We start from the raw sequence: 71,086 nt of genomic DNA, 5'->3' as shown, positions 1-71,086 counted from the left end.
ACACACACACACACACACACACACACACACACACACACACACACACAAACCCATAATTGGACTACTTTTAAAATTCCCATATTTATTACCCAAATACTTCTCATGAATCTAAAAGAAGGGTCACAAGAATAAAGTTTTTTCCTGCTTGTTCAGTCCTATCAGGGAGAGGATGGAAATGTGAGCCTTTGAAATGTGAACCACTAATCTCTCTTTTACATTTCTATTTTTTTTTTTAAAAGATCCGTTATTTTCTGCTGTGAAAAACTTTTCAGAGGCTGCTTCAGACTTTCATAGAAGACTTATGCAAGTTGATCTTACTAAGTAAGTGTCAGATGTCTACTGATAACAGGATGCACTGTTGTCTCACATATGCATAGAACTCTAAGACACCCCTGCTTTAACCATGGGGTGCATGGCAGGAGCATCAGCAGTGCCAGCTTGTTAGGAAACAGGACATCCTTAAAGCTGGTTTTTTATAATTTAATTTTTTGAGAGTTTCATACATCATTTCTAATCACTCCTTAAATCTTCTGTTGTCCTCTTTCCTCATTTCATTCTCAAGTTTTGCTCTCTTCTCAGACTACCAGCCCCTGAGAGTTCTGTTAGACAATCTGCACTAACACTAAAGTTGAATCTATGTGATGAGAGTTGCAGCTGGTAATCCATAGCTCTATAAGCTCAGGTGTTTTTCAATGTATTTCTGTAGTCCTTCTCAATGCTTATATTCACCTGGCAACCATTTCTTTTGTCTAGATCTTCGTTTTTGCTCATTTTTTTTGTTATTGCCACTTTTGGGTAGAAAATAATTTTAAAATTATATTAAAAGATTATACAATAAATATGAATTGTACCAAAGTACAGTTTTTTTTTTTTTTTCAGACTTAATCAGCAAGCTTTGTCAGTCATTTTAAGGAAGCTCTCTTTTCCCTTGGATTGTGAGAGAGGACAAAGATGTATGTTGTTCAGCTTTGCAAAAAGCAGTATAAAGATTGTGAATGTGAAAGGACCCCCCCTGCTAACCTTGTGAAGCTGCTGCCTTTCTCACAGACTTCAGAAACCTGTACTTTTTTTTTTTTTTATTTGTTTCTTCTATAGTGAGGCTGTGTGACACATGAAGAATAACTTGGTAGTTTTCTGTCTTTCTGGGAGGTCTGATTATCCTACAGAGGAGTAAAAAAATACCCTTCACTTCTTTTTGACCCTCTGTGGCTTTGAAAAACAAAACAAACTACTTATCAGTTGCATTCTATGTTTAATATAAATGCTAGTGAGATGACCTTGCTGTTTTATGTTGCTTGCTATGTAATGTATTACTATGTTAACATTAATTTTGTTAATGGTGTATTGATTATTTTATGTATTTTCCCATGCCTTATCTTTCTTTAATGTTAGTTTAATTGTGGCTTACCAGTAAATATTTTAATAGTATACTTCTTATTCTCCAAGTCCTATTGAAGTGAGAATTATGAATGACCAACTGATGCTGCTTGAAAGAGCATTCATAGATCCTCTTGGTTTACCTGGGAGGCAGTTCTACAGGTAAGAAATGGGTGTGTCACAGAGGGCACAGAACACCTCACTATAATAAAAGTAGCATATCAGGATGATTTAAACTAATGTGGTTACAGGAGTGGACAATAACCACATACTAAACATATTAAGTGCACTGTAACACCAAACATGATATAGGTAAGATTAAGCAGTAATGGTATAAAATACATAGTATCAGGGAGATACATTTCATATCAATTAGTTCTTCAGTGTGTGCCAATCATGGCGGAGAAAGAACCTTAACAAAACATTCAAGCCACAGAGTTGTAGATGGATCTTAGAGCTCATGCAGACAACAGTCTTAAATCCTTCTTGCACTTTCAGGTTGTGTTTCAGACTTAGTGATGGAGAGCTCACTGCCTCATGAAGAAGCCCCATTCTATTTTACCCAAAGGCTTAACTACTAGAAAATTTCCCTCATAAAGGTTTCAAATCTTAGCCAGGCGTGGTGGTTCACACCAGTAATCCCATCACTTGGGAGGCAGAGATAAGTGGATCTCTGTGAGTTCCAGGCCAGTCTGGTCTACAAAGTGAGTCCAGGACAGCCAAAGACTACACAGAAAAAGCTTGTCTCAAAATACAAAACAAAAAACAAAACAAAATCTCAACTCTTTAAGCTTTAATGTTCTCATCTGACCTGATCTTTTTTTTTCCCCCCCAAATAAAGTTAAGTTTAGCTTTCATTCCATTTAATGATTTAGGTTGTTAAGAGAGCTGCCATGTCCCTTGAAAAAAATAGGTTTTTTTTCTTCTTTTTGGTTGTTTTTGTTTTGTATGTGTGTCATACTTTTAGTATCTTGGCTATCAGTCCCCAAAGTCTATTTTTTCAAGGTCCTTTAAAAAAAAATCATTCCTTGTGGCTGGAAAGATGGCTCAGTGATTAAGAGCACTTGTTGCTCTTGAAGAGACCTCAGGTTTAGCTCTCAGCAACCACATGAGGATTCACAACCATCTGTAACTCAATCTACTCCAGGGAATGGGCAGTCTCTACTGAACTCTGTAGACACCAGGCATGCATGTGGTACACATAAATACACTCAGGCAAAGCATTCATACACGTAGCAATGTGAACAATTGTTAAACAATATTAAAGAAATTAAATGGTTCCTTGATGGAAATTAAGAAAGTCCTAGCATTTAACTTCAGAAAAATCTGTGTTCCTGTTCATGCAAATGTAGGATTTACTGTTCCAGTGCTCTTTGATATTAGCATTTCACTTCTAGAATTTGCCTGTCTGAATTAAGGAAATAAATGTTATTATTATAATTATTTCTCTAAGCCTTGGATTTCTCAGCTACAAATGGATTTAAGGCATCTGGAGATTGAGCTACAAAATGGAAGCACTCTAGAATGTGACCTGTATTTATAATTGTTTATTCACAATTACATATAGGAGCTATCAGTTATGAATATATATGCACATGTACATATATAAAAAGTAAAAATATCTTCAATTTTAGTCTTTTGGAAATTACTAGTATTATTAATCTTTTTAGAACTAATTGTTTATAATGAAAACTTGTACTTTTAAAAATGTTCAGACTCTGAAGAATGTAGTCTAGAGACAGTTCTGTTTCATCAGCTTCCTCAATTGTATATCTAGTTCTGCTAGTTTTTTCAGGGAAACTCAGTATTGTGTGAAGTTTTAACACACTTATATATGAATAAATGTGTACATTATAAACACGTTTCATGTGGCTATGTATATAGTATTTACGGTTGTTTGCTTACTATATTTATATAGTATATTTGTATGCAAACGTTTATACATATACACAGTTCTTTAAGTACAGAAATTTTTGTTTTGTTTTGTTTCTTCAGACAGGGTTTCTCTGTGTAGCCTTGGCTGTCCTGGACTTGCTTTGCATATCAGGCCGGCCTCGAACTCAGAGATTCTCTTGCCTCTGCCTCTGTGCTGGGAACAGAAACATTTATATTTATATAAATGTAGCCATACCTTATTTTACAGCCTTTTATTTTTGTTGTTGTTTTTGGTTCAGAAACCCATCTATTGATATCAGCATAGATGGTTTTAGCACTTTCATTTCCTATATAGTACTTCAGTTTGGCTTTCATTTACAATTTTAATGGCTTTTTGTTAGAAGAGCTTCTCTCAACCATTATGAAATATACTTCCTTAAGATGTCCTTGTGTTTTAGTTGAACATTTATAAATATTAATGTCTCTATAATTAGGCTCTAGGATTACAGGGCCAAAGACCACACATTTTAAAAGTTGGTAAGAATATATAAAAATGTTCTCTAAAACACTACCCTGTATTTTAAACATATTTTGAATGATTAAATACTTAGATGTTTGAATACTGTAGATATTATTTCAGTGTAGAATGTTACTGTACTATTATAAAGATTTTTTTAAATGGCTGTATGACATATTGTATAATTTTGCCCATCAACTTCTTAGATGAATGTAGCTCTGACATCCATAATTTTTCATGTTTTAAAAATAAGCATTTTGTTTGTTTAGGCACATCATCTTTGCTCCAAGTAGCCACAACAAATATGCTGGAGAATCATTCCCTGGGATTTATGATGCCATGTTTGATATTGAAAATAGAGCAGACCCTCACTTGGCCTGGGCAGAAGTGAAGAAACATATTTCTATTGCAGCTTTCACAATTCAAGCAGCAGCAGGGACACTGACAGATGAGTTATAGAAATGTTTCTGTCAAACAGCTTCATCACTAAAACACTGAGTGAAACTGTTGGAGGCAGGGTCTTGATCAAATGGATTCCCTGCTAAAGGTGCTGAAGCAGAAGACAAAAATGTGTCTTTCTCTTTGATGATTCACCAAGCTGGACTATTCTAAAACCACGATTGTCATGTCATGTTTTGTACTTCTACCTTTTTTTAACTTTCATGCACATTCAGTGAAAGTGAAACAGGAAGCAATCCAATGTTCATGGCCAGATGCTTAGATTCACTGTGGCACATACAGTGGGATATGGCTGAAAATGAAAAAAACAAACAAACAAAACAAAACAAAAAAACAAATCTGCCTAACACCCACTGTTATTGGCAAATACTACCCAGTAAAGAGCTGGGCATCAATGAGTCCACAGGCAAAAATAATGCACATTATTTATCTCTTTCAGAGGAGGTTTCAAGCAAGTCTTTCACTTGCTTGGTTGGTCACACCAAGGTACTTTTGTTACTTGTAGCTATTGTGAAGGGAGTTGTTTGAGCCTGTTTGTCTTTTATATACAGGAGGGCTTCTGATTTGAGTTAATTTTTGGGGTCACTCATATATACTATCATATCATCTGCGAATTTTCCTTCCTGATTTGTATTCCCTTGATTTCCTTTAGTTGTCTGATTGCTCTAGCTAGGACTTCAAGTACTATATTGATGAGATATGGAGAGTGGGCAGCCTTGCCTTTTCCCTGATTTCAGTGGGATTTACATTTCTCTCAGTTTAGTTTGATGTTGGCTATGGGATTGCTGTATATTGCCTTTACTATGTTTAGCTATGTGCCTTGTATCCCTGACCTCTCCAGGACTTTAAACCTGAATGGGTGATGGATTTTATCAAATGCTTTTTCAGCATCTAAGGAGATGATCATGTTTTTTTGTTTTTTTTTCAATTTGTTTATATGGTGGACTGTATTGATGGATTTCCGTATAGTGAACCACTGTTGCATGCCTGAGATGAAGCCTATTTGGTCATGGTGGATATTTGGATTCAGTTTGCGAGTATGTTATTGAGTATTTTTGCATCAATGTTTGTAAGAGATATTGGTCTGAACAAGGACATTTGCTCAACTATGTTCATAGCAGCTTTATTTGTAATAGCCAGAATCTCGAAACAACCCAGATGTCCCTCAACATCTAGAAATGAATATAGAAATTGTGGTACATTTACACAATGGAATACTAAGCAACTGAAAACAAAGAAATCATGAAATTGGCAGGCAATTAGAAATTGGATGGAATTAGAAAAGATCATCCTGAGTGAGATAACCCAGATGCAGAAAGACACACATGGTATATACTCAGTTAAAAGTGGATATTAGCCATATAATAGGATGAACATACTAAAATCTATAGTCCTAAAGATGCTAAACAAGGAGGACCCTAGGAAAATACTTGTCACTCTGAAGGGCAAACAGGATAGACATCAGAAGTGGGAGAAGACAGGGACCTGGACAAGAGCCTTCCATAGAAGGCCTCTAAAAGACTACCTACCAGGGTATCGAAGCAGATGCTTAGACTCATAGCCAAACTTTGGGCAGGGTGCAGGGAATCTTATGGAAGAAGGGGAAGATAGGAAGACCTGGAGGGTGCTCCACAAGGAGACCAGCACAGCCAAATAACCTGGGTGCAAGGGAGCCTGCAAAGACTGATGAATCAACCAAGGACCATGCAGGGAGAGACCTAGACCCGCTGTTCAGATATAGCCCACGGGCAGCTCAGTCTCCATGTGTACTCCCTAGTAAGGGGAGGAGGGACAGTCTCTGGCATGAACTCTATTCCCTGCTCTTTGATCACACCCCCCAGGTGGGGTGGACTTTCCTAGGCTACAGAGAAGGACAATCCAGACAGTTGTGATGAGACCCGATAGGCTAGGGTCAGACAGTAGAGGAGGAAGACCTTCCCTATGAGTGGACCAGGAAACAGGAATGGGGGGAAGAGGGTGAGAGGGTGGGGCTGAGATACAGAGTGAATAAATTGTAATTAAGAATAGTAATACACTTAAAAAGAGGGAGGTTTCTGGGATAAATGGAGTTTCCCATACCTTCAGCTTAGTGTTACTTACACAGGTGCATACATTTACCAAATCTCATCATGCTGTCATTTAAATATATGTATTTCCTCAAAAACTTGGACAAAATAAATTTTACTTTAAGGGGCAAATGCTACAAAAGAAGCTAGGTGAAGGAACAGAAGTACAGAGTAGAGAATGCATGTATACTGCTACTCAGTTGACTTTTACATATTCCAGAATCCCGGGCACAGTAGTCCCACCTCTCCATTGTAATCAAGATTTCTCTGAAGATATGCCCATAGCATAACACCATCTAGACAATCCCTCATTAAGACTCACCTTCCCAGGTGAATCCAGGCCATCACAATGACTACTAAAACTGCTGCCATCAGAAATACTGTAACAAGTCACCTGCTCACATTTAATAATAATTCAGCTATTTAAGAAAACCCGAAATAAACACAAAATTTCAGTTTTGAATTACGCATGCTATCTTTAGGGTCATGTTTAAGTTTAAGGACTTTGGGAACAAAGACCCTCATGCTAGAATTGAATTGAACTTTAATCCAGCTGTGACTTCAGGCAATTTACACAAATTTTTCCTCTGAATATGGATGACGGCAATTTAATCATGCAGAGTTTTTCAAAAAATAAAGTTAACATAAAATAGTTGGCAAAGTCTTTACTACTTGAAAAACCCCATATTTAGAGCACAGCTTCCAACAACTACCTTTGATTTCTGATTTTTTCTCATTTCACTGCTTTAGAAAAACTTCCTGCCTTTTAAAGATGACTCCTCCCTCTGCTCACTGCTGACTCTTCTTTTGGGGAAGCAAGAAGTCAGGAAGAAATTTTAAGGTATCCACAGTGGCCAGTATGGCTTGCAGAGAGCTTGCCGCTCTGTTTGAATCTGGGCTTAATTTCCAGAAAACCATCTAACGTTTTACCAAGTATCTTGTAACTACACCGAGCTTATTGTGACCAATCTAAAGTACCAAGTGTTTGCTTATGGAATCTGACACAAGTATGTTTCATTACTGACGCTGAATCAAGGCCTGAAATACACTGGCTTGTGTGGCTTTTTTTCCCCACCCAATCTTCCTTTTTCATTCTTCTGATAAGATTGCTTAATGGGAGGCACCTTACAGATGGCTGGCAATGTCCTTCAAACATCTAACACACTTACATAAAGGAATCTTTTACTTAGTCATTTTACAAAAAAAAAAAAAAAAAAAAAAATTTGTGTCTGTGCTATTTGTAATGTGTTATCACTTACTGAATGAAAACGTGTCCTCAAAGTTGGTCAGAATACTATTAATGTTACATCAAGTCACATGGTCTTAGATCCTGCTAATTAATGATTTACAAATATGACAGAGCCTCACTATAGAGCCTCCTTAAAGCCTAGACAACCTTTTGATTTGTGAGTCAGCAATCTCTCTGAGAAGCAATTACTTCTAGAATCTATTATCTGTCTGATTTGGACTCTTTTTTTTTTTTTTCCCCCTCAAACCTGGGAGCAACTCAAAATTTTTACTCTCTAATCCCCAATCCAAAATTGTAGTTTCTTAATTCTCTTTCCTGCTGTTATTTCATACCTTCCTCCCATGTTTTTCTCCTACCTACAAGTGCCTTGTAAAATTGATCTTTCTAAGATGTAAGCTGTGTTAATCATGTGAGGAAAAAAAGTGGATAGAAAAGGAACTCAACTTTGAGCTTGTTGGCCTCTCACAACATGATGTATTTCAAAATGGCCAAAACAGAACTTAAAGTCTCCGTACATAAAAGTGACCGAGTAGTGGCTAAAGAGACGTGATTACTTTGATGTGATTCATATATCATATACACAAATCACAATACACCCCATGAAGACAAATTAAAAAACAATTAAAATTGTATATCAGAACAGCCTTATTTTGCAACCTTAGGACCCATTTTCTGTGTCTATGTTCTATCACATTTCTAACAAATTTTTATTGGTTGTTTATCAAGTTAGTCTAGAAACAGTATTTTGACTAACACTGGTCTGACAGGAGGAAAAGGACAAAAATAATCTAATGATCCTTAGCTGTTTGGTTCTAGCCACCTTATTCCTGTACCAGGAATATATTCTAGATACTCCTAATTGTGTGAGCATTTTATACAGATCTTACATTATCAGGGAAAACAAAAGTAAGTTTGCTGCTGTATGACTGCAGGTTCTAGCACAGACATCTACAAGGTCTGTAACTACCTGAATGGTAACGGAAACCACTGATTTTTTGTATTGAGGATTTTCAGATACCTTTCAAGGATCTCTGGAGAAACCATAGGCTCTCAGGGTGACAAATCACAAATGGTAAGTTTTTAATAGGCTCTTAATCAAAACCATTCCAGCAAAATGACACATTTTGTAAATAACATTTACTACCAGTTACAAGTTTTCCATGCAATGTGCCAGTATTTTATAAAGAGCTATTCATTCAACTGATAAGTACAGAGTAAGTCTGGATAAAGGCACAGGGATCAAATTCAAAGTGCCTGGGTCTGCAATCTTTACTCCACAGTTTACTGATTTCAACTCTGCAAGAATGTGATGTGAATCTTTTTCCTTGCCTGTAGTACAGGACAACACACCTCAGAGTAGCCATAGCAGTAAGTTCATACTCACTGATGCTTTTAAAACAATGAATGCCTGTCACTAACAGCTACCCAAATATGCCAAATGGTGCAGTAGAAAACAGGTGTCTATTAGTTGGCCAAAACAAAAACAGCAAAACTAATATGAAGGCAGCAAAAAGACTGTAGAAAAATAATACACATAAAACAGGAATATATTCCTCCAATGTCTTTTTTATAAGAAGTGTCTCAAGCTTTCAGAGTTTTCCTTTTTTCATGTTTAATCATTAGTCTGTAAACAGGAAAATCTTTTAAAAAGATAATTTTACAATTTAATAATTTCAATATCATACACACTTAGTGGAAAAGGAGTAATAAATCAAGGTATTTTAACACAAAATCTTTAAGTGACATAAAATGTTTAAAGATCATTGATAAAAATAAAACTCTCTGGAAACCTGTTCTTGAATTTCCTTACGTCTAAGAACTCCATAAATAAAGCACTAACTATATATAGAGAAACCTGGCAAACAAGGTATTATAGGGATAATACTACATGACCAAGGACATGGAAAGCTATCATTAATTAAAAGGCCCATGAAAGATGAGGTAAATATCAGTTGTAAGAACAGAAGACAAGCAGGCAGATAAAAACATGATCTTACGAAAGCAGAGAAACAGATCAATAAAAACCTTTAAAAAAATCCTAATTAGACTTAGCTCGTACTTCAGAATAAGGACATAAAACAATACTGAATAAACTATCATAGACTGAAGTGAAGTAAATAACCTGCAATAGAACAATAGCACAAAACAATCCTTACTTTTTAAACTGTAAACGTAAAGTTCTTAAAAAAAAAAGAGGTTAAAAAATAAATACCAATACTCCTCAAACTATTCCACAAAACAGAAACAGAAGGAACATTGCCAAACTCATTCCATGAGGACAGTCATCCTCATACCTAAACCAAAGACCCAACGAATTGCAGAACAACATCCATTATGATCATTAATATAAAAATACTCAATAAAATACTTGCAAACTGAATTAGGAATAGCAAAAATATCATCCACCATGATCAAGCAGGCTTCATCCCAAGAACGCAGGGATGGTTCTTCAACATATGAAAATCCATCAATGTAATCTACTATATAAACAAAATAAAAGAAAAAACCCTATATGATCATCTCCTTAGATGGTGAAAAGGCCTTAGACAAAATTCAACACTGCTTCATGTTTAAAGTATGGAGAGACAGGGATACAAGGCACAGAGCTAAACACAATAAAGGCAATATAAAGCAAGCCAATAGCCAACATCAAGTTATATGGAGAGAAACTTAAAGAAAGTGATGGCACTACAATCAGGGAGAAGACAAGGCTGCACACTCTCACCATTATTTTCTTCAATATACTACTTGAAGTTCTAGCCAGAGCAATGAGACAAGTAAAGGAGATCAAGGAAATAGAAATTGCAAAGGAAAAAGTATCGCTACTAGCAGATGATAAGTGGCCCCCAAGGTTCTACCAGAGAACGCATATGGCTGATAAACACCTTCAACAAAGTGTTTGGATACAAAACTAACTCAGATCAGTAGCCCTCCATTATACAAGAGACAACAAGGGACAACAGGGCTGAAAAAGACATTAGGGAAACAACACCCTTTAAAATAGCCACAATTTAAAATATCTTAGTGTAACTCTAACTAAGCAAGTCAAAGACAAGGATAACAAGAACTTCAAGTCTTTGAAGAAGATTTTAGAAGTTGGAAAGATCTCCCATGTTCTTGGATCAGTAGAAGTAACATATTAAAAATGGTCACTATACCAAAAGCCATCGACAAATTCAAATTCCATTAAAATTCCAATACAATTCTTTACAGACGTGGGAAGAGCAACCATTCACTTCATATGGAAAAATAAAAGACTCGGGATAGCAAAAACAATAAACGCACTTCTGGTGGTATTAATATCCCTGATTTCAAGCTATACTACGAACTGCATGGTATTGGCATAGAAACAGAGAGGTTGATCAATGGAACCAAACCGAAGACCCAGAAATAAACCTACACTTTTATAAGCACTTGATTTTCAACAAAGTGCCAAAACAAAACAATGAGAAAAGACAGCATCTTCAACAAATGGTGCTGGTCTAAGTGGTTGTCTACATATAGAAAAATGCAAACAGAACCATATTTATCCCCCTGAACAAAACTCAAGTCCAGGTGGATCAAAGACCTTGACATAAAACCAGAGACTGTAACTGTATTAGAAGACAAAGTGGGGAAAACTTTGGAACTCACTGGCATTGGAAACAACTTCCTGAACAGAACACCATAGCACAAGCCCTGAGATCAACAATTAATAAATGGGATCTCATGAAGCTGAGAAGCTTCTGTAAGTCAAAGGACACTGTCAATAGAACGAAACAATCCTACAAATTGGAAAAAGATCTTCACCAGCCCTACAGCAGACAGAGGGCTAATATCCAAAATATACAAAGAACTTAAACACCAACAAATCAAATAATCCAATTAAAAACAGGGGACAAAGCTAAAACAAGAATTCACAGAAGAATTTTAAACGGTTGAGAAGCACTTAAAGAAATGTTCAAAGTCTTTAGTCATCAGAGAAATCTAAATCAAAATGACTCTAAGTTTACCATCCACCAGTCAGAATGGCTAAGATAAAAAAAACAAAACAAAACAAAACTCAAGTAACAACACATGCTGGCCAGTATGTGGAAAAAGGGGAACCCTCCTCCATTGCTAGAGGGAGTATAAACTTGTACAATCTCTCTGGAAATCATTCTGATGCTTTCTCAGAAAATTGGGATTATTTCTAACTCAAGACCACTTCTGGGCATATATCCAAAAGATGTTCACCAAATGACAGGGACATTTGTTTGTCTATGTTCATAGCAGCTCTACTTGTAATAGTCAAACACTGGAAACAACGTAGATATCCCTCAACCAAAGAATGGATAAAGAAACTGTGGTACATTTATACAATTGAATACTGCTCAGCTATTAGGAAATCATGAAATTTGAAGGCAAATGGACAGAACTAGGAATGATCATCCCAAGTGAGGTAACCCAGACACAGAAAGACATACATGGTATGTACTCATTTATAAGCAGATATTAGACCTATAATACAGGATAAGCCACAAACCCAAAGAAGCTAAGTAACAAGGAGGGTCCAATGGAGAGTGCTAGAATGTTACTCAGAAGGGAAAACAGAATAGATGGCAGAAGTGGATGAAGAGAGGGAACCGGGAGGAGACTGGAATGGAGAGGGAAACAATGGTGGAGATCAGATGTGGGGAGAACAAAGTTGGAAGCTGAGAGGGCTGGGAACAAGAAGGGAAACTCGGTAGAGAGGAGGAACATCTGTCAAGCTAGAGGCCTGCTACATGGTAGGCTCCTGTGAAGATATGGCTGTGACTCTAGCTGAGACTCCTAACAGGCGGGACATGAAGACTGAAGTGAAGTCCTAGCTAGGCAGGACTAGTGGAAGGAGGGACTAGTCAACAATGCACCACAAAACCTTTGATCCAAAAATTACCCTGCCTACAAGAAATACAGGGATCGAGATTTGAGGGGATGTCCAACCAATGACTGGCCCAACCTGAGACCCAGCCCAGAGTGGAGAGCCAGCCACTGACATTTTAACGATGCTCTGCTTGCGCTTGCAAACAGGAGCCTAACTTTCTGGACCTAGGCGCCCTGCACATACCTGGTCGAAGGGTGGCTTGGTTTTCATGTGGGTCGCCTGGTGTATGGAGAGGGGGCTGTTTCTATTAGACTCTATTGCCTGCTTTTGGATCACTAACCCCTGGCAGGGCTGCCTTGCCTGGCCTCAGTGGATGAGGATATGTTCAGTCCTCATGTGACTTCATGTGCTGGGGAGGGTTGATATGGGTGGAGGAGGGCTACCCTTTTCTGGGGGAAAGGAGAGGGGAAGGAGGAAGGTGGGGGAAAGAGGACTGTTAGAACAGGAGGGAGGCACCCTTGAGATGTAAAGTAAATAAACAATTATTAAAAAAAATACATAATCAAGTACCTATAGGTACATTCTGCTTTTAAAGTTTACTGTGTGTAATATGCCAGACCCAATTTTCAGAGTAATTTTTTTTTTTTTAAATTTCATCCTGTGTTTGTGGGTGCTCACAAAACGGGTTAACACTGGATTCTCTAGAATTAAAATTATAGGTGTCTGGCAGGCACCCCAAGTGGGTCCTATAAATGAACACATGTCCTCCTGAGGAATAGCAAGTACTCTCAACCATCGCACGTTACTTTTCCATCCCCCAGAGTAATCTCTTTAACAAGAAGGAAGCAGTATCTACCTGGATTCAAAATATCTGCAAGAATGTTCTAATGGCTTTCGCATGCTGATGAAGAACTAATGCAGAAAAAAAAAAAAAAAAAATCAAACAAGCTCTATGTAATAAAGACAAAATGACAGGCTGAATCAGTGCACCGACAATACAGTTGCTATAAAATGCACACATTCAACCTATAAACGTCTGACTTCAGTTTATGTTTCAATTGTTTCCATTACTGGCCTAAGGTTTAAGATAGGTTTCAAGAATTATTAAACTTTAAGGGTTCCACTAAAATGGCTAAAATTAAAAACATTCTACATTAAAATATTATGCCAAGGTTAATGTCTTAGTTTTATAAACTGTCTATCATGTAAGATTTTAACACAGGGAAACAATACTTACTATAAGAAACTCCTGTACTACTTTTCTAATTTTGCCATCATAAAGATATCTCAAAATAAGCCGGGCATGGTGTCACACATCTTTAATCCCAGCACTCGGAGAGGCAGAGACGGGCAGATCTCAGTGAGTTTGGGACCAGTGTAGTACACAGAGTGAGTCCAGGATAGCCAAGGCTACACAGAAAAACCCTGTCTTCAAACAAACAAACAAACAAACAAACAAACAAACAAACAGTTTCAAAATAAAAGGTTAGGAAAGCTAGGTCAACTTAGGATATTACTTCCTTTGTGCAAGGAAAAGCTAGACAAAAAAAAAAAAAACCAAAAAAACAAAAAAAGGTTTCCGATGCTACAGTGAGTTATAATGTATATATCTAGGTTTGATTGTTTTGATGATCTATATTAATAGGCATGTATCAGAAATAACTTCTTAAAGCTAACAAGCACTTTTATTAACTTTTCTTAAACTGACAAGGTAAAACATTCTTAAAAATACTCTTGTCATTTTACATAGAGTTTAAGGTAATTTTCTTTGTCTGCATGAAATGCAGAGGTTCTGAAACAGTAATTAAATGGTCACAAATGTAACCACCTCTGAACAACTGTATAAAAAAAAAACACTTTGCAATCAAGTCTGAGGTTAGAAACCTTCACTTGCTTTAACAGTGACACCCCAAAAGACAAAGCCAAAAGGAAAACAAAACCACCTCAGTAAAGAAGTGATACAGGTACAAGTAATATTTTGAAAAAAAAAAAAAAAAAAAAAAAAAAAAAAGATTTCAATCTCTTTCCTCAGGTAGCAAAGATCACTATTTCTAAATGAAGTCCTATATACGTAGAAACTTAAAGACACTATTTGGATCCTAGGTTTTTACTGCCAAAAAAATTTAGAATGTTTTTGCCTGGTCGAAGCCTGAAGGCTAGCTTTGTGTCTTTACACCTGTTGACAGAGCTACACAGTATCTCTAATAGCTTTTGTTAATAGCACAATGAGGCATACAGGTTGCCTCCTACATCTAAGGTGCACTGCATTATTTGCCTGGTGCCTGTACAAGCCGCAAGATGGACCTGTATCTGAAGTGAAGTTCCTGAAGTATATACGCTGCCATGTAGGTGCAAAGAATTAAACTCAACAGCCAGTGTTTTTAGCAAGAGTTGTTCTCTCCAGCCTCCACTATAGATTCTTAACTAAAATATTACGACTATAATGAAACTTTCTTTGTGAGAATTCCATTAATACCAAAGAATCTGGGAAATAAAGTCCTTCAACTTTCATTTTGACCTATGTAATTTTAATGCTCCAATTTACTAAGTCCTGCCAAAGTTCTAACCTTCATAAAGATTCCCCTTAAGCTCTGCCTCAAAAAAAGAAAACTATTCATTAATGGCACTAGTTGACCTAAGAAATTCTTTGTCATCTAATTAAAGCAAATGAAGTACAACATATAACCATTATTATATTAAATGTGTCAAACTCTTCATGAAACCCTTAAAATAACTCCAAATAATTAGACTACTACATTAATCTAACATGTAACAGACAGCTGTCCTAAAATACAATCTATAATTTTCCTGTAGTAGATTACTTTTTTGGTTGCCTTGACCAAAACATGTGACAGAAACAACTCAAGGGAGGAACGTTTATTTTGGCTCACGGTTTCGGAGGACACAGTCTATAAAGGCTGAGGGGGCAGCGGTGGGAGTACAGGGACAGATGGTTCATATGCCCTGACTGGATCAGACCAGGGGTGCATAATCCTCAAAGGCTCACCCCCAGTGAGTTCAACCAGGCCCAGCATCCTAAAGGTTTCACAGCCTTCATAACAAAGCCATAACTTGGGAGAGCAAAAAGCTTAAAACAAGCTTGCAAGGACATTTCAGATTCAACCTCAACAGACACCCTAAAATATTTCAACAAAACTATACAGTCACAGTTTTACAGATACAGTTTTTCATCAGGAAAACAGATACAATTCATAAGAGATTTTAGACTATAAATCAGGCACAATTTAGCCAAAACACCATTTAAAAGACCTTTAAATAATCATATTTTTTTAAAAAAACATTATTGCTTACTTTTATGAAATGATAAATTTTGACCAAATTGATACTCCTATAATCTTAGTCATATTTCCTACAATCTTAAATTATACTGCTTGACAATTAACAGATATTAATGTAACTTTTTGAAATTAAATTAACTTCAAATTAATTATAGTGTTAGGCAGTACACACAGATGGTTTGACTACACTGCTTCAGAATTAGTACTACAAAAAGTAATCACTGCATAGGGAAAAACAAATAAATCTTTTCCTTAAAGATTTTCAAGAATTATAGCAACAAAAGTTCATGGAACGGTCAATTAAAATTTTTTTTAACCACCTAGCTTTTCCATTTAAGGATCAAGCAGACATCAGGATTAAAAAAAAAAAAAAATCTTTTGTTTCTCTGCTTATAATAATTTAAACTAAGAAATACTGCAATTATACTTTCCTCCCTTCAAGTGTGGGGCAACAACTATAGTTCTAGTGAGGATACGTGAATAATCATATTGTGGAACTCAACAGGAAGATAGAGGCACAAAAATTTAACAGACTTTGGCTTTGAAGAACCTCATGATAATCCAAAATGGTAGATTAAAAACAACAAAATATTACAGCAGCAAGCAACTATTTCACCACACACATGAAGAACTCTAAAACAGACAAAGCTTTCTGTTTCTCTTCCAATCAATCTGCAATATCTTCTTTTGGTTTCTCCTGCTTTTTGGTTGTAGGCAGTTCGAGACTGGCCCACTGCATGGGCTCCGCCTTTCTCATAGTGATCTCAATCTTTGTTGCTGTCATAGTGACATAACTTCGTTTCACATCAATCACCTACAACACATCACGAGTGACAGTTAACTTAGTGCTTTTACTGGTTTCAGAAAAACACATTTATTCTAATATAAATATAAAGCTTCTGAGGCTATTTTTATGCAATCTAAGTATTTTGATAGGACATGTTAAGGTTATATTCATGAACTTTCCATGAGCATTCTAAAAATGCTTCCAGTCATCAGGAAAAAAATTGATGGATACTTACACCCCAGAGTTTCACATTTTGATGAAATTCTTTCTCTCCTTCAAATACAATGTGAACATTTAACTGAAAAGATAAATTATCATTATTTTGGTGCTATATATTTAAAACAATGCCTTAATACACACTAAGCATGCAGTGAAACACTGAATCATACCCAGTTAAGAGTGATAACTGATCAAATTCATGCTGATGGTTTGTGAAACCAAATGCCAATTGTAAAGACAAGACTGACATTACTCAAGCCATGAGAAAAATGCCAAGATTGAGCCCCTCCCCACTTCACTTAAAAAATGATTAACAGAAAGGAAAAATTAACTGGAAGGTTCATACCGAGAAACAAATATATATTTTGTGACACTTCTAAGCTACTATCTTTCTAGAAAACTTGAGAACAAACTCTGCTACACTGTGATTTTCACTTAAAATACCGTGTCTATGAAAATCATTTGGGATTATCAAATTAGAAGAACTTTTTAAGAAAATATTACCACATAAACAATGTATTTAGGACAATTTTTATTGAGTTACTTAATACACTTACCAATGTACTATTTGCTTCTACTTTACTGAGTTCTGGCAGTGAATTTTTAGCATATACAGAGATGGTAACTTCACCCCCAGTCTGATGCCAGTCATGTCTACATGGAACAACTTTTTTTCCCTGTAATGTAAGAAAAACTTCGTAATCTTAAAAACAACCACATAATCAAAAATTTCAAAACAGCTGACTCTGCTAAGAGAGGAAAAACTACCATGCACAACTAAGCAATTGAAGCCTTCAGAGCAACAACTTTTACTTAATGATTCAACCAAGAGGTTTAAAAAGTAAACTATAATACAAAATATCTTCAACAGTTTATGATGTGAGAACAACCTCATTTTTTCAGTTTGGTGTAGAGGAATTTAAATTCAGAACATGGCTGCTCTGGCAAGGTATCACATCCAAAGGTGTTCTAGGTCTGTATGATCTACTGGAATACAGACATGGCTTTAATCACAGGAGACAGAGGCAAGCATATCTTTGGGTTCAGCCTGGTATAGAGGCAAGTTTTAAGTAAAAGCTTAGGGCTAGGCATGGTGCTACATGCCTTTGATCCCAGCACCCATGAGGCAAAGGCATGCTCAGTGCACAGACCATACATATAGTAATACAAAAATGTATAATACCTTTGAAAGTTAGTATTTTGCAGAACATAAGGACCACGCACCAAAAAAAGAATAAGTAGCCCAGAAGATCCTACCTCACAACTGGCCTATATGCTCAAAATTCTGCATCTGGGACAATTTCAAAATGGTTATCTAGATTGTCCAGCATCACAGACTGTTCCAGTCAGGACTTCAGATAAGCCTTGAACTTTCTCAGCATGCAGAGACTGGACAGCAAAAGTTACAGCTAGACTTTTCAAGACTGGACAATATACTATTTTCTTGCCCCCCAAAAGAAAAACTATGTCCCAAACCAGTAGGAAGTAATTTAAGAAAACTATGGCCTGCTTCCAAAAGGGGGTGGATGGGTTTTTTGGTCATTCTATAGATGACAGATGTTTGTTACTGTTTTAAAGAGGCTGGTTATAGGAATGATAAATAAAAGGGTAGATTATGGAATCTACTTGCAGACCAAAGGGTATTGGTAAGCAAAAAATCTTACATTGGTATAGATCTTTGTACTATATTTTGTTACAACATGCTAAGGTATTGTACCTATGTAATTCTTAAAATTGCAATGCCTTTTGAAAGTTCTATGCCTTTTGAAAGCTGCTATTACCAACTGTTTAGAATAATTAAGAAATGAATACTAGCATATTCAGACAGTCAAACCCATGTTAGATACTAGGTTAGTTAATTACAAATTTTTTTTATATATATTAATAGATAAAAATAGCTGGAAACAATTTAGATAAAAATAAATATATGGTCTTCAAAAACCCCAGAGATCTACAGAATTTACATTTAAAGAATTTATTAACTTCCTTCTGATCCTAGTCTATCAGGTCTCATCAGGAGTGGCTGCATTGTCTTCTTCTGTAGCCTGGTAAGGTTGCTCTCCCCTCAGGGGAAGGTGATCAAAAAGCAGGCCAATCAGTTCATGTCAGAGACAGTCCCTGTCCCCATTACTATGGAACCCACTTGGACACTGAACTGCCATGAGCTACATCTGTGTAGGGGTTTTAGTTTATCTCTATGAATGGTCCTTAGTTGGAGTATCAGTCTCAGAAAAGAGCCCTGTGCCCAGATCTTTTGGTTCTGTTGCTCTCCTTGTGGAGCTCCTGTCCTCTCCAGGTCTTACTATCTCCCCCTTCTTTCCTAAGATTCCTTGTACTCTGTCCAAAGTTTGGCTATACGTCTCAGCATCTGCCTTGATACCCTGCAGAGGAGAGGAAGACCTCCCCTATCAGTGGAATTGGGGAGCGGCATGGGTGGCGAAGGCGGAGGGAGAGTACGATTAGAGGGGAAAAGGGAGGGAGCTACAGGGGGATACAAAGTGAATAAACTGTAATTAATAAAAATAAAAAAGCTAAACAAACAAACAAACAAAAACCAAAAGAATTTATTAACTTAATGCTTGACAATGAGACAAGCCTGTTCCTGGCAACAATCCCATTCTACTTCAATGAGCATCAAAGAACCTCCATATGGAATTTGCTTTATACATGGCAATCTAGCTATTGGCCAAGAAAATGACTTGCATCAATTACAGACAAAATACTGTCCAACACTGGACAAACGACTGCTAAGCTTTGCAAGGACAATGTAGTGCTTATAATTCCTGCTTCACAGAAAAGTCTGTCAAATATTCTGGACCAGAAGGCTGAAGATGATCCTCCAACAGTATAGAAATATTTGGGGGGACTGTCCAGGCAGCCAAATATCTCTGTCACCTCTATACCTTTAGAAGCTGCTCGCCTATAGTTTATATTTACTTATTATTATTAATATTTATTCTCTAAGTCTCTGTTGAAGTTGAAGATAGTTATAATCTCACTGTTAAATTTACACTGTTTAAGATGACAGAAACTGACAGTATGTCAAAAATAAAAATATAAATCTTACCTACTAATTTTCATATTTGTTATGATTACACATAGATTATTACTATAAGAGAAAGAGCCTTTTATTAGGCTAAAAGGGGGAAATGTAGGTATAAGGTTGTATGTAATTCAAATGGGCAGAGGACCCAGAGACATTAGGAGAGAGAGCTGGAACAGGGAAAACCAACAAAGCTCAAGTATCTCTGGGATGTTTGCTGGAATGAAACCGAATTAGCTTAGAGGGTTAAGAATAGAGTTTTAACTGTTCAGTTCTTGAGCTTTGAAGCTTGTTAAAATAAAATAATACAGTAGACCCTCAATTATTTGTGTAATACCCGGGTTAAGAGAGAAATTGAAAAATACAGTTTTATAAAAATAACTTTCACAGGGCTACATTGTTACTGTCCATTTAAGAGATAATTTTGCAAGCCTTACAAACTTTTATTCCATCTTAATATCCTATAGTCCACTAAGTACTGCCATTGAATCACTCTTTGGAGAGAGAAACAAGGGAGGCATTTGTTTGGTAAGGTAAAGGAGACAACACATGAACTTGAAAACACGAGAACCTTGAGTTTATTTTGCATGAATGGAAGTTTTGAGGTATTAGGGCTAGAGACATGGTTCTGCTGCTTCTGTGTCTGCTTTCCAAGCATGAGGGCCTCAGTCTGGTACACCAGCGCCCACATAAAAACCTGGTGGAATGAACCTGTAAGCCTAGTGCTGGAGGACTGAGCACAAGATCCCAGAGCTAGACTGACAAGCTGCACGCGCAGGAAAAAAACATGTTTCCGGAAATAAGATGGTCAAACATGGAGCCTTCATTACATGCACACATTCCACCCCCACATACAAATTGTCAACTATTCCTATGATTATTAAATTATCTTGTCTTTTCATGTCAGTATGTAGAAAATGTCACATTTTACAGAAATCATCTTTTGACTACTATTAAAGAAATGACCATTAATTCTCCAGCGCTATACTCTGGTATCAACTGAATTTAAAAACAAATGTGAGAAAAATTTAGCAACAAAGTTCAGGAAACTTTGAAATACTTCCATTAAAAGAAGAAGAAGAAGAAAAAAAAAAGGCAGATTTCACCAGGGCTTGTAATCTCAAAATTATTAAACAAAAAGTGAAACAACATTTTTCAAACTTAAATTGTTAAGGTTTTGACAACAGAGAAATGCTTTACCTTGTAACAGCTATTTTTGTGTAAACACATACTAAGCTCAGGTCTCCTAAAGATGACTTAGATGAACACAGGTCAGCATGTGACTTTGAAAAGGTTACTTACTGCATCTTTTTTAGTCCACACGTGTTTCCCTGTCGTACAGCCCTCTTGGGCCAAGAATGTATTAAAATCTGAGGTTTTTCTTCTACAACAGCTCCAATATTTCATCCTTTAAATTAAGACAATAAATGAAAGCCTGTATTATCATTATAGCACATGTAATTAAGAAATAAAAACTCTAACTTTAAGTATCTTACAAGTACTTGTGACTTAATTGTTAAGATAGGTATAGACTAGAGAAACTCATTTAAAACCCAAGATGTCATTTATTATATTAACTTAGCTTTTGAGTAAATATATGAAACTATCTCATATTCCAAGTCTAGTTTTTCACTGAGAATGTACACCCTAGGTCCCTCAAGCAGCTACTAAAAAAGTGGTCTGACCAAAGATCCTAATATTCACCTTTCAATAACACAATAAAGAACATGGAACAAAGTAGAAGCTAGAGTATGCACACATGATGGCCATTTTCAAAGAAGGTAAAACCACTACTACCTTGATTAAAACTCTGCATAGGAAACTAAAAATTACAAATCTCCAGGTTAAAAGTTCTGAAGCACATGGAAACAACTGAAGAGTCTAATATAGTGAAGCTTTTACATGTAACATAGTTAGATCATAATACATATATAGAGAGACAAGCTGAAATGAGTTATGGAAAAACATGGACTTTTCTGGATAATGGTACTTTCATTGCCCCATGGCCAAAAATACTAATGTCCTAAAAAAAAAAAAAAAAAAAGAATGACAGTCCTTTACACAAAGAAATGCAAGTCAGGCTGCATGATAGGACAAGCCTGTAAGCTGCTCTGCAGGAGACTAAGGCCTGAGGATCCTGAGGTAGAGGCAGATAGAAGCAGTTCATATAACCATTAGGATCTTGCCTCGGATTAATAAAAAAAAAAAAAAAAAAAAATTCCACTTAGGATCACTATTACTTAACCCTATTTTCTATGCTGTGTTTAATGAAGGCAACCTAGGTTATTATAAGGATTAGATGTTACTGTAGGTGAAAGCTTTACTATGACTGCATGGCAATGTTTAAAGATATAAAGGTTTAATTAATGTTTTGAATCACAACTATAAATAATTTAACTAGAAATATGTTTTAAGTTACCCCTCATGGAAAATGGGTACTCCAGAATGATATACACAGACTTCATCTAGACTCTGTAGACCCTGGTATGTCTAAAAAACAAAGATAGAGAGAAAAGAAAAATTAGGTATTTATCTCACACTTGCATCTTATACTTATCTGTAATACTGGTTGCCCATAAAACCTTTATAAAATCCTTAAATAACAGCAGCTACAAGAACACTGCTAACTTCATCAAAGAATGGAAAATGACTCTCTTTTGGACATGGTTAAACTCTAGGTCTCTGTAAAGAAAGCAAACAGAAAGCCTGGCAACCTTACTATATAAAATGGTTTTAGCCTTTTAGACATGAGGATATACTGAACTATATTCAAATTTACAGAAACATGTTGGAATCAAGGAAATAGAGAATGACTTATATCTATATCCTGTGTGTGGGCATTACAAATTAATATGGGAAACCTGATAAACAATTCTGCAAGTTTCAGTAGACTGCTGATTCTTGTCCTTACAAATGGTAAAGTGAGCTGCAAACCTATACATACATTCATGGTTTGCCTGGAGGTTCTGGGCCCCATTGCTGCTGTACGTCAAGGTTCTACAGATGAACTCACAAAATTTATGTTAATAAAACACTGATGTAGCTGATAGTATATTCTCTATTTCTGTATTCATATTAACTAAAGTAGAGAAGAGCAAAATTTCTTTTTTAGTACAAAGTGCTGGGAGTTTATCTCTTGAACTTATTACTGCCACCTAAATATATGTCTTTTCTCATCTTACTTAATGGCAACAAATGTACTGTTTTCCAAGTCTGAGTCAGTGAGTCTGCCCTCTCCCACTCTAAAGTTATCACAAAATCTTGTCAAACTGAAAACACTATCAGTTTAACCTCACTCAGGAGCTAGCAAATTTTAACCATCAGAATGCACTGTTCCTACTAACTCATTTCCCACTTTTAAATTTCTCTTCTCTACTGAGTACAATTTTCTAATTACTACAATTCTTCTTGAATTCCTTTGATTAAAAAAATACCACATGATTTCCATCACATTCAGTTACAGGTGTTTCACACATTTAAATGTACCTCTGCATGAAAAAACAACTATAAGTATTTCTTAAAGCAAAATGACAGAAAACAGACTTCAATGCATGAAAATTACAAGACCCTCTGTTTATCAATGTCATCATCAGGTCAGTGGAAACCAGACAAACAAAGGACTTGCAGCTAAAAGGTATGAAAAACTCCTACAAGATTATTAAGAAAAAGATGGCAAGAATGTTAAGTGAGGGATTATGGACATTTAGCTAACAAAAAAGAATTAGTAGGCATATAAAAGGGTACTCAGCCTTAACATCAGCAAAGTAAATACCAGGGAAGAAAACTGTATTCTTTACCAGACTAAAACACTGACAAGCATAAAGAATATGAAACCACTCTGGAAAACTACACATCTCTACACATCTGTAAAAACTAAACACATAAATGCAATGTCACCAAAGCTACACACTTTGGTGTGGTGTTAAAACAAAAAACAAAACAAAACAAAACAAAAAAGGAAAAAAGGCAAGAAGGAAAAATCAATTATCAATTACAGCACAACTAAACAATGACATTCAGAAAGCATCAAAGAGGGCAAGACCATGGCTATATTTCATAACACATATCTAAAAAAAGACAAATTTTTTTAACTCCTTTTAGGTTAACATCAATAATAAGCAAAAATTAATGTTGATAGAAATCTTTGTAGGGAAAAACTCAAAAGTAGTTAAGATGTGCTTCTCAATGCTACATTCATTTTGAAAGCCTTTAAGCTTTGAACTTGTATTTAAGTTTTACCAAATTTCACTATTTCAATGAAATATATTAAATATTTCTTAAATTCTCTAAAATCTAAAGATTTAATTTTTTAATCTTAAGGCTATTAAACTTGGTTAATAGCAATCTACATAAGGACACAGTATCATGACATTACAGTATCAGACATTCCCATTATTTTATGTTACTCTTAACAGTTTTACTAAGTATATCACCCCTTCCTCCATATTTGATACTTTGATTAAGTTGAATTTCCTCTAGTTCTGTGCCATCAGTACTCCCTTTTTCACTATCAACTGTATCCAGCTATGAACCCAGTGACCTACAATAGCAACTTGCCTGCAAAACTGATACAATAAGTGGCACAAATGCTAGGGTCACAACAAACCACCTTTTTATTGGATTCAAGGCCCATTCCAGACAATGGACTCTATAACTGAAACTTATTGAGGCTAATCTGATACCTACTACTTCTAAAAATAAACACAAGGGGTGAGGGATGGTGAGAGACATATTGTTATACTCTGGATACTGTATCAGAGAAGTTTCTTATAGTTGATATTAACACAGATATGACCTGACAGTTGGCAGTGAGAAACCTTAAAGCACTCAGCCATAAATAGTATGTGTGCATTAAAATCCTCTCCATTCAAAGCTTAGGGATGCAGGCGGAAGAAGAGGAAGAAAGATTCTAAAAGTCAGAGGTATGAGATGATTCTAAGGAAACAGCATGTTACAGATGTAACGGAACTGATGTAGATATGAACTCAAGAGACTGTGACAGCATGCACAAAACATGCCAAAATGGAAACTAGACAAAATCCCAGCATAGAGAAGCCAAAGTGAGAAAACCTAACCAAGAAGCAATCTGCAACAGGCTCCTGTTGAGAAAGTGAAATTCAACCACACTCCAGGACAGGCTTTATGTTCAGAAATAGCTAACAAGCATGAAGCATAAAATAAACTCCATTTTTTTTGTGTGTGTGCTTGTGCATTTTTTTTGTATTGTGGTGTGTTGATTTATTTATTCCAATGAGAGTGAGCAAGAGAAGGGGAGGGAAGGAACATGAAGTTGGTTGAGTAGGAAAGATCTGGGAGGGCTTAGGAGTGAAAAAAATATTATCAAAATATACTAGCATTTAAAAAAGAGCAATAATCCTTACAATGAAAATATTTTTTCTCTTTCACTTAATATTTCTACCTCATCTCATTCATATAAAGCCACACTTCTATTTCCATCTCAACTTTAGTAAGCAAGGTAATCTCAAATGTCATAGAAGAAACAAACCTGCGGGACCCCATCTCCACACTCAACTGTACTGCAGCTGGTCTTGCGGGATGAAGACAGCATTTGCTCTTAGTTCATTATTTAATCAGTATGGGTATTTTGCCTGATTATATCTGTGCACTAGATGTGTGCCTGGTGCCCACATAGGCCAAAAGAGTCTTAATCTAGAGTTACAGGTACTTGTGAAGTGCCATAAGGATGGTCAGAATCAAGCCCCAGTCCTCTGAAAGAGCAACCAGTCCTCTTAGGTGCCTGAGACAAGTGTGTCATTTATTTTAACTAACATACTATTGAAACAATAAACTCCCGAAACAACTCCTCCTCAGGAATCTCTAGCCTGGAGAACAGAAGGCCCAAATCTAGTGCCAAGACAAATGGAAAGACCAGATAATGACAGATTTAAGGTAGGTGGGACCATACCTTGACTGGGACTGCTTAATTATGCTATCTCCAGCCCTTTATTTACGCCTTAATTTACTCAGTCAAAATGGACTTGGAGTGGGTGCTGCTGTATCTTTTTCCCTATTCCCAATGCGATTACACAAATCAAAGACTTTTCTACTTTTCCCTATTAATTTGTTTTAATTGAATTACTAAAGACATGTAACTGAACTTGGCCTCTTAAAACATAGGCTGTTACCCTAAGCCCACTAAGAACTCCAATTCTTGAAGGCACAATTATTCAAATGATACCACTGTATCTATATCAGCTGTGTGCCAGGGACTGTTCTAAGTATTCAAAATGCAACAAAAAGCAAATAAACCATAGTATCATAATCCTCACCATGAAATGAGATAGTTGTTTAAGGAATGAGTCAAGTAAGGTTAAAAGATCTCATGATAATCCATACTGCACATTTAGTCATTTCTCAGCAACCTGCTCTCCAGAATAACACGGCCTGACCTTCTACAACAGCGTCTAAGCTGGTTTCTCTTCCAATTCCATTGGACAGAAATCTTTCCTTAAACTGGGCATGGTGGTACACAACTGCAATCCTGACATTCAGCTGAGGGAAAAGACTGAAGTTTGAGGCCAGGCTGGGAGACAGTGAGACTCTTTTCAACAAACAAAACAAAACACCTTCCTGAAACTGATAATAGTTTGCCATCAGTTTGAAGTAGCCCAAATCCTCTTCCTGGTTTAGGCCTTTCATCATCTTGTCTATTTCTTTAAACAATACTTTGAGATTATTGCCTAAGCCCCAAGACCTTGCCATTTGCTGAGCAGCCTCCCTATAAAGCATCTTTACTTCTGTGCTCCCTCTATGGATAGTTCTTTTCCCAAATTTATCACCCCAACCCAATTCTGACCTTGTGCTGAATAAGAAAGACTTTCACTGACTGGAACCACTATAGTTGCTTGATCTACTATGTTTACCTCAGGTCTGCCTGAGTTCATTATTCAATGGGCTACTTTTGTCCTCTGGAGCACATTAAAATAGGCTCCATAGGAGGAGGTTTTGTTTAATTTGATACTATTATCTTCAGTCCCTGAAACTTGCTGTCTAGCACATAACAAGTGCTTAATGAAGGTCAATCAAATGAGATTTATTCCCATAATTCTATTACATGTTTCTATCAGAGAGTCTTCCTGTACTTATAGGCCCAATCTTCAGCCAAGTGTCCAACATGTAACTAGCACCAAACTATTTGCTAACTTTAGAGTGAATTGTAGTTTTTTGCTTGAATATTAAAATTTTACTCAATAAATCCAAAGTTTTATAATATATGTACCTTTGAACATCCTCCATTTTTACAAGAAGTCCCAATCTTAATTTCATCACTGTCTTCTTCTGTAATGAAGGGGGGGAAAAAAGAAGTAATACAAACCTTCGTAACTATGTTCTTTTGAAACAAGAAGAATAAAATCTAAAACTACAATGATAAAAAAAATAGTACTCCACTGTTATATTATTCTTATAAAACAAGTCCAATTTAAGAAAAAAAAAAGAAAAAAAAAAGAAAAGGAAATGTACATCCCAGCACTTGGAAGATGATTATGAATTCAAAGTCATCCTAAATCACACAGAACTATTGAAGCTATTAGACAAAGTCTTATTTCAAAGGAAACAAAAACCCCTATACCTAGTTTTTGCCTATATGCTCCCAAATGATATATATGTTTTCATTCTACAGTTCGGTTGATTATCCAATTTCATTAAGTCTTATATTCTCTTACAAAGCAGAAATCACAGACAATATTTTTGTCCCTGATATTAGGCAGAGATCAAATAGATAATAAAATATATTTTATGCAACACAGAAAGAATCATTTCAGTTATTGAAGAAATTTAGCTGGTAAACTCTGTAAGGGATGATAAATTTGCACAAAGTCATAATCAATGAACCACATGTTACTTCTCCAGTGTTTTAGCATCTGGGGAAAAAGTCCGTTCTCCACTGCCGCGTGCTGCATTGTCACACAGTGCACTGTAGCTATCTCTTCTGAATGGCTTAATTACACAGAGAATCATTAAAAACAAAGAACAAACAGTGTCTTACCTTGTTTATTTTCTTCATTCCCTGATGACAGTTTTAATTTATCAAGTGCTTGTTTCAGGGAAGCAGATATTTTTAATTCCAAGTTTGTCATTGGCTCATCTGGGCTGGAGAATTTTGAAGTTTATTATCATCATTAATATGCCAAAGTATTTCTTTGTACTTAAAAATCTTCCATATGATAAAGTACCTGTGCATTGTTATTCCTAATTAAAACTATTTCATAAATAAATGCCATAATCTACCAATATCTTAAGAAACTAAGTTTTGAGGCTGGAACGATGGCTCAGTGGCTCAGTGGTTGAGACATCTCTGCCATTTGCAGAGAACCTGAGCTCAGTTCCCAGTGCTCACGCAGGTGGCTCACAACCACCTCCAACTCTCACTCCAGGGGATCTGGTTCCTTCTGCTAGACTCCCCAGGCACCCTTACTCACACATACATACACCTATGCAGACACACATATAATTAAGAATAAAATAAATCAAGTTTCAAATATTCATGCCACTGCTAGCATAAAGATACCGCTGTAGAGTGAAGCTATAGGAAAGAAGTAAAGACTAAGAATCCAAGCTTGCAAAGATGAGTAAATTTGGTGTAAATGTCTGTAGAATCCTTTTCATCCCCAAGCAAAATTCTAAGCATAAATTCTCAAGCACTAAGTGAAAACATACTCATTTGTATTAGTAGAGACAATTTACTCATGTGGAGAGATAACATGTTAGATACAAGGTTTAAAGTTAGATACAATTTTAGACAACAGTTCTAGTATTGTTAACTTTTGTATATATAATTTAAGCCTATTCAATAAACAAGTATTAAGACTATTAATAAATGTAGCAACAAAAATGTGTCATAGCTTATTCACACTGCATCTATAATGACAAACTTGCAAATATTAATAAAGTACACTAGAATCTGATCAGATGGATTTAAAATAAAACATGTAGGTGCTGAAGAGCTAGCTCAATGGTTAAGATGATTTAGTGTGCTTCCAGAGGACTGGGGATCGATTTCCAGGATCCAGAGTGCCTTAAAAACTGTACATAACTCCAGTTCCAGGGTAGTCAATTGTTCTCCATGGGTACCAACCATGCAATTGGTCAGACACACATGCAGGCGAAACATACCCATAAAGACAAAAACAAAAATTAAAATACATTTACCTTTTTTCACAGCCTCTCAAGGCTTATAAATCTGCAGCTCATTGTTTAAAGAAATGTTATTAACTCGTATCATTAAATTCTAGCAGAGTCTACTGCAATGTGCCAGATTTAAGAATGAACTGTACTGTAACAAAATGCTTCTTTTTCCAGCTTTGTTTTTTTAACTGCCGAGGTTACTGTCTGACAGGCTCTTAAGACTGAATAAATAATGAAGGTGGAATAAAAGCAGTCTGGTCTTTAATTACAGCCCATACCTCAAAATATTAATGAGCAAACAAACATCAAAAGTCAGGATTCTTGGTGTAATGATCTTATGATTCTTATGTAATGATCTATAAATTTATTTGAATATATTAAAAAAGTTGGGAACACTGTAAATTTATAATGTGAAGAAAAGCTCCAATTGCTTTTAACTTTTCAGGCTTGTATTTAGAAAGAACTCACCTGGGGGACTAGAGCCCAAATTACATGTTTATTTTCAGTAGTTTGAGTTCTGAAACATCTACTATTTAAATGCAGTTTGATGATCTTGTGTTACAAGTGGTAAACCCATAAATGAAGTGGTTCTCAAACTGTGGGTCATGACTCTTTGTGAGGTTAAACAACCCTTTCAAAGGGATTGCCTAAGAACACTGGAAACACAGATATTTAGTTATGACTCAGAACAGTAGCAAAATTACAGTTATGAAGTAGCAACAAAATAATATTATAGCTGGGGGTCATCACAACATGAGGAACTGTATTAAAAGGTCACAGCATTAGGAAAATTGAGGACCACTGCATCAATGTGTTTCAAAATACATTCTTGTTTGAACAGAAGGTCATTATGAACAATCTAATTTTACTTCAAACTGAGCAAAAGCCATTTTTAAAGTATTTTGAGAGGTTATTCTAAATCAAATAAATGAAAACTCTACAAGAGTAAGAGTAATTTACCCAAAAGCATTGGAAAGTAAAGTGATTAGGCCTCTGAGGTTTTTCAATTCAAACTAATTGTATAGAAGGACAATTCTTTTACTAAATTCTACCACAATGAGAAAGATACACCAGAAAACAAAGATGTACTTTTCACCTCTGCATGAATGCCCTCAAAAATTAAAGGGTTGTTAGTAAAAGAAAACACATGTATGGTGGCCACGACAAATGCCTTTATACAAAACGTTAGAAAGAAGTTTCAACGGGAAATGCCGTTATCATAGTATTAAAAGTATTCGCAGCTGTGTAGATTATACCTTGGCCTTTGTATTGCTTCTACTGGTTTAGGGGCTTGAATGATGTGCTCCTGAAATTTGGGCTTTAATTCAGATAGCTCCTTCTTCTCAGTGGTCTTGACTTCAGGCTTGACCGGTTCAGGTGGCTTCTCACTATTATGCCTGCCTTTCGTACAGCCCTGTTAGTGAAAGATACAAATGCACACTTATGCTTTCCCCTACTTTATTTTTGTTTCTATTGTGGGTATTTTAAAAGCCTTTCCTAATTATTTATACATGGCAAAGCTCTTCATTCAGAAAGGTCTCAGCTTATACTCTCAGTTGATACAGTGCTTGTCTACCATGTACAAAGCCCTAGGCTTGACCTTCAACACTACTAAGACTAGCATGGCACCAACTGTAATCTGAGCACTTGGATCTGGAGACAGGAAGATCAGGTGTTCAAAGTCACCCTTGCCTACACTTGGGCTATAGGAGACACTGCCTGACAAAACATAAACAAAAAAGTCTCCATCTGAGCTCCACCTTTCCTATTAAACTGACATATGATCTTCACTCAAATATCTTTTAAATTTTATTTAAAATTTTATTTGTCTTATTTTATTTGTCTTATCCCTAAGAAATAATGACTGTTTTCTTTCTCAGTGCCATATAAAACAGTGGACCATCTCACTGGTGTTGTGATAAAATTTACTGCCTCTAAATAAAAATGTTTGTCGTCACTACATGCCTACAAGTTCCTTCTTGTTGATCTCTTCAAGACTACAAAAAAATCAAGGATGTAAAATGACAAATGAATAGTTAATATAATAAAATCTTGTTCTCCAAGGCAAACAAATGATTTTAGAAGCTATGGAAATATATCCTCTTTGTTAAGTACAGTGGAACCTCATAGCTAAGCCAACGGTAATCAGTGATCTGACTACACACTTTGCAGCTTCCAAGAATATGTGCTTTTAGGAAAATAATACAGAGAAATAAACTAGTACTTACTACAATGCTTAAGAAGTCAGAAAAATCAGTTGTTCTTCTCTTACAGCAAGACCAGCCCTAAAGGGACAAGGAAAAACAACAATCAAAATAACCTTAAAACTGTGTTACACTTATTTCTTTGAATCCTGAAATTACATATACATACATGAGTTTAGTTTTTGTAAGCTGTTTGCTAATCATGTAAAAATTTATATTTAAAAATTCCCTGAAATAGAAAATCAAAAGCTTCTTTTGTTTAAGAATATTATTTGAGTTTCAGAAAAACAAAATTTTTAATATCATGTAGCAGAATAGCACTGTAATCACTGGAAGAGCTCTTGGTTTTGTGTACAAGACCACGTCGAATTCCCAATCTTTCCAATTCATATTAAAAGGATTTGAGGGGTAGGGTGATTTACTTGGAAATCTCTTAAATAACAATATATTACTGCAATTTGTAAACAACTAAATTAACTTTTCAGACAGAAACAGATTTGACAGAAGCAACTGAGGTATGTACGTTTAAAAAAAAACCTATCAAGCGACTCCTGAGTATCAAAGAAAAGAGCTACAAAATTATGGAAGGAGACAGACTGATAATGCTGTCCTCTGCCTACAAAGTTAAAAATAAGCCTGCACAGAACACTTATAATGAATTATCAGCAGGGCAGCTTTTAGCTGACCTAGAGCTGAGTAAGCCCATAGTAATAAATAATTACTTTAGTGCTCTCCCATCTAAAACACACATCTTTGGTTTTAAGTAATAAGAAAAGCCCTTAACTGACCTAAGATTTAAACCAATGAAAATAAACTAAGGCTAAATAATTCCTCCTTGGTAGCCAGAAAAATGACTGCTTTGGTATTTAGAAGCACTCATCATCTTGATTCTTTCTTAACTTAACCCTCAATAAAAGGCACAAGAAACAAAGAACAGAAGCTCCTGGTTCTGATGCTCTCTCCCATGTTGCTTGCCTAATGGCCACCCATAGGATGCACTACTACATCTTTCATTGCATTCTGGTTTCATAAAAGCTTGTTTGGCTTTCTGACCTCCATGTTTTCTGTGTCCAGTACTATGCCACTGAGGAAGGGGTCTAATTCTAACTGTTTCACTCAGAAAACAGACACTTTATATAGTTTATCATAAACAGTTACTGAAGGTGGCTTTTAGTTATTTTAAATTCGAATGTAACAGATATTAAACAAACAGAAATACAACACACTTATGTCTCCAAAATTATATTAAATTCATGTGGGCCAGTTTTTTAAGACACAGACATCTTGGCGATGAACTTTTTTTTTTTTTTTTCTGTAGAACTCTGGATTGAGATGCCTATGAACCAATTACCACAATCTCACAGGGTTTAAAGAGTGCTGATATTATCTATATTCATCAGGAAATATATTCTGTAAGAGTTTTACTGACTTAATCATATATATGTACATAATTATGTCAGATGTTTAGCATTTAAAGGATACATTAAAAAAAATCTAAACAAAGGTTCAAACAGCTAAGTTTGTGTTATCTGCTCAGGTCTGTGCAAGGAAAACAATGCTCCAGAGGGCTTTTTGTCTGGCTTCGATCTTTTTAGCCTCTGATAGCCTTTGTGTGTACTGAAACTGATTATGTAGCTGTCTTTCTCTTTCTTGGGAGAGCATTATTTCTTGACTACTGTCCATTACAGTATACTTTGTTCAATTCTATTTTTCCTTCTACCATTTTCTCTTATTTCCTAGCAATAGGGATGCTTCCTATTTTTGCTCAAGTCCACTAGCTTGTGCCCTCAAGTTGTCACTTGCAGTCCAGTGATTCTTAAGATGCATTTGCATGTACGTATCCAACAGACAATTTCAAACCACTGCACCCCTAAACTGAAGTTTTTCTATTACTCTCATTTCTGTGGTTGTGCTGGTTTTTATAACTGTCCATGTGGAGCGGGTAGAAATTAGGTCAACATTTAGTGTCCTCTCTTGCTGCCTACCTAACCTTCTTCAACAATGTCTCTCACAGAACATGGAACTCGAAAAATCACCTAGATCATCTCAACAGAGAGGCCCAATGACCCCTGGTTTAAAGCCCTTTCACCTTCATTTCATTTAGGCGCAGGGCACTCAAATTTAGGTCCTTATGCTTGGATACAAGTGCTGTAACTGACATTCTCCAGATTCTTGTCTGTATTCTATACACATATTCTATACAGCTAGGCGTGGTGGCATACACCTTTAATCCCAGAGCTAAGGGAGGCAGAGGGAAGAGAATCAGGGAGTTCGAGGCCAGCCTGGTTTACACTGCAGTCCTTGACAGCCAAAGCTACACAGAGAAACCCTGTCTTGAAAAACAAACAAACAAACAAACAAAACCAAAACAACAGCAAAACCCCCAAACAAACATTATGAAAACCTTGGCTTTGCAAGGCTGCTGGATTACAAGGCTAAGTAAATTTCAGGTAATACAAGCATTCCTATAAAACTACTAGTTTCATATTTAACCAAATGTGCAGTTAAATTTATGTTAACAACAACAAACATTTTAATGTCATTAGGGGAATAGTCAAAGAAAGTTCTGTTAATGTTAAGTCACTGAGAACTTGCAACCCTCATATTAGTTATAAATTTTTAAAAATGTAGTATCGAAAACTTGGTTACAACAAACAAAAAAACATTCTACCATTTCTGATTCTTCAGCTCACCAAGGCAATAAAGGAGAAAATATGGTATCATGTTTCCAGTAAAATACTCCAACTAAATGTGTAGAAGTATTAAACACGTGAAACAATCTCTTCTAGTACCTAGGGGAAACTGTCATATTAGCCAGCAGTGACAGACCAAAGACTAAGACCAATATCACTGCTGTCATTCAACCTCAAACTCAGGAAGGGAATAAATCACCAGGAAAGGGGGTTGGAATGTAAACACAGTAATTATATAATTGGAAAATATTACTGTTGACTATCTTCTTTCTGTTTAGAGAATTTGCTTCCAGCACGCCAAAATGATCATTAAGAATGTAAAATTGACAAGCTTAGGAAGAACAAAAAAAAAAAAAAATTATTACATCTTTTGAAGAAACTGAAAAGGTATCTTGCTCCTACCTTTAGGGCATCATGAAACACAGGAACACCTGGGTGGTATGTGCAAGCATCTGTTCAAAAACAGAAAGGGAAAACAACACAGCAGCTTATAAATTAGAAGTTTATACATCAGGCCTTCCTTCAGGTGTTAGGGTTTCGTCCTGTTACTAAATGCAGGTAATTATTCCCCAAGACTTCATTAATGCCTTGTATTAAAAACATAAGTTAAACTTCTAAGAATATGAAACATGGACAAAAGTAATTCAGAATTGCTCAAGAATAATACTCAGAAATACCCTTTATCAGTGATTCTTAACCTTCCTAATGCTGCAACCCTTTATTGCAGTTTCTCAGGTTGTGGTGACCCCAAGTATAAAATTATTTTGTTGCTATTTGTAACTGTAATTTTGATACTATCAGCACAGCTATATATCCTTCCATCTTTTGAGGTAAAATCTGTTTACTACTAAAACTTTAAGTCTTACTGATTCTGGCAATATTTCTTTTATTCTCTAAAAATATCATACATGCATACAAAGTATCTCAGTCATACCCAACTACCTAACTTGCCAAAGTATACAATGTATAAACACAGCCAGGAGTGGAACAGTTCAGGACATCAAGAACAGCTTCACCATGTAACCAACAGGAATGAAACAGGAAAATCACTTTCAAAAGGAGAGGAGAATTAACATGGATAGTTCCTTCTCTAGCATTTATCAGATTTAACAGTTTTGCTGCTATTCATATTTACTGATGAGATGCTACAATACCCAAGTTTGGGTTTTTTTGTTTTTTTTTTTAATTTTTTACACTAGGTTTAGATGGAATCTTCAGTTGTCACTCATAGCTGCTGTGCTGTCAAAAGTGTGTCTACTTGTGGAGTGCTTAACACATGCAGGTTACAGATCACATTTCTTTTTAACATGTACTTGAATTACAAACTAAAATGTTCCATCATCTTGAAAAGGAGTCTAATTTTTGAATACAAAACAAACCAAACAAACAATAAACTTAAAAAGAGTGAAATAAGGTACTAAGCATGGAAATTATACATCATTAAGAGAGGACTTATAACTAACACATCCAAACACAAAACATACTGGTTCCTTCAACATTGCCCCTTTGTGTTTTATTTTTGAAGTTACAATTACATCATCATGTATCCCTTCCTTTTCCTCCCTCCAAATCTTCTCATATATACTGTCTTACTATCTTTCAAATTCAGTCTCTTTTTTCCTTAATTACTGTTATATATATAAGTGTGTGTGATTATTCCTAAATAAATAAATGTTTTGAAGATGTTACTTGTACATGTTTTTTGTTTTGTTTTTTCCTTGAGAGGGTTTAGCCAGCACCTGATGGAAACAGATGCAGAGACTCTTGGCCAAACTTTAGAGAGAGCTCAAGGAGTTGGCGGAACCACAGAGGGCGCAGGAGGGCTCAAGGACTCCACAAGATCTACAGAGGCAACTAACCTGGGCCTGTGAGGGCTCACAGAGACTGAACCACCAACCAAAGAACATGCATGGACTGGTTCTCAGTCCCCTGTACATATGTGGGAGATATGCTGCTTGGTCCTCATTTGGGTCCCCAACAACTTGAGCTGGGGCACTCTCTGATTCTGGCCTGCCCTTGGATTCCATTACCCTAACCAGGCTGCCCTGTCTGGCCTTAGTGAGTGAGGATTCACCTAGACCAGCAGGGACTTAATGTGCCATGGTGGATTGTTAAGCATGGGGGACCTCCCTTTTCCTGAGAGGGAGAAGGAAGGAGGGACATGTGAGGGGAGGACTTGGAAGTGAGGAAGGGGACTTCGATCAAGAGATAAAGTGAATAAACCTTTAATTTGTAATTTTAATGCATAAGGTAAAATGGTTCCCATTCTAAAAAAACCCTCCTAACTTCAGTGTTATCAACTGTCATTCATTCAAACAAGTTACTTGACATTATTCCTACTTTCTAGAAAAAGTCCCACTTTGCTAAAGTGAGTAAAATCTGGCTAGCTGACAGGAGTTCCCCTGACGTATATGAAGCTGTTAATGGCCCCAAATTGATGGCTGTTTACTTACTCTTGTAGCTTTCCTACTCTCCTGTTTTGATGTTTCTTTTCTTTTTTTTTTTAATCTTTTCTAGGTACTATACCATTCCACACACAGACTAACGTCCAAAAACAAACTGGTGTCTCTCCTGAACTTTGGACCAGAATCTAGTACCCTAAAAATACTGCCCCATGCTACAAAGCATCAATGTATTTAGTATTAACGCAGAGTAAGTGCTGAAGTTTAACAAGAGCTTGTAGATTGGCTTCATCTTTAAATCCTGTACCACTCTTATTTTGAAAGAAGTCACCAGTTTAGTTGTGTAACAAGATAAATATTTAAAACAACCTCAAACATGAAAAGATCTTTAATTAAGGCATCGACTTTAAACTCTTTCACAAAGCTGAAATGTATTACCGCCACGCAGATTTCCAGTCTGCAATGAGATACTTCAGTGTAACTGTTAAGTTATATAATGAAGTGACAGTACACTATCTTGCCTATAAAAAGAATGCCATACATGCTAGGTGATACTGAAGTAAGTGTTGTATCTTCCCACAAGAGTCCAGTAATCTGCATAATTATCCCACCCACCAATCTCACTCCCACCTCTGGTTTCACCCAGCATAGGCGCTTGCTTTCACTGTACATTCTTAATTAAACCTCACTGGTTTTTGGAGCATCACTCGGAGCTCATTTTATGCTAGATGGCGTGGTTTAAAACTGCAGGCCCCAGCAAAGGTATGCCGAAAACGTTATCGTGGAACGGATGTGTAACAGTCATTTCCGCAACCAAATACATTTCGTTAGAAAGCAGGTAACTTATAGGAGGGCGAGAGGGGAAGCCGAACAAGTGACAAATACAGTTTTCACTAGTACTCAAAACGCAACAAGAAGTCCAAGGCAAGAATGGTCCACTGTTCACCTCTTTGTGCCGCTCACGCCCAGGCATCACGGAGGTGACAGAGTGTAAATCAGGTCAGGACAGCCCCAGACCTGAAGAGGTGCAGAGGATGCTCACTGGGAAATGCGGGGCACAGGCACACCGAAGCGCACGGCCCTGCGCTCCCGGGGACAGCGTGAGAGCCAGGTGAGGGAGGCCGGGGGTCGGGGGTGGGGGGAGGCCGGCGAGCGGCGGGAGAAGGCTACCGGCCAGGATCCTCCTTACCGTCCGCATTGGCCTCGGGGTCGAATCGCTGGCCACAGCCGCGGTTGTAACACAGAAGCGCCATTCCGTTTTCCGGGTGAACCCACACCACCGGGACTACAACTGAATCACCACGGCAATCGCCGGCGGTACGGTACAAGCTTTAGCTGGTTTCCGGAAGCCGCCGGTACAGCTTCAGGAATTTTCGCGAACGTTCCGCCTGCACACGCGCAGAAGAGACGGGAACAGGGGCCGGAGCCGGGCGCTGGGTGGTAGGTTTCCCGCCGGACTCCCGCGGGTGAGCGCCGTGGGGGTGGACACGGACACCTATAGATGACACACCCGTGGGCGGAAGCGGAAGTCCCGGTGAGCCGCTCTCCTTTTGTGTCCTGCTTTCTCCCAGGTGGCGGATGGAGTGGGATGCGCAGTCCGTGGACCGGCGACAGTGGTGTGCGCGGTCTTCCGCGCAGACGGGCCAGCTTGGCGGGGTGGGGGTGAGTGAGGAGGGCTGCGGACGACCCGGTTATCGGGTCTTTACGTCCAGGTTTGCGCAGCCTCAAGACCGATGCCCTGCGGACGGTGTCCATAACCAAGGATTTGTTGTTAGTTGGCTTTGAAAACACACGGCACTTCAGAATGAGCAAAATTATGGTTCAAGTGTTGTCCTAGAATCAATCACAGTTCTAAATTGAAATTTCTCATTAGTCACCACTTAACCTACTCTTCAGTCTTACTTATTCGGTCTTGTAAAATTTCAAGTTCAGTGTACAAAACACATTACATTAATATACATGTAAGCACGTGCTTTCTATATGCGTATTTTGAAGTAGCAAACAGTTTGGGATGACAGATACACGGAAAATGTGTGCATTTTCCCAGTGATCCCATGTTTATTAATGAAGATCTCACAAACTTACCAGACAAATAATAAAAGAATTTTCATTTTCCGTATCCTTTTTATGCTTAGAAATATCAAATTTGTATATTACTCAACATAAAAAATAAAATGTTGTAGTCATTTAACCTAATATGATTTCCATTTTATGTCATTTGTAGTTATTGTTATGATTGATGGAATACTATGCTGAATTCTGTCATTTTCAATTTCTCTTATAATCTCACCACCTTAATTGTACCCAAGTCAATGATATATATATTGTATGTAAATTGTATATTCAATATATTGTATGCTTATTGTATATAAATTGGGAGGAGGGTAGCTAATATTGTGTAAAGGACATAAACCTTTTAAGTACTTTTAAGTTTTAAAAGACAATGTATTGCTAGTTGATTTCTAAAGGGTGATACCTTTTAGAATTTTTCATATTAGCCATGGATAGCTACTATATAGACGTTAGAAATTAATCATAAATAATAAGAAATGGATGAAGAGCCCTAAAAAAAGTTTTATTATGGCCAGTTCCAATGTAGCATACCATAGTGTCAATGGGATAGTTAGATAAATCTTTTAGGTAGTCTTAATATTTAATGTCAGTTGTTTTTCACTGATACAAATTTACATTCAGAAAATAATTGTTTATAGTACATAAATTGAAAATACAAATATAACAAAATGAACAATTCTACCACTCGGCAATAACTGCAGAATTGCTAAAATAACTGATAAATTAGTTTTCATTATTCACACGAAGTATTTATAGATCTAGTATAGATGTTAAAACAAAACAAAAGGGCTGCTGGGATGACTTAATGAGTAAAAAGACACTTGCTGCCAAGCCTGACAACCTTGGTTAGATCCCTGAGACCCAAATGGTAGGAGAGAATTCATCCCTTCAAGTTTTCCTCTGACCTCCAAACACCTTCTGTGATGTGCACATAGATCCACGAACATATGTCACAAATACATGCAAATAAAAACTTACTCTAAAAAGAATGGAAAAAAATGGTGTGATGTGTGTTCATCTTCTGGATGTTTTAAAGAAACTGAAATTTATTCGTTATTGTGATTTTTTTTCTTCTAGTCAATATATAAACTTTTCTATTTAAATTTTCAATTCAACCTCCATTCTTGTCAATGTTAACTACTACTATGAAGAAACTTACTGGTTATGTGTATAACTTAAAAAGATGTTAAATACTGATGGCCTTTCCCACTTAACCATATCAAAGATGCTGTAACATTGACTATCGTATTTACATTTAAAAAGGCAGTGTGTTAACATAATGCAATTGCCAGTTCTTTTTGGTGAGGAATTGACATTTATTACATTAATAATAAATCTAATAAATTTTATTCCCAGACCAGTTTTTATTTTATTTTTTGGTTTTGTGTGTGTGTGTTGTTGTTGTTTTGAGGCAGGATCTTGCTATGTAGCGTAGGTTGGCTTGAACTTAAATTCTTCCTGCCTCCTCCTCACAAGTGCTGGAATTACAGGGTCGTACTATCATGCCTAATTCACTATCTGGGTATATATTCACAATAAAAAATATTTCCCAAAATCAAAACAACTAACATATTCATCACTCAGTTTTACTAAATATAGTCACAGTGTTGTACATTAGATTGCCAAAACTTGATCTGATATTACTGAAGCTACTATCTGACCAAAGGTTTTCTCCTATCCCTCATTCTTTAATATCTATTACCATCCTGGTTTATTTCTGAGAATTCCTCTGTGTGGTGGTTTGAGTAAGAATATCCCCTCCGCACACACAATAGGTTCATATATTTGAAATCTTAGTCATGAGGAAATGGCACTATTTGAAAGGATTAGAATGATTAGGAGGTATGGGCTTGTTGGAAGGCGTGTGTCACTGGGGATGGGCTTTGAGGTTTCAAAAACCCATTCCAAGTCTAGTGTCACCCGTGGCCTGTGGATCAGGATGAAGCTCTTAGCTACTGCTCCAACAACTGCATGTCTCCATGCTCCCTGCCATGATAATAGTGGACTAAACCTCTGAAACTGTAAGCAATCATCCAATTAAATGCTTTATTTTTATAAGAGTTGCCTTGTACACAAAGTGAATAAATGTAATTAATAAAAAAAATGATAAAAACAAAACAAAAGAGTTGCCTTGTTCATAGTGTCTCTTCACAGTTATAGAACACTAATGTACTGTTGGTGACTTTTGTATTCTTGGCAAGTGGTTGACCACTCAGCAACATCTCCAGCCGCAGGTCTTTGAAGGAGCCAGAGAGGTCAGGGAAACCACAAGAAAACCTATAGAATCAACTTACCTGGAAATACAAGAATAGAAATATAAAATGGTGCAACCCTTGACCAACCTAGGATTGGGAACTGAGAAGTAAGCACCGCATGATCTGTGTCTAAAGCTGACAATGGGCATAAGCTGATGTCCATAGGTTTGGAGAGCTATAAAATGAGTTTTGTAAGGTTTAGGATTGAGCTCCAGCAGATAATCATAACAATTAGAGTTATATACAACAGGATTTTCTTTTCCTTTTCTTTCCTTCTCAGTTTTCTACTCTTCTTTTTGGTGTTTTCTTAAAATGAATTATTTTCTTACTGTCTTTAGAGCCAAACATGATGGCACAGGCCTGTAATTCCAGCACTTGGGAGCAGAGGCAGAGGCAGGCAGATCTCTGAGTTCCAGGCCAGCTTTTGTTTTCAGGTATGCTTTTGGAGAGGACTCAGACTTAAACAAATTAAAATATTTAAATATAAACATTTTAATAAATTTAAAATAGTATTTTTAATTCTAATATTTTTAATAAATATGAGTATTTTTACTAAATGTCTTTTTTAAAATTAAAGCTTCAAAACTGGAATTTATCACGGCTCATTTTTATGGATTAAAAGTTTTACAAAATGATATGTTCTAGATCCCACCATTTGCCTGCAAATTTCATGATTTCCTTGTTTTTAATTGCTGAGTATCACAGAAGCAGAAAGACACACATGGTATATACTCACTTATAAGTGGATATTAGACATATAATATAGGATAATCATGCTAAAATCTGTACACCTAAGGAAGCTAAGCAAGAAGGGGGACCCTGGTAAGATGCTCAATCTTCATTCAGAAAGGCAAATGAGACAGACATCAGAAGACGGGGAAAACAGGGACCAGGACCGGAGCCTACCACAGAGGGCCTCTTGAAGACTTCATCCAGCAGGGTTTCTTTTCTTTTCTTTTTTTTTTTTTTTGATCTTTTTATCTTTTTTTAATTTTATTTTATTTTTCTTATTAGTTACATTTTGTTAACTCTGTGTCCCAGCTGTATCCTACTCCCTCATTCCCTCCCCAACTCCACATTCCCTCCCTGGTCTCTTCCCTGCCCCTTTCCACATCCACTGGTCCTCCCCTTTCATTTGACCCTGTTTTATCACATATCTTCAGGGCTGGCTGCAAAGTCCTCCTCTGTGGCCTAACAGGACTGCTCTTCCCCTGGGGGGAAGGTGGGGAGGTCAAAGAGCCTGCCCTTGAGATCCTGTTAGAAATAGTCCTTGTTCCCCTTACTTTGGAAAACTACTTGGTTACTGAGCTATCACGGGCCACATCCGAGCAGAAGTTCTATGTTATATCCATAGATGGTCCTTGGTTGAGTGTCAGTCTCAGAAAAGACCCTGTGCCCGGATATATTTGGTCCTTGCAGAGCTCCTATCCTTTCTAGCAGGGTTTCAAAGCAGATGTTGAGATGCATAGCCAAACTTTGGGCAGAGTGCAGGGAATCTTATGAAAGAAGGGGGAGATAGAAGGATCTGGAGGGAACAGGAGCTCCACAAAGGGAGCAACAGAACCAAAAAATCTGGGCACAGGGGTCTTTGCTGAGACAGACACTCCAAACAAGGACCATGCATGGAGATAACTTAGAACACCTGCACAGAAGTAGCCCAATGCAGCTCAGTATCCAAGAGGGTTCCCCAAAATAGGACCAGGGACCATCTCTGACATGAACTCATGGGCTGGCTCTTGGATCACCTTCACCTGAGGGGGAAGCAGCCTTGCCAGGCCACAGAGGAGGACAATGCCAGTCCTGATGAGACCTGGTAGACTATGGTTAGATGGAAGAGGAGAAAGACCTCCACTATCATTGGACTGGGGAAGGGGCATAGAAGAAGAAGAAGAGGGAGGGAGGGTGAGATTGGGAGGGGAAAAGGGAGGGGGCTACAGCTGGGATACAAAGTGAATAAACTGTAATTAATAAAGTAAAAAAAAAGTTCTACAGAAAGGAGAACAATTTACAGACAGTATTTTAAGCTATTATCATTAGGAATGACTTCCTTATGCGATAATGGAAACCATTTTCAAAGAATGACTCTTTTATCATCTATAATGTTAGCTTTGAAAAACTATTTCAGTTTTTATCAAAATTTACCTCTAATGATACACATAAATGGTAGATAAATTGTCTTGTTGAGATTTAAATAAATTGACAAAATTTGAATTTTATTGCTAACTCCTTTATTTGTATTAGATTTTTCTGAAATCTCATCAGTGCATAAAACTGCTAAATTTTTCAGTTTTTACATTTTACATTCCTGACATTTTGAAGTATTCTGAATTATATTTTCTCAAGAAATAGATGGCATGTCTTGTGGCTTTCTACTAAACTAGGAATGTATCATATGTACATTTTGTTATGGGAAATAAACACATTCTAAGAGAGTATGAGGACATTCAAGCGTACTTTATGTGTCACTAAAATGTAACTTGTAGAAAGCAGGAATTTATATCTTATTCATTATGTGACTGACATGGCACTTAATATATGTTGAGCAAGTGAATATACATATGAAAAGAACTCAATAAACAAATATAAAATTATCATAGATTTTTTTTAGCCTATTGAATTTGGAGAAAAATTAAAAAAATAAAGTGAAATAAAGAAATCAGTTTAGAAATATAATTAATGAAACAATATTAGATTCCAAAACATATAGATGAGAAGGTGATATGGTTTGATGAATGAAACAGAAGGACCATTTGTAGGTATCCAAGAGATAGTTTGAAGCTTCCTTTTTAAATAATAAAATTTATAAGTGGAAATAACTATATGGGGGCAGAGCCAAGATGGCAACTAGCACACACAGTTTCTGAGCTATGGAAGTGCTAACCATCTGAGTTGGTGAGTGGAAGGACCTCTAACCCAGGAAAACAATGGTGAGGCTTCCTAAACAACAGGGAACATCGCAGGAGGTGAAAACTTTGGTCTTGGGTCACCAGGAGACTTGTTTGGGGAAGGTGAGAAAAGATCCTTCGTGGCACTCCCCTCCCCCAGACTTCCTTCCTCCTTGGCACAGCAGAATCATCTTTCTCTGCACAGAAGTAACTGCCTGGGGTCTGCAGCGGCTGAGGCAGAGCTCCAAGCCCTTTAGCAGCAAGTGCCAGCAGTACCCATCTCAGAGTCCCAGATCCGCACGGCGGCTGCACCATCCTCCCAGGGCCCAAGTCGGCTAGACACCATACTAGCTCCGCAGGATCGCGATCACTGACAGTATGGCCTGCCCAATCCCACAGTGACAGAGAATACGCTATATACTCACCAAAACCAGGCAGAAACGCCACACTAGCTAGGCACACCAGGCGCTGGGAGAGCACAGTGAAGAGACCTCATGACTTCCCAGAAAGCATCTGGACTAGTAACCCCGTCTCCAGTTACAATGGGACTTTCTAACCTGGCGGCGGAGCAGCACTGAGCTGGTGGGACACATCAGCCCTCCAGTTTAAGACTAACCAGGGCCAAACCAGAGAACAGAAAGCCTGGTTACCCCGGTCCCTACTGACGTGACCACCTTGAAATCTCCAGCTGCAGCAAGACCTCATAACCTGGCAGTGACAGCAGCACAGAGCTGGCGGAGCACATCAAAGAAGCAGGGCCAAACCAGAGAGCCTGGATACCCTGATCTCTGCCAAGTGACCTGACTGTAAGTGAGTGCACCCTTAAGAATCTGCAGATCCCCAGATCCTGGGTCCTTCTAAAACAGAAGCCAGGCATCGAACCCCCTCCCACCCATACACCCACTTTGGGAAACAGAGGGGCACTTGGGACATTGAAGTTCCTGCTCTGTGGGTCTAATTGAGGAGTTAAGGCAGTTAATACCAGAAATTGCGCTGCGATCATCACTAGCACCTGCGACATATACAGTGCAGAGCCCCTTCCACACACTCAAGGGTTCAACATTAGCCATCACTCTGTCCCTTGAGATACACGTCCATGCACACCTACACACACACACACACACACACACACACACACACACTTGCATTTGCCCCGTCTGCGCCTGGGTACTTTTCTCCCACAGGTACAGCTAGTCCTCAGCACACGCTAAGGACACGGGACTTCTCTCACCTTGCTGAAGAACTCTCCAGATGCCAGAGAGAGACAGTACCAGTCTGATCTGCAGAATCCAAAAACAAACAGGGAAGGTTTCAGATAATCCAATGGCCAGGGGTAGGCGAAAGAACACTTCCAACATAAATCAGGACATCATGACTTCACCAGGAAACCCCAAAATTGATGGATACTCCAATTCATCAGAAGCACAGGAAAATGACCTTAAAGCCATGCTTACCCAATTATTTGAGGCTCATAAGGAGGAAATGAACAAATCTTTCAAAGAGTTGGCCAGTCAATTGGAGGTAAAGAAAGAAGAAATAAACAAAAGCCTTAAAGAAACATGGGCAAACATAGCCAAACAAATAGAGGCACAATTAGAGGTAAAATTAGTGGCATATAAAAAGGAAATGAACAAGGAAATAGAGACCATTGTAGAGAGACAGGAATCCAAATTCAAACAGATGAAAGAAATGGTGCAAGACATGAAAACAGAATTAGAATCAATAAAGAAAACACAAAATGAGAAAACCCTTGAGCTGGAGAACTTGGAGAAAAGATCAGGACCCACAAAAGTAAGCATCACCAACAGAATACAAGAGATGGAAGAGAGAATCTCTGGAGCTGAAGACACACTTGCAGAAATTTATACTTCTCTCAAAGAAAAAGTAAAATCAGAAAAGTTCCAATCACAAATATCCAAGAAATCAAGGACGCTATGAAAAGACAAAATCTAAGAATAATAGGAATTGATGAAAAAGAAGACTCCAGGGTCCAAGGTCCAGAAAATATTTTCAAGAAAATCATAGAAGAAAATTTTCCCAACTTAAAGAAAGAAATGTCCATAAATATACAAGAGGCCTACAGAACACCAAATAGACTAGACCAGAAAAGAAACACATCACGTCACATCATAGTCAAAACACTAAATCTACAGAACAAAGAAAAGATATTAAAAGCAGCCAGGGAAAAAGGCCAAGTAACATATGAAGGTAGACCTATCAGAATCACACCAGACTTCTCATCAGAAACTATGAAAGCCAGAAGGGCCTGGGCAAGTATCATGGAGACTCTAAGAGATCACAAATGTCAACCCAGACTACTATACCCTGAAAATCTTTCAATCAACATATATGGAGAAAAAAAATATTCCATGACAAAACTAAATTTACACAATATCTACACAGCAAACCAACCCTACAGAAGATACTAGAAGGAAAACTCCAATCCAACAAAAACAACTTCACCCAAGAAAATAGGGCATACAGATAATATCCCAACAAAAATGAAAGGAAAACAAGCAATGAAACAGGGCAAGATCACCGACTCTATTACAAAAGGAACTAACATGCATTGGTCACTACTATCTATCAATATCAATGGACTCAACTCCCCAATTAAAAGACACAGACTAACAGAATGGTTGCGGAAACAGGATCCAACATTCTGTTGCATCCAAGAAACACACCTATGCAACAAAGATAAACACCACCTCAGAGTAAAGGGCTGGAAAAATGTTTTTCAAGCAAATGGTTCCACAAAACAAGCTGGAGTAGCCATCCTAATATCTAATAAAATAGACTTTTATCCAAAGTTAATCAAAAAAGATAAGGAGGGCCACTATATTCTCATCAAAGTAAAAATCCACCAAGAGGACATCACAATCTTGAATATCTATGCCCCAAATACAAGAGCACCTACATTCGTAAATGAAACATTATTAAATCTTAAATCATACATTGATCCTAATACCTTAACAGTGGGAGACTTCAACACCCCACTCTCATCAAGGGACAGATCAACTAGACAGACACCAAATAGGGAAATAAAAGCACTCACAGAATCCCTAAATCAAATGGACCTAATAGATGTCTACAGATCTTTTCACGCAAACTCAAAAGAGTATACCTTCTTTTCAGCACTGCATGGAACCTTCTCCAAAATAGACCATATATTGGGTCACAAAGCAAACCTCAACAGATACAAAAGGATTGAAATAATCCCTTGTATACTATCTGACCACCATGGACTAAAGCTGGACATCAACATCAGAAACAACAAAAAGCCGACACGCACATGGAAACTGAACAACTTACTACTCAATGACAGCTCTGTCAAGGAAGAAATAAAGAAAGAAATTAAAGACTTCCTAGAATTCAATGAAAATGAAGGCACAACATACCCAAATTTATGGGACACATTGAAAGCAGTGCTCAGAGGAAAATTTGTAGCACTAAGTGCCTGCAAGAAGAAATTCGTAACATCACATACAAACAACCTAATGGCCCAACTAAATACCCTAGAAAAAAAAAGAAGCAGATACACCCAAGAGGAGCAGAAGGCTGGAAATAATCAAACTCAGGGCTGAAATCAATCAATTAGAAACAAATAAAACTATCCAAAGAATCAATGAAACAAAAAGCTGGTTCCTTGAGAAAATCAACAAGATAGACAAACCCTTAGCCAAACTAACTAAAAAGCAGAGAGAAACTATCCAAATCAGCAAAATCAGAAATGAAAATGGGGACATAACTACAGACACTGTGGAAATCCGAACAATTATTAGGTCATACTACAAAACCTATATGGCACAAAATTTGAAAATCTAAATGAAATGGATAATTTTCTTAACAGATTCCATCTACCAAAATTAAGCCAAGATCAGGTAGAAAGACTGAATAGCCCTATATCTCCCAAGGAAATTGAAGCAGTCATTCACAGTATCCCCTCCAAAAAAAGCACTGGACCAGATGGCTTCAGCGCAGAATTCTACAAGACCTTCAAGGAAGTGCTAACACCAATTCTCCTCAAACTATTCCACAAAATAAAACAGAAGGAACACTACCAAACTCATTCTATGAAGCCACAGTCACCTTGATACCTAAACCACACAAAGATCCAACAAAAAAAGAGAACTTCAGACCAATCTTTCTCATGAACATTGATGCAAAAATACTCAATAAAATACTTGCAAACCGAATTCAAGAACACATCAAAGATATCATCCACTATGACCAAGTAGGCTTCATCCCAGGCATGCAAGGGTGATTCAACATACGGAAATCCATCAATGTAATCCACCACATAAACAAACTGAAGGAGAAAAACCACATGATAATCTCCCTAGGTGCTGAAAAAGCATTTGACGAAGTCCAACACCCATTCATGTTTAAAGTCTTGGAGAGATCAGGGATACAAGGCACATACCTAAAGATAGTAAAGGCAATATACAGCAAGCCTATAGCCAACATCAAACTCAATAGAGAGAAATTTAAATCAATCCCACTGAAATCAGGGACAAGACAAGGCTGCCCACTGTCTCCATATCTCTTCAAAATAGTACTTGAAGTCCTAGCCAGAGCAATAAGACAACTAAAGGAGATCAAGGGGATACAAATCGGAAAGGAAGAGGTCAAAGTGTCACTATTTGCAGATGATATGATAGTATACATGAGCGACCCCAAAAATTCAACCAGAGAACTCCTTCAGCTGATAAACACCTTCAGCAAAGTGGCAGGATACAAAATCAACTCAAAAAAATCATAAGCTCTTTTGTACACCAAAGACAAAAAGGCTGAGAAAGAAATTAGGGAAACAACACCCTTCACAATAGCCACTAATAACATAAAGTACCTTGGTGTGACTCTAACCAAGCAAGTGAAAGACCTGTTTGAGAAAAACTTCAAGTCTCTGAAGAAAGAAATCGAAGAAGATCTCAGAAGATGGAAAGATCTCCCGTGCTCATGGATTGGTAGGATTAACATTGTGAAAATGGTCATCCTGCCAAAAGCAATCTACAGATTCAATGCAATTCCCATCAAAATACCAACTCAATTCTTTACAGACCTTGAAAAAAAGATTCTCAACTTCATATGGAGAAACAAAAAAAGCAGAATCTCCAAAACGATCCTGTACAACAACAGATCATCTGGAGGTATCTCCATCCCCAATCTCAAGCTGTCCTACAGGGCAACAGTAATAAAAACTGCATGGTATTGGCATAAAAACAGAAAGGAGGATCAATGGAACCGCATAGAAGACCCAGAAATAAACCCACATACCTATGAATACTCGATATTTGACAAAGAAGCCAAATCCATTCAATGGAAAAAAGACAGTATATTCAACAAATGGTGCTGGTCCAACTGGATGTCTACATGCAGAAAAATGAAAATAGATCCATATTTATCACCCTGCACAAAACTAAAGTCAAAGTGGATCAAGGACCTCAACATAAAACCAGATATTCTAAATCAGTTGGAAAAAAAAGTGGGGAACAGCCTAGAACTCATTGGCACAGGAGACAACTTCCTGAACAGAACACCAACAGCACAGGCTCTAAGAACAACAATCAATAAATGGGACCTCATGAAACTGAAAAGCTTCTGTAAAGCAAAGGACACTGTCATCAAAACAAAACGACTGCCTACAGATTGGGAAAGAATCTTCACCAACCCTTTATCTGACAGAGGGCTAATATCCAGTATATATAAAGAACTAAAGAAGCTGAAAAGCAACAAACCAAGTAATCCCATTAAAAAATGGGGAACGGAGCTAAACAGAGAATTCTCGAAAGAGGAACATCAAATGGCAGAGAAACACTTAAAGAAATGCTCAACCTCATTAGCCATTAGGGAAATGCAAATCAAAACAACCCTGAGATTTCCCCTTACACCCATCAGAATGGCCAAGATGAAAAACTCAAGTGACAACACATGCTGGAGAGGTTGTGGTGAAAGGGGAACCCTCCTCCATTGCTGGTGGGAATGTACACTGGTACAACCACTTTGGAAGTCAATCTGGCGCTTTCTCAGACAATTAGGAGTAGTGCTACCTCAAGACCCAGGTATACCACTCCTAGGTATATACCCAAAATTTGCTCAAGTCCACAACAAGGATATTTGTTCAACCATGTTTGTAGCAGCTTTATTTGTAATAGCCAGAACTTGGAAACAACCCAGATGTCCATTAACAGAGGAATGGATACAGAAATTGTGGTATTTTTTTTAAATCTTTTATTTATTTTTTATTAATTACACTTTATTCATTTTGTATCCCCCCATAAGCCCCTCCCTCCTCCCCTGCCGATCCCACCCTCCCTCCCCTTTCTGCATGCATGCCACTCCCCAAGTCCACTGATAGGGGAGGTTCTCCTCTTCTTTCTGATCTTAGTCTATCAGTTCTCATCAAAAGTGGCTGCATTGTCCTCTACTGTGGCCTGGTAAGGCTGCTCCCCCCTCAGGGGGAAGTGATCAACGAGCAGGCCAATCAGATTATGTCAGAGGCAGTCCCTCTTCCCATTACTATGTAACCCACTTGGACACTGAACTGCCATGGGCTACACCTGTGCAGGGGTTCCAGGTCATCTCCACAAATAGTCCTTGGTTGGAGTATGAGTCTCTGGGAAGTTCCCTGTGTTCAAATTATCTTGTTCTGTTGCTCTGCTTGTGGAGTTCCCGTTCCCTCCAGCTCTTACTATTTCCCACTTCTTACATAAAATTCCATTCACTCTGCCCATCAGTTGGCCATCAGGCTCAGCATCTGCTTTGACAGTCTATACTGCAGAAGCTTTCAGAGGCCCTCTGTGGCAGGTTTCAAGGTGGTTTCCTGTTTTCTTCTGGCTTTCAGAGGCCCTCTGTAGCGGGTTCCGAGGTTGTTTCCTATTTTCGTTTTCTTCTGATGTACATCCTCTTTGCCTTTCAGGATGGGGATTGAACATTTTAGTTAGGGTCCTCTCTTTTGCTTAGTTTGTTTAGATGTACAGCTTTTAGTGGGTTTATTCTATATTGTATGTTTATATGAGTGAGTATATACCGTGAGTGTCTTTTTGCTTCTGGGTCAACTCACTTAGGATGATCCTTTCCAGGTCCCACCATTTACCTGCAAATTTCATGATTTCCTTATTTTTCATTGCTGAGTAATACTCCATTGTATAGATGTACCACAGTTTCTGCATCCATTCTTCAGTTGAGGGGCATCTGGGTTGTTTCCAGCTTCTGGCTATTACAAATAAAGCTGCTACCAACATGGTTGAACAAGTGTCCTTGTTGTGTACTTGCGCCTCTTTTGGGTATATGCCTAGGAGTGGTATGGCTGGATCTTGAGGAAGCGCTATTCCTAGTTGTCTGAGAAAGCGCCAGATTGATTTCCAGAGTGGTTGTACCAGTTTACATTCCCACCAGCAGTGGAGAAGCGTTCCCCTTTCTCCACAACCTCTCCAGCATGTGTTGTCCCTTGAGATTTTCATCTTGGCCATTCTGATGGGTGTAAGGTGAAATCTCAGGGTTGTTTTGATTTGCATTTCCCTAATGGCTAATGAGGTTGAGCATTTCTTTAAGTGCTTCTCTGCCATTCGATATTCCTCTGCAGAGCATTCTCTCTTTAGCTCTGTTCCCCAGAGCTAATACCAATTCTATTGGTTTTTTTATACTATAGAATAGTACTCAGCAATCAAAAAGGAGGAAATCATGAAATTTGCAGGCAAATGGTGGGATCTAGAAAAGATCATTCTGAGTGAAGTATCCCAGAAGGAGAAAGACAAACTTGGTATATACTCGCTTATATAGACCTACAAGATATGATAAATATAATGAAATCTACACACCTAAAGAAGATAATCAAGAAAGTGGACATGGGTGAAGATGATCAATCCTCATTTAGAAAGACAAATGGGATGTGCATTGAACTTATGACAGGAGTCTACCACAAAAGGCATCTGAAAGACTCTACCTAGCAGTGTTTCAAAGCAGACACTGAGACTCATAACCAAACCTTGGCAGAGTGCAGAGAATCTTATGAAAGAAGGGGAGTTAGTATGATATGGAAAGGATAGGAGTTCTACAAATACCAAATATATCCGGGCACAGGGTCTTTTCTGAGACTGACACTCAACCAAGGACCATCTATGGATATAACATAGAACTTCTGCTCGGATGTGGCCCGTGGTAGCTCAGTAACCGAGTAGTTTTCCAAAGTAAGGGGAACACAGACTATTTCTAACAGGATCTCAAGGGAAGGCTCTTTGACCTCCCCACCTCCCCCCCCAGGGGCGGAGCAGTACTGTTAGGCCACAGAGGAGGACTTTGCAGCCAGCCTTGAAGATACCTGATAAAACAGGGTCAAATGAAAGGGGAGGAGGTCCTCCTCTATAAATGGACTTGGAAAGGGGCAGGGAGGAGACAAGGGAGGGAGTTGGGGAGGGGGAGGGAATGAGGGAGCAGGATACAGCTGGGACACAGAGTTAACAAATTGTAACTAAAAAGAAAAATAAAAATTAAAAAAAGAAATAACTATATATTGTAAATCTTGCCACCCTAAACTACATGTATGAAATATAAGAATCGCTTTGTTCCACAAGATGGCAGCAAAGACTTATTTTGGCACCATTAAACAATTAGTCATTACTCCAAATGATACTCATCTATAAAAATTAACATAAGGAACACAGAGGATTTTGTTGTTTTACTTTTCCCTTTGCAGTTTCTTACTGGCCATGTCACTATAAAGTTTTTATACTCAGTCCTTATACTCTTGATGTTTTTAGAAATTCTTTCCTTTTCATACTCTCCTCTTTTATTTAATTGTTAAAATAAGTCTACATAATGACATTTCTGTCAACGACGGGCCACACATACGACAGTAATCCTGTGACTTTGCATTGGAGCTGAACCTTTCCCTACTGACAGCATAGAATTTCAATGAGTGTCTATGAATTGCTGCTGATGCCAATACAAACGAGCAAGTGGTGCCAATTACATTAGTGTAGCATGAGCAGGTCTTCACAGTTCAGAGTACTTGGCAATGCCAGGAAATAATTGTTACTAGTTTATGTATTTCCTGTCTTAAGATTTTAGAGTATTCTTCTATTCATCATCAGAGTTTACAGCATCATGAGGTTTTATGTTTGCAACAGTTTCATGTATCTTGTATCTATTATGTCTTGTTTCTTCCAAAAGGTAATGGCAAGCAGTTGATGAAGTCATCCATCACTTGGCCTCTGTAAAAACATATTATTATTTTCACCTAACAGTGAAGCTGTCTAATGTCACATTTCTCAAAGTGTATCCCATTGTTAAGTTGCAAATGACTGCATATATAAGATTAATCTAAATTTAAATATACTAAGCTCTTAAACTAAAAAAAGCTTCAACAACTCCCTAAACCATAAAGAATAAAGAATGATTCATTAAGTTAAAGCACCCGGTTAGCTAATGCCCATAAGTGTGTTCTGTCTACAAGGCACTGTGTATGTAAGCAGTAAGAAGTGATTACTTCAGGGGGCTTTCCACTTGTGAATAATATACTGTGATGTGACAGCTGCAGTAGAATATTTAGCTAGGTAGGTGGAAGTGTGCTTGGAAATGGAAAGAATGATGTAGTGAGGGAATAAATTGATTGGGGGTGGGGGCTTGAAAGAGAACTTTGGATATATAAAACTGAATTGTAAGATATAATAACTATTGGTGAATTTGTTATTGTCTCCCAAGTTCTGAAAATTATGTCATAATTATGAAAGTGATGGAAATGAAATTTATCTAGATTATCTCCCTTCTAACATTTTCAGACATGTTCACACTATGTGTATGCACAATTCCACCTTCTGACCTTCTGTTTCTCAGAGTGTACATAGAACAGGACCATAACATGCATCCTTTATTTGCAACTGAAGTTCATGTAACAAGAGATGAGTAAAGAGGAGGTGGAGGAGGTATCAATAGGACGGAAAAAGAATGGTTAGGAGGCTGGGTGAGCACCAGTGCCATAGATGACAAGCACTGAATGATTTTTAGGAAAGGAATGACTTCATATTAAATGCTGCTGAGTTATTGTCTGGTAAAAGAATAAAGGGCAGTCACTTAGATTTGACAATTAGCATGTCAGAGAGTGACCACTGCCAAAACCACAAGCTGAGACATTATTGCTCTGCGACAGCAATAAGGAACAAAGATGTAGTGGTGAGACCCATCAACAGGAATGGGTACTTTTAAAACCCAGCGTGCAAGCATTCTGCCATTCCACCCCACAACATTACCCCAAATCCTTACATTTTGTCTTTAACTATTCCTTTCTCTCTTCTTTCTGGAGGCAGGAAAGTTGACACAGAGTCATGTTTGTTATTTGGAAGCCCACTTTGGCCTTGAAAGTGTAATATGCCTGCCTCATTCTCTCAAGTGCTGGGATTATAGTCATGTGCCTGTTTATTCTTCATTTTCATAGTATGTAACAGGCTTGAGGTGCAAATGTCACCACAGGTTTGAGTTGCGTTTCCCTGGCTAAACACATTGAACACTAGCATATCTCTGACCGTCTGAATGTATTCATTTCAAACACGTTTATTTAAAATCTTTGTCCATTTTGAAATTCTGTCATGAATATTTGAGGTATTGTGTTATGCGAGTTTCTTATCTGTTTTTGGCATTATTTTTTTATTGTCTTAATTAAATTTGTTCTTTGACATTTTCATACATGTCTAAAATTTATTCTAATTATCCCCTAATGGTCCCTATATTTCTTAAAAATCTCTTTCTTACATTTGTGTATTTTTTTGTTTGTTTTCTTTCATGACACAGGCCGTGTGTTAATGTTTTTACAGATATAAAGCAGTTGCCTTTGATTAACACTAATGACAAGGATTGGTTTAGTGTAGAGTTGATTCCCCCTTCACCCCAGTACTGGGAACTGAACTCAGGGGCTTGTTTATACAAGGTGAGTACTCTGCCACTGAGTTATGACCTAGCAATGCTTTCAACTCGGTTTTTAAAATTTTGCTGTATTTATATTGTGCTCTTCTTTTAAAACTATCCAAATGTCACCTTTGTAAGCATTTACTTAGATATAACAAGCCACATATTTGTGTAGTTAATTGTGCTTCTCAGTACTGCGTGCTCAGGCTTATTTCATTTCCTGATTAGCTGTTACTATAAGTTACTTCATGAAAAATAGTAGTGGCAAATTACAAGAAAGCTAAATGAAAAATTTCATCAAGGCAAATGTGTAGCACATTTAAATAAATGAAGAGATACAGTATTGTAAGAAAGTTTTCAATAAATGTTAGTTTTAGGAACAGTGTTCTGCTAAAATCGTGCCATGAAATATAGTCCCATGGGAAGTATGAAAATTCAGTTAATTCAAGACCAGCTTGGAAATATCATTAAAAACTTAACTCTTGGGAGTAGTATTATATGGCAGCTGAGTTGCCTACGAGTCTAACAGGCATTACCACATCTACTTTGTGTAACAGAAGTAAAATGGCAGTTTTTACATAGTATTTCCCATTGTAAAGGAGAAATTTAAAAATAATGTGGCTAGTACAGGTAACATGAGTCTTTTAATGAAACACAGCAACATTTTACTAACTTATCAAATTATCGGAGTACTGATTAACTTCAAAGAATTTTGGAAATAAAATGTGTTATGAAGTATTGGCAGGCTTTATTACATGTTTTTATTCACACATTATTTTTCTGGAAAAATAATTCTATGAAATGAAAAGTAAGACAGGGAAAGTCTTAGCATAATGAAAAGGAAGAATATACATAAAAGAGAAGACAGAAAACATGTGTTAACCACTTTAAAGGGCATAAGCTTTTAATAGGAGTGGTTCAAGTAGAATTTGTTCACATTAAAATAAAAATGAATTCCAGGTGTTCCTTTTCCACATATGTTGAAGAAAACATTTAGTACCCCTTTTAAAGACAAATTTTTGTAGCATTGTAGGTTTTAAGACTACAGCATAATGAGACATCTTTAATTGAACATTTATTACTTATTTTTGTTTTTCTTTTATCATTGAAAAATAAAGCTAATATTTCTGAAAGGCAATGATGTAAATTTCAATGCAAAGACTGAGTTAAGCCAGCAAGCTATGTCTATAACATCATGGTATTTCATGCTTCAAAAAGGTAAAGGCAGATAGTATTTTTTTTTAAAACAAAACAACAACAATAAAAAAATTTAAAAAGTCCCCTCCAGGTCTTTCTATACCTTTCTTCCATAAGGATTATGGCACTCTTCCCAAAGTTTGGCTATGAGTCTCAGTATCTCCTTTGATACCCTGGTGGGTAGAGTCTTTCAGAGGTCCTCTGTGGAAGGCTCCTGTCCTGTTCCTTGTCTTCTCCTACTTCTGATGTGCATCCTGTTTGCCCTTCTGATTGAGGATTAAGCATTTCCCTAGGGTCCTTCTTGTTGTGTAGCTTCTTTAGAGCTATAGATTTTAGTATGTTTATCCTGTTAAATGACAAATATCTACTTATAATTGAATATATATCATATGTGTCTTTCTGCTTCTGGGTTACTTCACTCAGGATGATATTCGGAGAACAACAGAGCCCAACTAACTGGGCCCAAGGGGGCCTGCAGAGACTGATACTCCAACCAAGGACCATGCATGGAGAGGACCTAGACCTGTTCAATGGAAGTGCATTGGCTGCTCAGTTTCCAAGTGGGTTTCTTAGTAAGGGCTACAGGGGCTGTCTCTGACAGGAACTCAGTGGCAGGCTCTTTGATCATTTCCCCCCCGTGGGGGTGGTGCAGCTGAGGGAAGGGACTGCAGCTGGGATACAGTGAATAAATTGTAATAAATAAATATATAAGTACAATTAAATTTAAAAATAACAAGTAAAAATGTTTAAAAATATGCATTTGATTCACTTTTTAACATAAAATTATTTCCCAACACATATATTTCCATGACATGTGTGACCTAACTGGGGTGACAGGGAATGGAGAAAAACACAAAAGCTGGCATCAGGTGGCTTATGCTCTGAGATGGAGATGCGCTAGAAGAAGCCTGTTTATTTCATATATCTGAGTAAAGGAATAGGGTTTATTGTATACAGCTGAATAGAGAGGCAGGCTTAGCTAATTGTGGTAGAAAAATCTCTACATGGGTGCAGTCTCAGGCTGTAAACTTGCAGGAGAAGGAAGTTATAGTGGATATTTCATGTACATACTATCAATATCCATGCAGACCAGGGGAATCTTTGTTATTTCCCTGAGCCTGACTTAGGAAAGGCTTTTTCATTCTTATGAGTGTGAGGCACTGGGGTCCTTGACATGGCTCATGGCTTCATCTGCTGTCCACAATATATTATTATGTTATGGCACTATATATAGTACATGACAGTAATACAAAAATAAATACGTTTGTTGTAAGTCATTGTTAATGATAGGTGATAAGACAGAATCATTCTATTTATTATAATTATTATATTTGACAATAAAATTTTAGTGCTTATTCTGTTCCAGGCTTTCCTTCTACTTTCCACAAATGCTGACATGAATACTTATTTGTCTAGATTATTTTAGGTTACAAAGATGAAGTATATAAAGTTCACCCAACTTAAGCTGCTGTAGTGGGTGGGATTCAAAGAACTAACCCAAGCATTGAAAATACAGAATTCATGTACTCAATTATTAATAAATATAGTGGGTCACAAAGCGAGCCTCAACAGATACAAGAAGATTGAAATAATCCCTTGTATCCTCTCCGATTACCATGGAATAAAGCTGGACCTCAACAACAACAGAAATAGCAAAAAGCCTACACACACATGGAAAGTGAACATCTTGCTACTAAATGACAGCTGGGTCAGGGAAGAAATAAAGAAAGAAATTAAAGTCTTCCTAGAATTCAATGAAAATGAAGACACAACATACCCAAACTTGTGGGACACAATGAAAGCAGTGCTAAGAGGAAAGTTCATAGCACTAAGTGCCTTCAAGAAGAAATTCGAAACATCTCCTTCAAGCAACTTAATGGCTTACCTGAAAACCCTAGAAAAAGAAGAAGCAGACACACCAAAAAGGAGTAGACAACTGGAAATAATCAAACTCAGGGCTGAAATCAATCAATTAGAAACAAATAAAACAATTCAAAGAATCAATGAAACCAAGAGCTGTTTTTTTGAGAAAATCAACAAGATAGACAAACCCTTAGCCAAACTAACTAAAAGGCAGAAAGACACCATCCAAATCAACAAAATCAGAAATGAAAACGGGACATAACTACAGACACTGAGGAAATCCAAACAATCATTAGGACTTACTTCAAAAGTCTATATGCCACTAAATTTGAAAAATCTAAACGAAATGGACAATTTTCTTGATCAATTCTATTTGCGAAAACTGAATCAAGACCAAGTAAATCAATTAAATAGTCTTAGATCCCCCAAGGAAATAGAAGCAGTCATCGAAAGTCTCCCATCCAAAAAAAGCCCAGGACCAGATGGTTTCAGTGCAGAATTCTACCAGACCTTCAAAGAAGAGCTAACTCCAATTCTCTTCAAACTATTCCACAAAATAGAAGCAGAAGGAACACTACCAAACTCATTCTATGAATAAATAACTTTAAATTTGATTATTCTTAGTATTTGAAATTACACAATGAGAACAAGTATTCTAACATAGGTTGTAGTAACCTGTGTAAATATTAAGTCATTTGAAGACATTTTCTGGTGGAAATTATAGCCAAAGTTTAGTCTTTCTATTTTTTTAAGTACTCAGTATAATATTATTATGTCATACTTTGGATACCCAAAACATACACCCTGAATAAATTACATGTTAAACTTTTTCAAAGAACAAGATGCAGTATTTCAAAACTTTTTATTCTATGGGATAACTCTTTAAAAAGATGTATTTTGTTTTTACTTATGTATGTTTGTAGGGTGGGAATGTGCGTATGTATGTACCAGTGCCGTGAGAATCCTGAAGAGGGCATTGGATTCCATGGACCTGGAAAGAGGGGGTTGTGACCTGAACTGGAGTCACATAGTTGTTGGGAATCAAACCCGGGACCTTTGCAAAAAAAGTACCTGATCTTACCTACTGAGGCAACTGTCCATGCCTCTGCGTAGTGGTCATTTAAAAGGTGGTCATTTGGCTTTGGGATGATTGAAGATGTACAGGCTGCTATAAAACAGTAGCTGCAGCAGTAATAATACTGTCTACCTTTAGCCTGATTTCTCCTATGGCAGCGTCTCGTAAGGCTATACAAGTTCAATGAGGAGGATGAAATTTATCCAAACCACCCCTCTTGGTCAAACAACTTCAACTTTACATAATCAGCCTAATGTTGATTTTTAACATGGACAGAAGAAATAAGTTTTTAATAATTTTGTCATTGTGTGACATGGCGTATTTTTACATAACAGTAACTTAGTTTACCACGTACCTTAGCTGTATTATAAACACATACACGACATGCATATAACTACTGCTCATGGAGCCATAATGAGTAAAACATCATCAGAAAGCTTCGTTTTGTTCTAATAACAAAAAGAAAAACAATAATTCAAGAAGTGTGATAAACATGAGATGTATATGAGACTAGTCCTCTTAAGATGGCATACTATTTAACTTATAAAAAGTAGATATATGCTCTAAAGTAATGATAAAAACTATAATACTAAAAAGTAGATATATGCTCTAATGATAAAAACTATAATACTTTAAATGCACAGCAGAAGCATATTTATTGTCATTATTAATTGAATGTCCTATGCTTCTCTGTCAAAGGTAGGTTTGTTACAGCAGTTTCTCCATAAATGTGCATTGTTGTGCTACATCCCATAACTAATAAGTGGCACCATTCAAACCCAGCACCCTGATCCAGCAACCTTTGTCTGCCTTGACTCTTTACTCAATATTACTTCTTCCAGAAGGGAAGTATAATCATTATTATTTTGGGCTTCTAAGGGTCAAACTTTGAGTCATTTGAACCTGTGAGTCACATTTGAATGTCTTATAGTTCAGTTAGTACATTGGCACACAACTTTTGATACACTATTTAACTGGGACAAAGGTTGGTTTGTTATGCCATGGAAATGTGATTGTATGTTTAGGAAACGACTCTACTACTTAAACAATTTCAACTTAATTTAGGGACGCTTTTTCAGAATGTCAGGCTCATTTTATTTTGACTGTATATGGTTCAACTAGTAAGGCGGTAATACTTAATATGGAGATCATATTTCCTTCTGGGCTGTATAGATACATAAGAAGAATCGAGATGGTAAGGTACTATTATTAATTGAGCCTACAAAAGTTGGAAGTGATGTGGCTCATACTGATGTATTTTAGAGTTTTCTATATGGGAGAAAATGATTATTGATACATTGACATTCAAAAATTAGCCTGCTTAAGGATGAGATTTATTTTTCAACAACTTCAATAATAATGTTAACAGAGCTAAATTTGTATGTCAGTATTTCCAATAAAAATGTGTTTACTTTTTGAACATAAATTTCTAAATTCATTTTTTTCTCAATTGTAGCTTAGTAATATAGGCTGTTTCCTCTACCATGGCCAGTTAATGGGCAACATGCTATTTACTAGTAATTTTATGTTATATGGAAAATTAAGGGTATTGAGTTCAAAAGCTTATGGTTGAATATCTTACTTACCCCAATAAAACATTTATGGTATTATTGATTTTGTTTCTCTTCAACTGTTAATGTAATCATGAATTCAAATATGATTCATTTTTAAATAAGTCTCAAAGATAAAATGATAGAGTACTCCTTTAAAGGAATAATGTAATTTTTTTGAGATTTTATATGTGTATTTGCATGTGATACACATATAAACAATTCCTGCAGAGGTCAGAAGCAGGTGTCAGACCCCTGAAACTAGAGTTACAGATGGTCATGAGCCACCTAGTGGGTGCTGGTAATTGGAGAAGAGTCTTCTGGAAGAGTAGCTAGTGCTCTTAACCACAGAGTAATCTCTCCAACCCCAGAATAATGTATTTAATCATCGTAAAATGAAATACAAAAACATCTGTGGCCGGTAGAAATAATCAGAGTGATGAAATTATATAAAAAATGGAGTGGCTTTCAGTAACACATGAACGCTATTAACTTTCATGTTTATGATTGCTTCATGTATAGGTTATGTGCCAATGTTAGTTACACATGTACATAGTAAGAGACTTTATGCCACATGGAATACTTTATGCCACAAAGCAAAACAAGTAGCTGCTACAAGTCTTATGAGTTCTTCATAATTCTGTCAGAGAATTTCATAAGTCTAACTATTATTTTCATTTGATTCTGAAATCTATAGTTTATATGTTTTTAACATTTTGATGTGTACTGTTAAATTAAACTTAAATTTTCAGTCTCCTGCTAACACTTGGGTAAAGCAAAGAATAGGTGTGTGGCCCTCGTTTAAAGTAGATATCACTGTAAACATGTATATTTATCTAGTCAACTGAGACAGATAATTCACAAATTGGCAACTAAAGATTTAATTTAGAATATTAACTGCAACTCAAAATTCATAAAATTATTAATTGCGAATGTAATATTAAAATGAAAATTTTAGGATTTGAAGGAGCATAAGATAGATTTGCAAAGTGGAAAGTTATAAATATAGGAATTAGTTCCCACTGGAACATTACATGACTTCCTCAAGATCCAGCTATACCACTCCTAGGCATATATCCAAAAGTTGCTCAAGTACACAACAAGGACATTTGCTCAAACATGTTGGTAGCAGCTTTATTTGTAATAGCCAGAACCTGGAAACAACCCAGATGTCCATCAACGGAGGAATGGGTACAGAAATTGTGGTATTTTTACACAATGGAATACTACTCAGCAATCAAAAAGGAGGAAATCATGAAATTTGCAGGCAAATGGTGGGATCTAGAAAAGATCATCCTGAGTGAAATATCCCAGAAGGAGAAAGACAAACACGGTATATACTCACTTATATAGACCTTCCTTGACTTTTAAATGACTTTTAGGTGAAACTGTTGATTTTCAGTCACAATGCAAACTGTATAAAGAAAAATAAGATTTGAATCTAACTAACAATAACTTAGGTAAAATCTTCGTATTATCTGATATTTGATGGCAAAAGTTATCATCAACTCTAAATTAGGTAAGAGCAGTCAGACTTGGAAGCATACAAGCAGTATATGTGAAAAACATATTTTGTTGCAGTACCATGACTATATAGAAGTGGTTCAGAATAAACTTTGAGTTCCACATTATTGAGACCATTCTTGTATTTTTTGGTGGTGGTGTGTGTGTGTTGGGGGGTTATTACACATCCATTGTCCCAAACTTCTAGTTTATAGATCTTACATTTTTCCTAAAACAATTTGTTATAAGATTGAGCACGTGAGCTAGAACAAGAGCTAAGCTGACAATGGGAATGAGATGCTGAGAGAGAAGAGCAAAATGAACAAGTGCTCTCCAATGTTTTAAAATCCAGTGGAGACAATGATAAGTCTAAATATGCAAAAAAAAAAATGAGATGGCATGTTTGGTGGTGAGAGAATTTCTTTTTAAAATTTTAGGCAAAATAACTCAGTTAAAGTTATAGAAAAGCAAAAATAAGAAAATATCAATTGTTCATAGTGGTAAGGTAATTTTATGTTATGAACTCTTTAATTTCATTATTTATGTAAATGTCAAAATAGTAAAAATAAGTTTGCAAGGTATTTATACATAGTATATAGAAAACACAAACATGTTGATGTATAACATACCTTAGGTTGACATGATATATTTCATATATGGTATATTTGTATTTATACATGGATCATACTGAAAAATACTTTTTGAAAGTAAAAGATTTAAATGTTAGTGTATGTTATGTTCATAGTAAGAGTTGGGCATCAAATAACATGTAAAGAAATGACATTTGAAAAGGAAGGCAAACCTAAACTATTTTTTCTTTTTTAATTTTTAATTTATTTATTAATTACAATTTATTCACTTTGTATCCCAGCTGTAGCCCCATCCCTTGTCCCCTCCCCATCCTGCCCTCTCTCCCTCTTTTTCTCCCATGCCCTTCCCTTAGTCCACTGATAGGGGAGGTCCTCCTCCCCTTCCATTGACCCTAGCCCATCAGGGCTCATCAGGACTGGCTGCACTGTCTTCCTCTGTGCCTGGTAAGACTGATTCCCCCCACCCTGCTCTCAGGGGGAGGTGATCAAAGAGCCAGCCACTGAGTTCATGTCAAAGATAGTCCCTGTTCCCCTTAATAGGGAACTCACTTGGAAACAGCTTTCATGGGCTATATCTGTGCAAGGGTTCTAGGTTATCTCCATGCATGGACCTTGGTTGGAATATCAGTCTTAAAAAAGACCCCTGTGCCCAGATTTTTTGGTTCTGTTGCTCTCCTTATGGAGCTCCTGTCCCCTCCAGGTCTTTCTGTCTCCTCCTTCTTTCATAAGATTACCTGCATGCTGCCCAAAGTTTGGCTATGAGTCTCAGCATCTGCAAGATACCCAGAATAGCTAAAACAATCCTCTACAATAAAAGGTCTTCTGGAGGTATGTCCATCCATGATCTCCAGCTGTACTATAGAGCAACAATAATAAAAACTACATGGTACTGGCATAGAAACAGACTGGTGGATCAATGGAATTGAACCTAAACTATTTTTTAAAATAAAAAAAACATATAAGGAAAAGTCTGAAACAAAACAAATGACTGACAGATTTAAGAACAAAATGTTTAAGGAGTTGCTATTTGATGGCTGTCCTATTGTATTACTTAAGCACAATTAAATTATCTGTAGAGAATAAAGAGAAACAGAGATGGTATCAATGCCTCTAATAATGGAAGCTGTTTTCCATGTAAGTTAGGTCAAGATAATCATAGAATAATATTGAGATTTTAGGCAAATCAGGCTGTTGATAGAATTATAAAAGTGTCACTTTATACATGTTCATTTGTCTGAGTGAAGACATAGAGATGGTACAAATGGATTTTTGGATTCTAGTTGGAGGTGTTGAACAAACTGATAAGAAAGACTCAGAGCAATGATAACAGAGTTGATTGAAATGAATGAGTGTGTGATAAGTTGCAAGCATACAGAATCCAAAGCCTGTAATTTTGCAGAAAATGGAGAGGGTGGTAAACCCGGAGCCTCAAAGAGATTGCTTGAGCTAGTAAGTAGGAATTTTCATGAAAATGAATGCTTGTGTTTTTAGAAGAAAAAGTTTCGGTATGATATACATGATACATCTTGAGGAATATTGAGAATCATAAAAATCTGGTGTAGGATATGTTTTCAATATGGCCACTCACATTTAAGGGAATACGATAATAACAGAAGAAAGGGATAACTTGAAATAGCTACTAAAATTCTCAGTGAATAAGATAGGTTTCTCAGGATTTGGGTAAATGAAAACTCATAAAAAGAGTATTAAGAAAATAGGTCTTGCTTTGTGACCAACTATATGGTCTATTTTGGAGAAGGTTCCATGAGGTGCTGAGAAGAAGGTAAATTCTTTTATGTTTGGGTGAAAGGTTCTGTAGATGTCCGTGAGGTCCATTTGATTCATGACTTCTATCAGAGTTATTGTTTCTTTGTTTAATTTCTGTTTTATTGACCGGTCCATTGTTGAGAGTGGGGTGTTGAAGTCTCCCACTATTAATGTGTGGGGATCTATGTGTGGTTTAAGTTTTATTAAAGTTTCTTTTACAAATGTGGGTGCCCTTGCATTTGGGGCATAGATGTTCAGGGTTGTGATATCTTCCTGGTGGATTTTTCTCTTGATGAGTATGAAGTGTCCCTCTCTATCTCTTTTGATTAATTTTGGGTGAAAATCTATTTTATTAGATATTAGAATGGCTACTCCTGCTTGCTTCTTGGGTCCATTTGCTTGGAAAACTGTCTTCCAGCCCTTTTCTCTCAGGTAATGTCTATCTTTGTAATTTAGGTGTGTTTCTTGTATGCAACAGATTGTGTAATAGGAACAGGGACTGTCTCTGACATGAACTGATTGGCCTGCTCTTTAATTACCTCCCCCTTGAGGGGGGAGCAGCATTACCAGGCCACAGAAGAAGACAATTCAGCCACTACTGATGAGACCTAATTGACTAGGATCAGAATAAAGGAAAAGAAGACCTCTCCTATCAGTGGACTTGGGGAGGGGCATGCATGCAGAAGGTGGAGGAAGGGAGGGATTGGTATGGGAGAAGGGAGGGAACAACAGGGGGGATACGAAGCAAATAAAGTGTAATTAATAAAGAAAAAAAAAGAAAATTGGAGAGGGCTAATGTTGTAAGGAGGCAGTAGCATACTTACCTAGGATGCTCATGGCCATGGGTTTTGTAGCTAGCACCACAACAAAGAAACCAACCAACCAAACAAACAAAAAATAACCCCAGAAAACTAGAAGGCCTGTTGTGGAGCAAGGCCTTAGTGATAATTTTTAGCCCCAATTTAACCCATGAGCCACCTAGGACAAAAGACATAACTTAGGGATACCAGCTGTGGATTCAAATTGCCTAGATTTCATTATTGGTTCCATATCTTTGCATCTCTGTAACTGTGAGACGTGTTTAATATCCTTATGATTCAGTTTCATGTGTGTACAATGTGGACAAAGTTATGTAACTTGAGGGATTTCTGTGGTGACTAAATAAAATAAATTCATGATATTTATTTATAAAAAAATATAGCTCATTAGAGTTCTTGTACATTGGAAATGCACCATAAACAATGGCTATTGTCTTAGTATTCTGTTTCTGTGAAGAGACACCATGACCACAGCAACTCTTAAAATAAAAGAAACCATTAAACTGGGTGCTTACTTCTACTCTATGATCATCATGGTGGGAAGCATGATGGGAACCATACTACCATGCAGGCAGACAAGGTTCAGGAGAGGTAGCTGAGAGTTCTACCTCTGGAGTCACAGAGAGCAGGAAGTGAGCAACACCGGGCCTGGCTTGGGGTTTTGAAACCTCAAATCCCACCCCCAGTGACATACTTCCTTCAACAAGGCCACAGCTCCTAAATCCCTTTCAAATAACACCACTCCCTGATCACTAAGCATTCAGGTATATGAGATTGTGGGGGCTGCTCTTATTCAAATCACCACAGCTACTTTCTGAACCATTAAAGAGCAAATCACCTTTTCTTGAGATAGATTGAAAAGCTTCCTTATTGTTCATTAGTACAAGAAATTTCTGGGGAAACTGGTATGGTTCTGAGGATTTACTGGTTTTGCAAGGAGACGTCTAGAAGTGTGAATGTATTATTGGAAAAGAATTAGTGAGTAGGGTAACTTTTTAGGAAGCTGAGAATCGTCAATGAGGCAAGAGCTGGATAGATTTATGTTTCTGTGTACACATCATCCATATAACCTCTCTACAATAAATGGATGTGATACAGTTGTCCTAATAGTCATTTAAGGAAAGGGAGCTGCTTTGCTTTAGATAATCCATATACATGTGGCCTGGGAAACGGGACTTGTAGGTGTGATGTGGGGTAGGATACTTTTCCTTTCAGTGTTAACAGTCTACATAATCTGGAAACTATGGGAGTTGAGCATAAGATATATGGCCTGTATTGGAGCAGGGATGTCATTTTCCATAAGGCCCAGAAGTCTAATAAGTATTTCTGCCATTCACTCCAATCCCGATAATATATTTTTATAAAGATCCTTACTATTGTCACTGTTAACTTATTTCTTTACTGTTCTGTTTACTTGAATGTGAAGTTCATAAGAGTAGATTGTCTCTCTCATTTAACCTACCATCTCTCCTGTCCAGACAGCAGCTGACATTTAAATAGATTCTCCTTCCTTTCAATTCAAGAGATTCATATTACTTTAAAATGAATTACCCCATGCTATATGTGGAGTTATTTTGCTTCATACAAATATATTGCTATAACCTATTCTTGGTTAGTCATCATTTTGGACATACTGTTCTTATGTTATAAAAACATGGAACCATCGTGTCACCAAGTCACAAACTAATAATCATTCCACACTAGTGTACAGAATTACCTTCTGTCTACATTCAGAATCGTTTCTGTGATGCACTTCACATTTTGTTCACTTTACCAAGTAACAAAGCACATTTCCTCCATCTAAGATGCTACTCTTGAAAATAGGCAAAGGGAATATCACATGTTACCAATGTTTTCCTCACTAAACTGCTACTCCGTGACAGCCTCTTGACTCTTCCTAACTGTGAAAAGTAAAACTAAAATGAGTTTTGGGGTTGGGATGTCTCAGTAGCTTCATTAAGTATTTAGACTCTCCACTGTTACTTTTCCTGGGAGCATAATCAAATCATCAACTTTCATCAGTACAAGTTAAAAATATTTTAATAAAACAAATTTTTCTATAAAAGCTCTATAGACATTTATATTGGTAATTCCAAGGAATCTAGATGGTTATTTAGTATAAAGATAATACTTCTATTGTAATTGAACATTTGCTAAAAATGAGCACTTTTTAACTTACAGAAAGTAAAAGGGTAAAATAAACAATGACAACCTCCATGTTTTGTCTTCTCTTCCATTTTGCTGATGTATAGCCAATTTTAAGGCTATCTCAACACTGAATCAGAAAGAAAATAAAATAGTGACAGCCATTATTTTGTTCCAGTAATATATCCTAATATAAAACTGGAAAAGAAGATGATTTGATTTTTTGATTCGAGCACTCTTGGGTTCTCTTTCATATTTACTCCACACCCAGTGTAGTGTACACAGTCCATACCTACCTGTAGCTGAGGCTTTTGGCTACTTTAGTTGGGTTCCTATGTCTGCCTCCAGAAGTGTGCCTGTGTCCCATTGCTTTCTTTAGTCAAGAGGAGTTATGAAAAATTCAAGTTGGGTCCATCTCACCCGAACCATACTGATACACAGAAGGTAAAGATTAGGTTGTAAAGGAACATAAAGACATTAAGTTTCATGAAGTACACATTTTCACAATGCAGATGAAGCAACAAGAGAGATAGTATTTCAATCATGGTACGTAATTTCAAAGATCTGGAACATTGTGACTGTGTACATAATGCACCTGTGAAACCTCCTTACTTTTATATTAACGACGGAAAGAGCATAAAGATTTATTTTCACAACAGTAACATGAATAATAAACTGTTACTAAAATGTCAGATTAATCATGGGGAGCCAGCACTAAGGGAGACACGGGGTGGTGGGGTGTAGTGCAGGAAGAAATTGAATTGTACATGCACCACCATTGAACACCCATCTGTGGTTTAAGGCTAATGCTACAGGTATTCTATTGACTTTGTTTCAGACTTCACATTCACTACATGTGTGTGTATGTACAAGGAGATGGCAGTAGGCAAGGCTACTCAATGGAGAGCCCTTGCCTGTCATCATGTATGAAGCCTGGGACTTGATTTCAGCACTCTTAAACAGCAACAAATGGAAAAGCCAAACCTTTTCTGTAAGAAAACATGGAAGAAATTCCTTATGCTTCTGAGCTTGTCTCTATGGCAACTAATCAAAAATAATCACAGTCATAGATCATAAACAGTCACAAAGATACATTGTCTTCCAACATCATTTTACCAACAAGGTGGCAGCTGGATTCAGCCAGAGGTCTGTTGTTTTCTGTTCTAGTGCTCAGATTAATACTTTTCCAAGTCAGATCTCACTTCATTCAGAGTATCACTATGAAAAAAAGTCTTTATATCATCACTCAAGACATGTATGTAACATCTGTAGGGGTTAGACCCTGTCAAACTTTACAGATGATACAGCATTGAAAGACAGAAGACTCTTTTTCTTCTGTCTTTATTTTGACAAAACCACAGGTGATAAATGCACAAAGAAGCAAATAAATGATAAGACAGCATTTGAAGTATAAGAAGCAAATGCATTTATGCAAAAGTATAATATAAGGTGCAAATAAAGCTTGAAATGGGTGATCAAGAAATGCACCCTGGTCAGTAAAGAAGGGTATGAATTAGAACAAAGTGTAGTGACATCTTTATGAAAATACCATGATGAAACACATGACTTTGTATAGTAACTTGAAATTAGTCATAAGAAGAAAAGTGATTTTTGAAAAGTAACATTTAAATTAAATAGCCATATCATGAGATAGTGACAGGATTTCTTTGAAGAATCTTGAATAATCATTACCCTCAAAAGAGAATCCTAACTCTACAATATATCATTGGGGCCAAGGAGAAGCATCTTACAGCATTGTTTAACTTCTCAAGCTTATTTGTTATCAACTCCATATTTTCTCTTCTTCCTCTCTTTGATTTCATCAATTTGATGACACAGATACCTTGAACCAGTATTTAATAAATATTTTATCTCACTATCTGAGAAGTTCTTTGCTTGATGGAGTCAGTAATATAATAGGCATTGTAGGAGGCTTGCTAAAATCCTACGGTGTATGCTAACTATTTTTGATATGTTTAAGTACCAAAGTGATGAAATCAGTATTTGTGCTTTGGGAATATTCCTATTCTGTGTCCCATTCTCTTGAGCCATCTCAACAGATCATTTCTGTCCTTCATTCTTGGTAAATGGTGATAATTAAAGCAGTCATTAAGTATATTGAAATAGGTGGTTTGAATTTTGAATGAGCAGAGAAATAAGTATTTATGAGATTTTTGTGCTTTAGCATACTCCCTTGGAATTTTTGCCAGTGGCATATCCTGTAAATGTTTAATCTTTTCTAGAAATTATCTTCAAAGTCTGAATTTATTAACACAAGTGCATGCTACAAAACATATTTGTATACTATTGATAACACATGAGAAGAGGGAATTAATTTTCTACTATTTTCTATGATTTAGTGACTTCTGCATTCTATGTGGTTACTTTAGTTCTTGGTGGTACTGGATGGTTCAAAATTTGATTCATTGAAACAAGTAAGGGAATGAACCCATGCTTATATTAACCAGTGTTTTATTTTTAGAATTGACTCACTACTTTTTCTTTTTCCTGGAAAATGCACTCCACAAAGCCGTTTTACCATCTGGTCGTGTTTAGGCATGTTTCCTGTACACCAGTAGATGGCAGGCCCTCATCACTCACCAGTTCCCTTTAAGCCAATCATAGACGATTGAAAGAGATAAAAATGGAAGAGATAAAGATAGGTTTTTAAATTTAGTGCATTGTATTTATTTAAATTCTATAAATAGATTTTTTAAGTGAACTGTTAAGTAGTAGGGAAAAGTAAACCTGTTTTAATTGGAAATAAGCCATCACACAAAATTGGCTGTGCCAACTGCTCATGTTTTATACCAATGAGTTATATTTTGAGTAGATGACACCGTATGCCTTTCTGAATATAAGTTTATTATTGGCTAAATGGCATGTTCAGTTTTTCTGTAAATGCTCACCAGTCAGTTGTCAAGCTGGGTATGCCAGTGATGAAACCTTCAGATTTTAAGGTTTGGGGTCTGTTTTGTTTCTAGCCTGATGCCTTTGAGACTAGTTATGGAAAACTGCAAATGGTTTTTATGTCTAAGATATTTAAATTTTGTTGAGTGTCCTGGGATGCTGCAGATATCTGACCGATAAATGCGTTTACTGGCAGTGAAAACATAATACAAATACCTCCCCAGCCAGAACTCACTGTACATTTCCACAATGATTTCAATACATGAAACACAGTGATGCATTCAAATTGCATCTCCACTGCAGGAGTTGGCTACAAGAATTGCTAGGGAGCAAACTGAGACCACCAATTTCCTTTCCTTTAGAGAATATCTTTATTTGAAACCAAAATAATGTGTTTCAGAGGAATTTCCTCAACCTGTCCTCTCATTATATTTATCATTCCTCCATCTACTTTAGACCTTTCATACTGACCCCGTTACAATGGGGAAAAATGACTAAAGCCCAGGAAACAATTTAGGCTTTCAAGTATTGCATCAAGTTTCCAATAGAATTTTTGGTGTCTTATTTCTCTGTTTTGTAGTTCATCAGATCTAAAGGTAATACTGTCCTTAATGTTGTTCTAATATGCCGTCATTGTTAACAATAATAGTGATGATGATAAAATGATTTTTATTTATTCAGTGGGAGCTTTGCATATATTTGTCATCGAAATTTATTTACCTGAAAAAAAAAACCTACAATGTATTCATTGTTTTTCATGTTTAGGTAACAGATTATCTAACAAAAGCAACTTAAACATTGAGTGTTTGTTTTGGGTTATATTTTGAGGGTCCATTCCATCACAGACAGGAACCCATAGCACAAGCAACATGAGGTGGCTGGTTATATTACATCCATGTTTGAGAAGTAAAGACAGATGAATAATGCTGCTTCACTTGATTCTTCCTTTTTTTTTTTTTAATCTTTTATTTATTTTTTATTAATTACACTTTATCCATTTTGTATCCCCCCATAAGCCCCTCCCTCCTCCCCTGCCAATCCCACCCTCCCTCCCCTTTCTGCATGCATGCCACTCCCCAAGTCCACTGATAGGGGAGGTCCTCCTCTCCTTCTTTCTGATCTTAGTCTATCAGTTCTCATCAAAAGTGGCTGCATTGTCCTCTACTGTGGCCTGGTAAGGCTGCTCCCCCCTCAGGGGGAAGTGATCAACGAGCAGGCCAATCAGATTATGTCAGAGGCAGTCCCTCTTCCCTTTACTATGTAACCCACTTGGACACTGAACTGCCATGGGCTACACCTGTGCAGGGGTTCCAGGTCATCTCCACAAATAGTCCTTGGTTGGAGTAGGAGTCTCTGGGAAGTTCCCTGTGTTCAAATTATCTTGTTCTGTTGCT

The 71,086-nt window shown here is 36.9% G+C and overlaps 2 protein-coding genes across 3 annotated transcripts in view; one reads left to right on the top strand and one right to left on the bottom strand.

The window, feature by feature from the left end:
* Naalad2 (N-acetylated alpha-linked acidic dipeptidase 2) overlaps positions 1 to 5,719 on the top strand; it is a 54,136-nt gene extending 48,417 nt beyond the window's left edge. For both annotated transcript variants that reach the window (XM_055615688.1, XM_055615686.1), the window contains 3 exons: positions 240 to 321; positions 1,447 to 1,539; positions 4,039 to 5,719. In XM_055615688.1, the coding sequence (XP_055471663.1) occupies positions 240 to 321; positions 1,447 to 1,539; positions 4,039 to 4,228 (365 nt within the window). In that variant the 3' untranslated portion in view covers positions 4,229 to 5,719. The remainder of the gene's footprint in view (positions 1 to 239; positions 322 to 1,446; positions 1,540 to 4,038) is intronic.
* Positions 5,720 to 15,230: 9,511 nt separating this feature from the next.
* Chordc1 (cysteine and histidine rich domain containing 1) lies at positions 15,231 to 37,577 on the bottom strand. The gene is made up of 11 exons (XM_055615541.1): positions 37,352 to 37,577; positions 34,163 to 34,212; positions 31,092 to 31,148; positions 30,120 to 30,277; positions 27,725 to 27,828; positions 26,957 to 27,015; positions 22,136 to 22,206; positions 21,019 to 21,124; positions 17,231 to 17,350; positions 16,690 to 16,752; positions 15,231 to 16,481 (listed from the first exon to the last, which is right to left on the bottom strand). Exons 1-11 carry the CDS (start codon positions 37,413 to 37,415, stop codon positions 16,335 to 16,337), a joined length of 999 nt encoding a protein of 332 aa, XP_055471516.1. The 5' UTR covers positions 37,416 to 37,577; the 3' UTR covers positions 15,231 to 16,334.
* Positions 37,578 to 71,086: the final 33,509 nt, after the last annotated feature.

Source organism: Psammomys obesus, unplaced genomic scaffold, assembly GCF_907164565.1.
Source record: "Psammomys obesus unplaced genomic scaffold, mPsaObe1.curated_primary_1811, whole genome shotgun sequence".
NCBI classification, from domain to species: domain Eukaryota; kingdom Metazoa; phylum Chordata; class Mammalia; order Rodentia; family Muridae; genus Psammomys; species Psammomys obesus.
Note: the sequence above shows the minus strand (reverse complement) of the source record. Positions and strands in the feature narration are given on the sequence as shown.

What these genes read in the sequence shown, in the direction of transcription:
- Chordc1 (XM_055615541.1), bottom strand. Translation starts at nt 37,415, where the DNA reads ATGGCGCTTCTGTGTTACAACCGCGGCTGTGGCCAGCGATTCGACCCC. An exon ending in CCCCGAGGCCAATGCGGACG is followed by an intron (nt 34,213 to 37,351) that starts GTAAGGAGGATC and finishes GTTTTTGAACAG; the next exon opens with ATGCTTGCACATACCACCCA. An exon ending in TGTGGACTAAAAAAGATGCA is followed by an intron (nt 17,351 to 21,018) that starts GTAAGTAACCTT and finishes CTTACATTACAG; the next exon opens with GGAAAAAAAGTTGTTCCATG.